Raw genomic sequence first — 72,089 nt, 5'->3', positions numbered from 1 at the left:
GTTTTGACAATGAATCACAAAGCAAAACCTTGTCTTCTCTTCTTTGTACGCGTGCTATTGAGCAAAGGACTGGGCACAGAGGAAGCATTCTCTGTAATGGCTTGTTCATTAATTAAAAACAGATTTGTCTCAGATCATTCATTCATTCATTCATTCACTGATAAAATATTAACTCAACATCTGTTAAATAATTGATAGTAAACTGAGAGTTATGGTTATCATCATCATGCAAAAAAGGAATGCTTCTTGTTTCTGTAGAACACAGCCTGGTTAAGTGAGCTGTAGCAGAGCTCCCATCGACTTTCTGAGCAGGTCTAAGTCAGGGGAAGACTGCTCACTCGGCTCTGGCACCCGGCTGAGTTACCATGCTCAGCCCGACTCCCACCCTCTGCCTGGCTGAGGCACTCACATCAGGTAGATTTTCTCACTGGAGCAAAGCTCTCTCATTTGCAAAGGTCGAGTTTCCTTTTTCTGAAGTCCTTTTCTTCTGCTATCCCTTTTCCAAAGTTCAGCTCAGGCTCTCTCTTTCCTGGAACCTTTTGTAACCATCACAGCCCTTAGTGCCTGCTCTTACATTTGGACTATCCAAAAGCCTTTGGTTTTACCTCTTTGCATCTCACTGGAACCCAAAGAATTAGAGCAGACTGGGCACAGGGCACAGTTCCTGTCTGGGTTTCAGTTTCCCACTTTGTCAAATGAGGAAGTTAGACTGGACATTCTCCAAAGTCCCTTCTAGCTCTAGAGCTGGCAGTTCTTGTGGCCAATGTGCATTTTTAAGGCCGCATGGAGACTCTTGTGTACTTGCTCCTTAATGTTCAGTGATAACTATAACCCCTGCATCATGGATGGTTTTTCACTCCTTTGCACAGTTCACAGTGGGGACACCATGAGCATTTACTGATGTGACTTGATTTGATTTCACTTGAGTTTTGTCTTCAAAGCCAAGATCAGAAGCAGACAGACAGAGAAAAGCTGCCCAGTCTTGACCTGTGTTCTGGCCTGTCAGTCATTGAGGCTGGGATACGGTGCAAGCTACATCAGCATGCAGAAAAAAGAGCTCAGTGGTGAGAAGAGATGGGCGCCCCTTAGCTGATATAGGGAGAGGAGAGGCCACAGGATCCATCTACTAATTCTTCTATTTAGGTTTATAATGCACGCACCCAGTTAAAAGATCAAACAACACTAAGAAAGATCATAGTAAAATAGCAGACCTCCGCTGCGTAATTCACCAGCCTCCAGTTTCAACATTTTTGGTTTACATCTTGCATTTACCATCATATTTCTAAATATAATGATGATATTACTGCTTCTGTCCTTATCATTTTCACATGTCATTGTTGATACTGCTTTACACGAGATTAAGACTTAGCCCTTTCACGTCTCTTCCTTGCTTCCTACCCCTCAGAGGACCCCATCTTACCAGTTGAGTTATATCACAATTTTTCACTGAATCTATGCTCACAACACTCATCCATACCCATCCAAATTGTATTTAGGTGCACAGGTCATAGATCCTAGATATGAGTGCAGAGACCAGGGGAGCCTAAAACAAAGAGGAATGTTACTCCCCTCCTCACTTTCCCTCAAACTCCATTGAGTTTTCAGGCACATGTTGTTTGGGAGTTGCCATTTTTTCTAAGGAACACATATTGTCTGGGTTAACATTCTAAGACCCGAGGAATATCTTTTTTCTTTCATTTTGTGGGTGTGAAGTCAATATTGTGATACTTGTTTATGTTCTGTTAACCGTTTGTACCTGTTATAAAAATGAGGCCAGAGATTATGGGCTGGATCAATTCAACTTGAGGCTTGCTGAAGGGCTGACACCCGTTCCTGCTGGAGGACATCCACGCTCCAGCTGCTGAAAGAATACTGACACCACCAGATGTCAAGGAATTCTCAGCAGGAGAAAAAAATATGAAGTATCAATCTGAGCAGAATTGGAAGTAGAGGGACACCATAAAATTCTTTGGACATTTTGCTTCTGGAAAGTTGCAAAAGACCTATTTTTCCCTATTCTTCTTGCTAAGTAAAACTAAAAATCCTGGATGTTATGTAGAAAATAAACATATGAAGCCTCTGAAAAGTGGAGAGAAGAAGGTAGACTGGCTAGGCAACTTAGACCTCAAGAACAGCTTGGTAGAGAGCTTCCTGGATTTTCTTTTTACCTTGTACATCCTAGACTTCTGGAAATCTCAGTGTGCACAGGCTTATGTCCTAATGTATTAATAATTGCATTGCATATAAAAGGTCTAAATATAGCAATTAAAAGACAGAAATTAGAAGGCTGGATTATAAAATATAACCTATCCATATCCTGTTTGCAAGAAAGTCGCTTCACATATAATGATACAAACATGTTGAAAGTAAAAAGATATACAAATATTAATCGAAGGAAAACATGGATGGCTATGTTAGTACCAGATAAATTAGACTTCAGAGTAAAGAAAATTACCAGAGATGGAGAGGGACATTACATAATGATAAAATGGTCATTCCACCAAGATGACATAGCAATCCTAAGTGTGTATGAACCAAGCAACAGAGCTGCAAAAACTGATAGAACTAAAAGGAGACGTGAACAAATTGATAGTTATAGTTAGAGATGTTAACACCCTTCTCTCATCAATTGATAGGACAACTAAGCAGAAAAATAGCAAGATATAGAAAAACTCAACAACATCACAGCCAAGAGGATCTAATCAATATTTATAAAGCATTCCACCCAACAATAGCAGAATAACATTTTTTGCAAGTGCACATGGAACATATACTAAAATAGACAATATTTTGGGCCATCAAACAAACTTCAACAAACTAAAAACAAAAAATGAAATCATACAAAGCATATTCTCTGACCCTACTGGAAATCAGTAACAAAAATAACAGGATCATTTTCAAACACATGGAAACTAACAATGCACTTTTAAATAATCCATAGTCAAAGTTCTTATGAGGAATTAAAAAGTACGCTAAGCTGAAAAAAATGAAAATACACATATGAAAATTTGTGAGACACAGCTAAGGTAATGCTGAACGAAAAATTTATAGCATTGAATTTTAGAAAAGAGAAAACATCGAAAATCAATAATCTGTTCTCCAATCTCGAGAACCTAGAAAAAGAACAAAATACATTCAAAGCAAGCACGAAGAAGAAAACAACAAAGATAAGAGGAGAAATCAATGAAACTGAGAGCAAACACAATAGAAAAAATAAAACAACTTATTCTTTGGAAAGAATGTGTCACAAATATGTCACAAGATTAACAGAAAAATGAGAAAACGTGAATTACTAATATCAGGAGTGAAACAGAAGATATTATCACAGTTCCTGCAGACAAAAAGGGGTAATAAAGGAATGCTATAAACAACTTTACACACATAAATGTACCATTTAGACAGTTATTCAAAAAACTATTAAGGAAATTTTATTTTTAATTTAAATCTCCATTCAAAAATCTCTAATCTCAGATGATTTCACTGGGGAATTATTCCACAGATTTATAGAAGTGTAAACTCCAATTCTACACCATTTCTCACGGATTATAGAAGAGGAGAAAACCCTTCTCCACTCATTTTCTGAAGCTAGAAATTACCCTGATTGCGAAATCAGACAAAGACAATTTAAATAAAAAAGAAAAAGAAAATTATAGACCAATATCCCTCATGAATATACACACAAATATCCTTAAAAAATATTAAGAAATAGAATCCAGCAATATGTAAAAAGAATTATATGCTAAGACAAACTAGAGTTTGTTCCAAGGGTGGAAGGCCAGTCAATATTTGAAAATCAATAAAAATAATCAATTATATTAACAAGCTCAAAAAAGAAAAATTCTATGATCATATCGATCAATGCAGAAAAAGAATTTGACAGACTTCAACATCTGTGATTAAAACAAACAAACCTCTCAGTAAACTAGGAACAGAGGAACATTTACTCACACTGGTAAAGAACATCTATAGAAAACCTGTTGCTAACAGTATTCTTAATGGTGAAAGACTGGATGCTTTCCCCCAACACTGGGAACAAGAGAAGACTGTCTGCTTTCACTACTCTTATTCAAAAGTGTACTGGATGTTTTAGCCAGTGCAATAAGGCAAGAAAAGGAATTAAAAGGCATACAGGTTGGAAAGAAAGAAATAAAATTGTCCCTATATGCAGATGACACAATTGTCTATGTAGAAAATTCCAAGAAATATACAAATAAAAACCTAGATCTAATAAGTGAGTTCACCAAATCATAGGAATCCAGATAAACGTATACAAATAAATTGTATTTCTACATACTAGCAATGAACCTATGGGCACAAAATGAAAGATACAACCATTTAAATCTGTAAATGTAACTGTGAAATGAAGTATTTCGTTGTATATCTAGCAAAAGATGTATAGAGCTTGTATGCTTAAAACTATAAAACATTGATGAAGTAAATCAAAGAAGATCTAAATAAGATCAAAGAAGGCATTCATGAATTAGAAGACCCAATGTAGTAAAGATGAAAATTCTCCCAAAATTGATATATAAGTTTAACTCAGTTCTTATCAAAATCCCAGTAAGACTTTTGTAGCTGTAGACAAGATTATTCAAAAGCTTACATGGAAAGATAATAGAACTTGAATGGTTAAAATGATTGTGAAAAAAGATAAAATAGAGTAATCAGCCTACCCAATTTCAAGATTAATTATATAGCTTCAGTAAAGGCTGTGTGGTCTTGGAGGAGGGATGGACACATAGTTAAATGGAACAGAATAGAGAACCCAGTAATAGACTCATACAAATATGCCCAACTGATTTTCAACAAATGTGCAGAAGCAATTCAATGATATGATTCAAAGGAATGATAATTTTTTCAACAAATGGTGTTGGAGTACTTGGACATTCATAGGCAAAAAAAGTGAACCTCTGCCGAAGTCTCACATCTTATACAAAAATTAACTCAAAATAGACAATAGGCATAAATATAAAATGTAAAACTATAGAACTTTAGGAAAATCACAGGAGAAAATCTTTGAGAGTGAGCGATAGTTAAGAGTTCTTAGGCTTGACATCAAATACACAATTCTGTGGAGAAAATGATAAATTGAGCTTCTTCAAGTTTAAAAACTTTTGCTTGGTGAAAAATCCTGTGAAGAGAGAGAAGTGTAAAATGGTACAAACACTCTGGAAAACAGTTCGTCAATTTCTTAAAATACTAAACATGCAACTATCATGTGACCTAGCATTTGCACTCCTATTCATTTATTTCAGAGACATTAAGACTGATATTCACACAAAAACTTGTAAATGAATGTTTACTTGTATTGCTTTATTTATAATAGAAAAACCTAGAAACGCTTTAGATGTCCCTCAACAGGTGAACGGTTGAACAAAGCGTGGTACATTCATGCTGCAAACTACTACTCAGCAAGAAAATGCACCATGTTGATACAAGCATCAGTTTGCATGAATCTTCAGGAAATTATGCTGAGTGAAATACCCCAATCCCAAAATGTTACGTACTATGTGGTCTATTACTCTAGCATCTTTTAAATGATAAAATCATAGAAATTAAGAATAAATTAGGGGGCCGGTCCTATGACCGAGTGGTTAAGTTCCCATGCTCTGCTTGGGCAGCCCAGGGTTCACCAGTTTGGATCCTGGGTGCCGACCTACACACCACTTATGAAGCCATGGTGTGGCGGCATCCCACATGAGGAACTAGAATGACTTACAAGTAGGATATACAACTATGTAGTGGGCCTTTGGGGAGGAAAAAAAAATTAGGAAGATTGGTAATAGAGATTAGCTCAGGGCCAATCTCCTCACTAAAAAAAAAAAAAAAGAAGAAGACATTAGTGATTGCTAAGGATTAAAGAGAGGATGAAGGTAGGAGAGTGGTGGGGGGTGTGGCTATCAAAGGGTGGTCTGAGGGATCCTTGTGGTTATGGAAGTGTTCTATATCTTGACTGCATTGATATTAATATCTTGGTCATGATATTGTATGATAGTTTTATAGTGATTATACCACTTGGGGAAACTGTGTAAAGGATACACTGAATCTCTTATATTATTAGTTACAACTGCTTGCAAATCTACAATTATGTATGAAAACTTTTAATTAAAAAAATTCTCTGGACATTAATTTGAGAACAAAATTGGATTTTGGATGTTGATTTCTTTATACCTTATTTAAACTTTAATTTCTCCTGGGAACTTCATAATGGGAAAGATTTTATATTCAGACTTGGGGAAATCTATCAATATATGGTTGATATTATATGATTGAAATAGCTCTCGGTTTTTAACATCATTGTAAAACTTTGATGAGCAATATTGAACAGGGTGGCTGGACAGAATTTGAAGTGGGAAATAGAAAAGCAACTTCGTTTTCAGCTTTAGATACAGAGAGGCCTCGGAGTATCTTCGATTTTGGAGTCTTCTGGGGACAGAGCCTACAGTGTAGACCTGCCAGTGTCCACAAAGAAGAAGTCTTGTCATATATTAGGATCAGGACTGCCTTGAAAGTCACATGATTGTGTGATGGCAGGATTAATGGTTATGCCCATTATATTAAGAACACAAAAATCTGGCGATTATTGGAGAGGATGGAGTATGGTGTGGAAGCAGTGTCCACTGAGTGGAGCAGAATTCTCTGATTGCAAGTTTGAGAGAAGCAGCTAAATATGCTTGACCTAACCGTGCTTTTCTCCTTCTTGAGTCTTCTTGTAGGAATCTTCTCTGCTCCTCCGTACAACAGATTCTACAGGAGCAGCCCCCTAGGAGAGGCACATGGCAACTGGAATGTTAGAAAGCACACTTGGCCAGCAAACCTCAACCACATTCTCCTCTTCCTCCTATGACTATCTTGCAGTTGGTTCTGAATCTGGATGTGAATAAAAAGGGTGTTGTGTGTTGACTTCCTGGAAATCTCATTTGTGTTTAGTCAACAAAATTATTGAGCAACAGCTGTGTTGGTCATTTGTGTGAGGTAATGAAATTCATTCCTCTATGTAGGACCCCATCCAGAAGGTCTTTGGATGAAAATTTTTCTAAAATAAAATGTGTAGACCCCACCTGTTCTATCATAGCCATGTTCACGGTACACTTTCTTAATTTATCTTCAGTAATCGATTTGCAAAAGTGATCACAGCAGTTTCCCTTTCTTTGTCTACCCTGGGGTTGTCTCCTCTCTAATGACTCTGGGCTAAGCCATATAACTTACTTTGCTGAAGAGTCAATAGCAAGTTAGTCACAAGGAGGTATTTGAAAAACCTTTGCACACTGGGCCTTAATTTATTGCTACTGTTAGGAATGTGTTCCCACCACCATGTGAGCTTAAGCTAGCCTAACGGATAGTGAGAGACACGTGGAGAAGTCATTCCAATTGCCTTAAATGACATGCACATATGAGTGACGCCGTTCTACACCATCCAGCTCCAGCCTAGCAAGCCAGCAAGCTCAGACCAGAATTGTTACCCAGCTGACCACAGAGTCATGAGTAATGATAAATGTTTGTTGTTTTACATCTTCGGGTGGTTTTTTATGCCACAAAAGCTAATTGATACCATTTTACATATGTAATTTTTCAAGGTGTTGTGTCTTATTGGAATCAGTTTGTGACTTTGCCCTAAAATATCAAAAACCCGAAGAAATAGCATTAATCTCCCATTCTACAGACAGAAATAAGGGATTTAATATATAAAGTCCCATTGTTTTATATACAACCATCAATAGGATTCTTATGACCATGCCGGAGGGGTTCTGCCATTCTCAATTGTAAAATTACCTCCAAAAGGAAACAAGGGTTTCCCCCTCACACTCAAGTGAACGCTCTTTGTTGGCAGCTATAAATAGCCAGAACCGTCCCACTGAAAGTGATGAGATGCTCGCCCTCACCACAGTAATTCTGTTTCTATTGATTTTGTTGTAGAGAGATTTTGGTCACAGCCTATGTTGTTCATAAAAGCTTTATGTCATCATTAAAGCTGTAGCATCTTACAACTCAGCTTTATTTAGTGCTATTTTATGTACTGAGTGAAGGTGTGGGCAGCCCAAACCTCCTGGGGCATCGCAGTGAGGCTGGTGTGTATCCCCTCACTGATTCTCACCTCCAACTTCTCTGCCTTCAGCACCCATGCCTACCCCTTAGCCCACTCTCTTTCTCATTCCTTCCTTTGCTGTCTCTATATCTTTTGTATATTTTCATTGCTGGACTTTTCCACGTTGTACTTGATTGTGAGTCTCTTGGAGACAGGAACCGTGTGGTATTAATCTCTATCCTCACTCTACAGCACTGTATATGGAGCATGTAAAGTGCAGAGTAAAAATTTAGTGATTTGAGGACTGAGTTCCATTCAATTTATTCATCTAACACATGTCTGAGTTTCTACTATAAGATAGACACTGAGTAAGTGTTCTGTGTAGAATAGTGCACCAGGTAGATATGATCGCATATCCTCACACAAATAAATATCTAATTAGGAAAGGTGATGATTTTATTGAGAAGAAAGTAAACAGAGGATAAGAAGGAGACTGATTTGCATTGAAAGGCTGGAGTAAGCCTTTCTGAAGAGGTGTACTTCAGATGATAATGGAAGCAAAGCCTAGATAATTCACATGACAGTCTATGAATAGTGTCCCCTGGAGTAGTGCCACTCAGTTACACTGAGGTATAACATGAGTCATTTTCTGAGAAGAGGGAGCAACATGTGTAACTGTCTAGAGATAGGAAAGTGCTGGATTTAAAAAAACGCTGTGCACCAGGAACATGGTGAAGTCCACCTCCTTCCAATAACCATTTATTTCAAGTACCTACTATGATAAAAAGCAAGCTTCTGGTGAGAGAGATGTCCTGCTGGATGCTTGTGCTTGGAGCATAAAGAATAGCTCTGGGATGAAGATGTAGATGAGTAACCTTCAGCCTATAGATGCTCACTGAAGCAATGGGAAGAGAGAAACCAACTGCACAGAACCCTTAAGCAAGACATGAGAGGGCCTTGGACAGAGCCCTCAGGATGACCAACATCTGAAGATTGGCAGAGGTAGAGAAACTCAAGAGGAAGGAGGAGAGTCTTGGAAGAATAGTGAGTGGAGCTTAGGGAAGACAGTGCTTGGGGAAAGAGTAAGAGGCCAAATAGGCAGGCCATGGGATGACCCTCAGAGTGGCTTCTCCTCCTCCCCACAACACGCAGTACGTGGCCCATCCCACCACTTCTCATCTTGTAGTTACCTACTTCAGCATCTTTCCTTCCAGGCCCCATGGTTGGGGCTGTGTCTGTGCACTTCTGGTAGGGTACCCTGTGTCCAGCTGAGGGCCTGCAGAATGCTAAGCACGCTTAATTTCTGACTCAGGAGTCACTTACTCCCATGGGCTGTCCTTGATTCCAATAACCTTCCCCGACTCTTCTCATTCTCAGCCTAGTTTCAGTGCCCTCCTCTGAGCTCTCCAAATATCCAGTGTACCTCTGTTATTGCCCTAAGTTTCATGTCTGTCTTATTGAGGATTCCCCCTAAACAGATTCTGAGTCAAAGATTTGAGCACAAGCAGTTTATTTGGGGAGTGTGAGGATACTGAGAAGGAAAGGCAGCCAATAAAGATGCATTATGAAGTCAGACAGTGCTGGGAAATTGGAACTAAATCCCACAGGGCAACTGTGAGTTAGTGTAACACACTCAGAGCTTTTCCTCCCAGGAGTGAAGGAGTTGTGGTATTTATGCACCAACTTCTGCCATTTATTCGTTGAAGGCTGCATGTGGGGGGTGTGTGTGGGTGTGTGTGTGTGTGTATGTGTGTATGTAGTTTCTCTCACTGTGAGCAGAGTGGCCTTATGCAATTTCTCACTGTGAGCAGAGTGGCCTTATGGAATTCTGGAAAAAACTGCTAGGCACAGAAATGTAGACATTTCAACTGGCAGTTGGAGATTGTTGAGCTCACTAGAATTGGTAAGATCAGAGGCACATGAATGGCTCACAGAAAGCATCTGCTTCAGCTTATACATGGAATCTGTCTATCTATAATCTGTCTGTCTATCTATCTATCTATCTATCTATCTATCTATCTATCTATCTATCTATCTACCTATCTCATCTATCTGTTAATGTATCTGATTTTCTTTGACCTAGCCTAAATCCTGGCACAGGGAATGAACACGATGAATATATAATGAATAAATGGATCTATGGGTGAAATAAAGCAAGGGCATCCAATATAATTAATTTCATATATTTTTCTCTCTGATAGACTAATGGGAGGGGTTGTAGGGCTTTTAGGCGAACATAGAGAAAGGCTATAAGTTTGCTCCAAGGAATTTTTCCATCTAGATTAAGGAAGAAAGAAGCATTTAACAAACTCGTCTTCATTGATTAATGTGGAAATTAAAATATTGCCTTTAAATTTTTTATCACAGTAATATATTTAAAGAGTCAAATTGTTTTATACAGTTTATTCAGGAAAGCGTAGTCTCTCTCCTCATCATTTCCCCAATTTCCCCTTCTCCAGAGGCAACTGGTTTCTACTTTGTTTGGGTATTTACCCTTGTGCATCTAAGTTAAATGCCTTTATTTCTGTCTCTTAATTTTTCAGTTTTAGGCATTATGCATTGACCTTTCTCTATATTAGAGGAAGATTTATCTCTTTTACCTCTTCTACTCCCACCACAAATCTTTCTGCCCACCCCCACCCACTCACGTTTATACTATTGTAATTGTGCAAGTGCTATGCCAGCTAGACCATGAACTATAATACTATGATTGCTTTCTCTTTGCAGTCCCCTATTTTTCTTCTTTTCCTTGGAATATATATTTCTCTCTCTCTCTGTCTTTCTATCTCTATTTTCTATGCCTTTATCATAAATTTGGCCTGAAACTCTCTTGAAATGTTAAGACAATTCAGCTATTTATCAAACTTTTCTTCATGAAGAAACCTCCCCCAGAGCCCTTTGGTCTCCCCGAGTCTGTGTGAATTGCCCTCTAACCCTGGCACTCAGCTGTTGTTTCTGTGGTCTTCCTTCTCCATCATTACTTGGGATTCCTTCTCTCTACTGGGCCCTCTAGTCTTTCCTGCATCCCTATATTCTTCTTTCTTGGTCTCCTCCCTTGCTGAGTGGAACATCTCTTCCAGTAACTTCCTGAAAAAGAGTGCTTAGGGGATCAATCTTTGACACTGTGTCTATAGAAAAATTTATTTACCCTACTCCTATATTTGAGTTTTAGTTTAGGGTGAAATGCTTCAGAATTTAAAAGTCATCCATTTACTGTCTTTTATCTTCTAGGGAGGCTGTTGAAAACCCAGAATACATTCTACTCCCTGATTCTGTATGTTTAACCTTGTTTTTCCTGTCTAGACTCCTACAGGATCTTTTCTTGATCCTCAGTCTTGTGAAATGTCATGATTACATACTTTGTGAATGTCTGATTTTATTCACTCCATGGGCATTTTCAGACTGGACACTTGTCTCCTCCAATCTGAGTAAACTTCTTGAATTTCTTTGATAATTTCCTCCTCTACGTTTCTCCATTCTCTTTTCCTGGAGTTCCTATTTTTCATATGCTGGAGTGCTGAGCTGGTTCTCTAAGTTTCATATCTTCTTCATATTTTCCATTCTCTTTTGCTTCCCTTCTTGGAAGATTTCTTCAGCTTTATATTTTGAATCTTCTATTGTATTTTTATTTCTTCTATCTTATCTTTAGCTTCTAAGAGCTATTTTTTCTTCTTTGCATATTCAGCTTTTACAACATCCTACACTTTTCCCTAAATACAATATCTTTCCTTATATCACTGAGAATATTTATCATAGTTTGGTGGTGGTGTTGTTTCCCTGCATGGTTTCTATTTCCTCTGGTGTTTCTTTTTTTAAAGTCTTTTTTAGTTTTGGTCTTTAATTTTCATGTTAACCACATTCCTCAAGCATCTGGTGATATTTGGTTTTCTGACTATATTTAAAGCGAGGCACTGAGAGGCTGACTGAAGGCTGTGGGACATACTTGAGGCTCTTCTTCTGTGAAGTGCAATGTGAAATGTTACGTTGAGGCCATTTTCTTGGAGAACCTTCCAATGTCAGTATCTTTAAGTCTTTTATCTTGGGCTGATCAGATTCTCTAGAGAAATACATTCCGGTCTGTGACCTGTAGTGTAGAGATCTGGCTGCACAATTCTGGGAACTGGGGGACAAAGGGTTGTTGATGCAAGTGGGGTCTTAGTATTCTTTATGTGACTATTTACTTAATCCATTTCAAAGCAGGAAAGCAAAGAAAGGAGTGGGAATGAATTTAGCAAATCCAAGAAATCTGGTTCCTAAACCAGGAGCGGGAAAAGACAAGAAATGACTCAGAATATACTTGCAAACCACTAAACGGCTCAGGACTTTATGGCACCAAGTGCATCCACTTGTTGGGTTCAGGCAAGGTAGGAGGACAGACACACACAGCAGATGGAGGCAGCAGGTCTCCCAGGTTCCTACTCCCCTGGGTGGAGGACTGGAGGCTTCTCCTCAGGCAGGGAAAAATACGGGCAATGTGTTTTCCCCTGTAGGTCAAGAATGCCTTTTCCCCTGACGCCATGAACTTCTCTCCTTGGCTTTACTTAGCACCTCACTCCTTCCCCATTGTTGCAATGGACAATGCAGTAGCAGATGGTAAGCTCCCTGAGGTCAGCCCTGTGTCCACGTCCCCAGTGACCAGCACAGAGTCCAACACTGAGTAGACATTTAGAGAGTGAATGTTTTCTTTCTAATAAATGACTTACTGATTTCAAAAACTTATTGGATGGTTGCATGCCGCTCCCATGTGTTCTCTCCCCTGGCATCCTCTTACCCTTTCCTTGGAATCTGCAAGTTCTGGCTTGTGTCCGTTATAAGGAGTACTGGGTGTAAGCCTGTGAGTGTTTCCTGTGACAGACAACAAAAAGGAAAACAGAACGTTTGCAATGATTCTTAACACGGGAACATGACAATGTATTTCCTAAGTTCTGGAGGAGAGGTCGTAGGGCCAATCCACACATGAAAACTCAAACTTCGGGCTATCCCAGGGCAGTAAGCTATGATAAGAATACTGCTATCTTTGCTGTGTTTTCTAACATTATCCTGTTATTCTAAACAACATATGCTGGTGGTCTTTGATGGCCAGCCTGTGCTGTAATAACAAAAGCAATGTGGCATAGTCAATTCATCTTTTATCTTTTTAATATTTAACTTTTAAGTTTTCTTAAAATGAGTGATACAACTCTGATACTCATTAAGTAAACATTGCCTAATTGTGATCCTTTTGCAAGACACATTAGAAGCTAATTTTGCCTTTACTAAGACTCAGTCCTAGCCTTTTTAGTTAATACATTAACAACTCAAAGCCCATGGAGAAAAATATTAAAAATGCCATTGAATTCTACGGAAAATCCTTTCTGTCTCTAATATTTCACTATACAAAGCTCATATTTTTTTCTTTAGGAAAATTTATATTTTATTATGCAAGTAATGGACATAGCAAACATCTAAAACCCAAAGAGTATAAAGAAAACAGTAAAAGGCATCCATTATTCCCCTCTCATGGGTAACCACTAGCAATGATTTGATTTCTTTAAAGTTTTTCTCAAGTATGTATGTTATGTTTTTCACATATGGAATAATTCTATAAGAACAATATTATGTCCTGCATTTTTTAATCGACCGTATACCAGCCCACATCATAAAATATGTTTAACTATGATTTTGTACCATTATTTATTTAGTAATTCCCCATGTTGGATGTTTAGATCACTTAAACATTGTCACTATTATAACAATGTTGCCTGGGACGTCTGTGTATATCAACTTTTGCCTACATCTCTGATTTATTCCTTAGTATAGATTCCTAGAGGTGGAATTATTGCTTCAAAGATGAGAAATGTTTGTAAGGTTTTGATGCATGTTTTAATTGACTTCTAGAAAGATTGTACCAGTTTTTCCGGTCCTATACAAACCACCAGAAAAGCAGCTGTAAAGCAGTTGCATCTTGGTGTGGTGACAAGTCCCCTTCCACCCAGGAGAGTCCGTGTTGGGTCACACAAAATCTCCCTGAGAGACCTTGGCCCCAGGCAGGATATTTGCAATGTCTGGACTGTTGCCAGGCCAGCTTCTGAAGGGTTAATTTAAAGCACTTTCTGTTCAAATGCCTTGTAGTCCACATTCCACCAATTGCCTCCTCCCCTTCCTCGCCAAATAAAGTGGCTTCCTGGCATTCAGATCCCATGCAGGTCGAACTCTGAAGCAACCTGAGGGGTAGACAAGGATCTTCCCTAAAAGTTACCTCACTTACTTGTCCGTCCATCCATCCATCCATCCGTCCATCCATCCATCCATCCATCCATTCATCCATCCAACATCTCCTTGGGGATGGGCACCATGCAGAATACCGAGAATGATGAAAACAAAATACTAGCCCTCTCAAGCTCTCCATCTATAAGAGAAGATGGCTATCTAATTAGTTTCTTTGCCATTTTATACTATATGAATAGATCATAAATTTTTATTGCCCTGTGTTAGTATAATCCTCTTTCACTGAATAACTGGGGCAACAAATGACCATTTATTGAGGAGCTGAGCATCCAAGCTTGACACACTTATTCCACACTCTCACATCAACTGCAAGAGGATGTTACTACATCCATTTCAGAGAGGGAAACTGAGGCTCATAGTGTTTGAGTTGACCAGGGTCATCCATACAGCTTTGGCCACCACAAAAGTCCCTTGCTGCCCTGTTCCTCCCTTTGTGGCATCTGGTGGTCAAAGGACCACCATGGGACATCCCATGGAGCTCAAGCAAGGTTAGTTTTTCTCCAGATTGATTCAGCTCCTTAAGATCAATTAATGGCAGCACCTGGGTTATGTGCCCCAGTGATGTCAGGGTGGCACATGTAGGCACAGAGACTGGTGCCTGATTCCAAAACAGTGGGCCGGGGAGTGGGTGAAGTGCATTCCATCTGTTTGGGGAGCTGAAAAGTGGGAGCTTCCCATAGATCGAGTAGCTACTGCAGAAGGGAGCCAGACTTCAGAGATCCAGAAAGTATCCCACCCCGCCACCCGTGGCCGCACAGGTGAAAAGCCTGCAGGGCTTCTTCAGGGGAGGAGCTGAGGAGAGTTGCCAGAAGAGAGACAGGGAGTGAAGGAACTGTAGCTTGGAGGTCCCAGCAAGTTGTCTCTGAGACCCTACCAGTGGTCAACACGTTGAGGCAGTTGCAACAGCCCCAGTGACATATGCTTATGTCCTTATCTTCCAACTCGGGAGAGCAAAAGGCCAGACCCGAGCAGAGACCAGCGCTGTGGTTATGCTGCTTCCCCCGCTAGGAGTAGTGCTTGGAAGAACACAGGACTGAGGAATGAACTCAATTTCACTTTCCTTTCTCAATCTAATCCCAGAGAAGTATGAAGGTCAGGAAGATCAAGAAAGCTGCCTACAGTTCAAAGTCCTAGTTAGTGGCATGCTTGAGATTTTGATCCTACACATCACATAATTTCTTAAAAGGAAAAGTAGTGTTAATTCTTTCTTTATTTTATTTATTCAATCAATTATTAATTTACTCAAAAAATATTGATGAAGCACCAACTCTCTGCCAGGCACCGTCTGGTCCTGGGAATACGCCAGTGCATAAGACTAGCACACAGGCTCTGCTCCAAAGAGGTCCAGGCCTGAGTGGACACATCTTGGCATTGATGTAGGTCATTAATTGGCATTCTCTGTCATAATGAACACTACACATTTTTAGAATAAGATTTAATATGTTTACAAAAATTATGTGTGGTTTGCTCCCAAGAAAATCGTTAAGCAATAATAAAGAAATGCTCACATTCAACCTTTAGTTGTTACTCTTCCACTCTGGTTTTATCGTCCACCCTGAATACTAGATTGAACCATATAAAGTTGCAGGTTGGGTAAGTCAAAATGGTTAACTAGCAGCCATCTTAAATGCTTCAGCCTAAGTAGTACTAAGCCAGCCCCAGTGGTCTAGTGGTTAAGATTTGGTGCTTTCACTGCTATGGCCCAGGTTCATCTCCCAGTTAGGGAACCACACCACCTGTATGTCGGTTGTCAGACTGTGGCATCTGCGTGAAGCTGTGATGCTGAAAGCTAGGCCACCGGTATTTCAAATACCACCAGAGTCACCCACGGTGGGCAGGTATAAGCAGAGCTTCCAGACTAAGACAGCCTGGGAAGAAGGACCTGGCCTTCTGAAAAAATTGGTCATGAAAATGGTATGAATAGTAGTGGAGCACTAACAAAAAAAGTAGAATTAACCCTAAACATTTCTGGAGTGTCTTCTCCCAAGACTGAACAGAAATGCTGGGCCCAGGGCTCTGCATTACATTCCGTGTGGTGTGCCTCAAAGGGTAGATCTTCCCATTTATTACAGACACAGAGGATCTCGCCTCAGGCTCTTACGAAATGAAAGAAAGGACGGAGAGTCGCCTAGCAGTCTTGCCATCTCCCATCACCTTTATTAAAGGAGAAGATTAATAATAACCTATACATCCAAAATGGTAGAATCTTAAATCTTCATGTATTCCTCTGAGAGTTTTCTCCACAGTTAGCCTATCCGTCAGTGCCTTTTGTTTATTTGTTTGTTTTTTGACACCTAAAGCTAGTATTTTTGCCAATTTAACAAGAATAACATTTACAGGTTGAACCCAGCTCGACTGAGTCCTTGGCAATGACCTAACAGTCTCCCCACCCTACTTCTGATTCCACTCAGCACGAGTTAAGATGCAGACTTATCAGAGCACAGCTAAGCCACATTTACATGAAACACTAAAGAGAGTTTGAGATGGGCGTGTCCAATGGCTTCTCCCCGTAAGCCTGCTGAGTCAGAGCGCTTGGTGAGACGCAGAGCCTGGGGTGAGTTTTATACAGGTGGAGGACTCACAGGTGCATGGCCAGAGCCTCCGTTTGCATGTGGTCTGGCCTGGCTTGACCAAGACAGGTGCCCTGGGGCAAATCGTCTTAAACAGCTTCATACTTACGGAGTCAACAAAGTTTAAAACGTGTGCATTTAGTACATGTTGAAGTCCTCAATGTTATGGGCTCAACTGCAGCCAGACTAAAGTGATGTAACCTATTTGGCATGCACTTTTTCCTCCAGAAAAAGGGAAGGAAAAGGAACCGAGCTTGGAATTTCAGAGGACAGGGTGAAGCATGACCAGGGAATGAGGGACTGCGTGGGCCTGCACCAGAGTGACACAAGGACTGAGCGTTAGGAAGCCCCCAACATATTAATGCTTCAGCTGGAAGCCATAGTGATCACAACCCTGAAAGGGGTTATGTGTGCCAGAAACTGTGAAGTTGAAGCCCAGGCAGGTTTAATTCGTGTTTCTGTCTATACGATGTTCTCATGAAGGACTGTGCCTGAGACACAGGCACCCAAAGGCTCACACCATGCCCAGGAAAGCATGCTATCAACTCACTCCTGCTGCTCACTTCCTCAGGCCCGCTGTACACATACCCCTCCTGGCCTGTCCACTGCTTTCTGCCAGCTGCCTCACAGCCTGCCACTAGGTCTCAGCTCCAGAATGTCCTACTCCTTCAGGAAATCATCTCTGAGTCACCCCCACCCCAGCCACACCTCCCTCAGGTGGAGCTGCACCCCATAGCTAGCACCCTCTGATTACCTCTACAGGATCTTAGCATGCGGCTTGCAAGGACTCTTGACCTTACTCTTTATCTGTGCATTGCAAAGTCCTTGGGAACAGGGACTATCTGTTAGTCATTTTCGTATCTTCAGCATCCAGCACAAGTTGGGTGTATTGTTGGAACACAATACAAATACAATTTAAAAAACACGTGTGATGTTTAGTTTTATGTGTCAACTTGACTGGGCCACAAGTTGCCCAGATATTTGGCTAAACATTATTTCTGGCTGTGGCTGTGAGGGTGTTTCAGGATGAGATGCACATTTGAATTGGTGGATTGGTGGGCCAAGTAAAGGAGACTGCCCTCGCCAATGTGGGTGGGCGGCACCAAGCTGTTAAAGGCCTGAATAGAACAAAAAGCTGGAGGAAGGGAGAATGTAGCCTCTCTGATTGCTTGAGATGAGACATTGCTCTTCTGCCCTCAAACTGGAAATTACGCCATCAACTTTCCCTGGTCTCCAACTTACAGATACAGATTGTAGGACTTCTCAGCTTCCATAGCCACATGAGAAAATTCCCTATAACAAATCTTTTTAGATAGATAGATAGATGGTAGATAGATAATCTATTGGCTCTGTTTCTCTGGAGAACCCTAACTAATACGACATGAGTGGAAACTACAACAACAAAAACTCTTCTCCTAGTCCATTTTGTAGGGAGTGAGGCCCGGAAGCCCCTCCACTGCATGAGTGCCTGGCACCCCCAGCCAACAGCTTCTCCTCAGTCACCCACCGCTGTGCCCCCAACTGCAGAGTGTCGTAAGCCCGGGAAGCCTTAGCCCCTCAGGCCTTTGATGGCTTTGTGACAAGGAAAGTCCATTTCAAACAGGATCTGGTCTACAGCAGGCTGACTGTGTTCCTCTTGGAACAGAATGCGAGGTATGTGAACTGACTTGAGTTCTTATACTTGAAGCATTTATGGGGTTTATCCAGAGAACTAAGTCTTCAGAGGGGATATTAGAGCTGTACCCGCTCATTCATTCCATGAGCATGTCCGTTCTCCCATGTGCTGGATGTGGCTCGGAGCACTATCGATGCCTGGTGAACAAAGCCGCATTCTCACAGGGATGGACAGTAAACACACACCTGTGTAACATGCCCAGTGTCAATAAGTATTAATAAGAGGAACGGATGGGAGGAAGGGGGTGGGAGTGACCAGGGGGTTTTCATTTCAAACGGGGGGTCAGAAGGGAGCCCTCTGATGAGGGGATATTAGGTGGAGACTGTGTGAGGTGAGGGGGAGGACATGGCGATCCCTGTGGAGGGGGTCCAGGCTCAGGGAGGGGCAGGCTTGGCAAACTAGAGGGATGTAGGAAGAATGGGGGCCAGAGCTTGGGACAAGGAGAAAGTAGGTGCTGAGTCAGGGCCAGATGGCCTTGAAGTAGGTTGTGGTGACTAATTTGGAATTTCTCTGAATGGGGTGGGAAGATTTGAACAGAGGAATGACATGATCTGATTGAATTTCTGATAAAGATCCCCAGCTCCTGTGTTGGAATACTGTGAAGGGTCAACAGTGTAAGAAGAGAGGCTGGTTAGGAGACCTCTGCGGGAATGAGGGAGAAAAAGGGTGGCCAGACGAGGGCAATGGTGGTGCACATGGGGAGATCTCCAAACAGAGAGCCAGGTGGGTGCGCTGCAGAGTGAGAGAGAAAAAGAGGAATAAAGAACAGCTCTGAGGACAACCGTAGAGGAAATAGGTGAGGGCTGGAGGAGATAGCAGCTCAGCTCCAGGCAGGTTAAGCCTGAAATGTCTGTCAGCCAATGAAGAGAGATGTGGACTAGTTGGCTGGATATCTTGGTCTGGAATTAGGAGTGGGATTAAGATTGGGAGTCATCCATAGAGAAGAAGAATGCTGAGACTGCACAGGGAGTGAGGGAAAGGAGGGAAAAGGAGGCTGAGGACCAAGCCCAAGGCACTCAAACGTTTACAGGTCTGGGAGGAGGGGAGATGGACCAAAGAAATGGAGACGGGAAAACAATTCTGTATCTAGACCTGCCAGTTCCTTACTTGAGCAGTTGGTGGCTTGGTTTGAGGGCTCCACACACAGCACTGAACACCTGCTATGTGCCAGGTCTGTATTCACGTTGGGACACACGCTCCTGCCCTTGGGGAGCTCCCAGCAATGAAAGTGCCCAGTCCGGCAGACACGCAGGGAAGTGGACAGGTCATTCCATTGACGTGGGTGCAGTGTTAGACAAGGTTGTGTGTTAGTGACTGCAGGGGCCATGATGAGGGGTGGCCTACCCCACCCAGCTGTCAGGAGAGACTCAGCAGGGTGCTGGTCTTGAAAGATGAACAGGCATTCACCAGGCCCACAGCAGGGCCCAGGACAGCATGGGACATCGCTGAAGGGATGTTCCAGAATGGACAGCAGCATGTAACCTGCATGTTTGTGCCAATGCAAGGGGCTCACCAGCCCACTGTCCACAGGACTTGGCACCTCTCCCGAGATGATACTCTTTTCTTGCTGAAGACACAAAGGCCCAAATCACCACGTGCACTTTCTGATTCAGTAATCATTAACCCTCTATTGTGTGCCAAGCATGGGCATACTTGTGGAGTGGGCAGATGGCATTTCTGCTCTTTGGGAGCTGCTTTGTGGGGAATATGAGTAACAAACAAACAAATAAGATAGTTGTAAGTTCTATGAAGCAAATAGAACACAGACATATGGAGAAGGGCTATGTGGGCTGGTGGTCAGGGAGAATCCCTCTGAGAAGGTGGCATCTGACCTGGACCCGTCATGTGTGTCTGGAACGGGAAGGTGAATCAAGCCCAGAGTGACCCAAGAGAAGTGGAGCCAGTGAGTGAAGGAGAGAGTGGTACAGACTGAGTCATAACATTCAGCAGGGACATAGCACGCTGCACTTTGCTAGAAAGGTGAAGTTTTCTATGAAGTGGGGGATAAAGCCGTAGCTCAAAGTGTTGAGCTAGGGGAGACATAATCTGGCCCCACTTTTAGAAAGCAGACTCTGGCTGCTGGGGAAGGAACACCTTGAGGAGGAGTGGTGGGCAGTGGGGAGAGTCTCTGTGGTCTGGATGAGAGGCATCAGTGGCCTGGAGTCATGTTGGGCAGTTACATTTGGGATGGTGAGAAATGGTTGTGTTCGGGCTGTGCTTCAGAGGTAGAGCCCATAGCCTTGCTAAGTGACTGCATATGGAAAGCAAGGGGAAAAAGCAGGATCGAGAAGGATGCCTAGGTGTTTGGAGAGAGCAGTTGCGTGATGCTCCACAGACATAGGAAAGACCCTCCCCACCCTTTGTTCATGGATCACCATCAGACACTGCCTAGAGGTCATTCAGCCTGAACCTCTCTCAAGGACACTCCTTCCTTGACCACACGGGCCCTGCTCAGATGTCTCTAGTGACAGCAGACAGAATGGCCCTCTGGGGCTCTGCCTGGCCTGTTCATCCTGGCAGCCTGCTCTCTGAACAACAGGAGGCTTGGGGAAGTGGACGTCCAGTAGCACTGCCAAGTGGATTTGTTGGAGGCAGGCCCCTCCAGGAAACGTTCCAAATTCTCATCTGCTTATTTTTACTTTTTTTTCCCTGCCAGTTCTGCCAGAGAAGCCAGCAGAGGGGCTAGAACACACGATCAAGCCTCCTTTGTTGCATCTCATTCTTATTGTGTCTGAGAAGATGACAGAGCACATGGCGTTGCGTGCCAGGAGAGGTGCATATTTTCTCTCTAAATTAATGCATTTTTCAGATAGTGTCACATCAAACACCCAAGTATGTCTCGGAGGTCTGTTCTGTACTCCATGCTGAGCTGAATGGACAACGTTGCTCTTGCCTTATCAGCCATGCAATCTTGGCCAAGTTATGGAATCTCTTTGAGTTTTCTTTTCCTCATTTGTCAAAGACTACTTATCTCAGAGGTATCATGCCTACCTTGTAAGGTGGTTGGTGTTGTTGCTTCCCCATAAGTTATTTTTTAGGGTAAAAGAAAAGATGTACTGAAGGGGCTAGCACATCGCCAGGCATGCCATAGCTCTTCTCTTTCTGTGGCCTTTGGGTCCTCTCTCTTCCCCGATGTGGGCTGGGATGTGGTGGTCCCACCTGGTGTCTATGGACTATCTCTGCTTCTCCTCAGTGCTTCTCATCCAAGCTCAGCCAGTGACCTTATGAGACAGAAATAGTCTCATAACTTACAGACTTAGTCCTTTTGTTAGAGTTGGTGCCAAATAAGGCCAATGACACATAAAACATCGGTAAAATGAGATAACAATACCTTTCTCAGAGAGGTATGTTGAAGGGCTTGAAAAGTGCATAGCACACTGCCTATCACATGTTAGATGCTCAGTTTAATGAGAGAGACAGAGAAGGAATGTTGACTATTTGAGTTGGCCATGATTTTGAGGTAAGGTAACGTCTGCTTATTGAACAACTGAGCTGGGCGCTTTGCTCATTTGCTAAAAGTCCAGGGAGTGCTAGTTAGTGTGTGAGAAAGCTGAGACTGAGGAAGATCGAGGGCCCAGCTGGTCAGCACAAGCCAGGATTTAAGACCCCCATGACTCTGGATCCCTTCCAGGTGCTCTTTCTGCTGGCCATGTGTTGCTCAGGAAAGGCTGATCTGACGGGGTCCAGCTGTAAGAGTCGCACTGAGGCCTGCGAGGAGGGCCCTGTGTGCAGGGGAGAAGCTGGGTTTGAGGAAGGAACATGGGGAATGGGTTAGTGTTCTCAAGGTGGGACAATGGGCCAGATGGCAGGAAGGTGCAGACAGACAAGGCATAGGATGCTCAAGGGAGCCAAGTGTAAAAGGGGTGGTGGTCAGGCGGCTGGAGTTCACCCCAGGCAGTTGGGCGGCTTCAAAGGGCAAGGCAATTAAGTCAGGATTCCTTTGAGAGTATCTCTGTCCTCCTCTGCCAACATTTCACAGAAGAACAAAGAAGGAGCGGATCTGGAGGAACAAATGGAGAGTCCCCGTTTGGATGAGTTAGATTGGAAATGTCTGTGAGGCACCCCAGGGGATGTGTCCGGCATCAGTTGGGGATGGGGTTGGAAGCTCCAGAAAAGGGCTGCTGATTGCTGGGGGAGTCAGCAGGCAGCAGGTGAGGACATGGAGCCTGGTGCCTCTGGCCTAAGCTCCATGCCTCATCACATGTGCCCTGGATGAGGACCCCAAGTCCTCGAGGCAAGACAGGGATCGTGATCTCATGGGGGTGAATGAGATTGTCCTTGTGAACCCCTTTGAGCAGTCCTGGCACATGTGGTATTGACTTAAGAGAAAGTATACATGTCTAGGGTGCTAGCTGAGCTCAGGAGATAATGTCACGTAAGGGACCTCCAAATTTGATGAAATCTTATCTCCTCAAACACAATTAACATAACATCTGTTCCAAAAATGTTTTTGACCAGGGCTTTCTGATTTATACCAAGCTTCTATATTTTGGATATTTATAGACTTTGAATAGCATTCATATCCCTGAAGGAGGGGGAATGAGTCAGCCGAGTGAGTTGTAGGGTCTGTCTGGAAATCATGCTGTCGTTCACAGCCAGGGTGGCCATAACGTTTGCAGTCCAAACCAGATACATTTGAGAGTGAAAGAGGAGAGGGCGCAGAGAGAGCAGGTGTCAACCTGGGGCTCCCCTGGACACATGGACACTGTTACAGCGAGGGAAAGTCGTCCGGGGAGGAGCGTGCTGCCCGGTGGCCCGAGGCAGCTTTGGGAAATGTCCCAGGGCTACAGAGCAAGTCAGAAGTCCAGCTGCTGTCTGAGGCTCCAGCCTCACCTCAGCCTTCTCTGCCCCTCCTTTTCCCTCCAACGCACCTACTAAGCGCCGGCCCGTGGCCCTGGCACGTGCTCGCCTCTCCACTCTCAAGCCTCAGCTCTCCACAGTCCTTGTTCATCTTCTACCAGCAACTCTCATGCTTGCCCCTCCTCGTCCTTCTGACCTCAGTTCAAATATTCCCTTCTCAGACTCCCGCCCCCTGCTCCCCAAAGGAGGCTCCTCCTCCCAAGTGTGTGCTGGCCCCCGCCCCTGATGATTCCTGCGTGGCTCTTACCACAATAATTCCTTAATTGTCTCTCTGCCCCACTTAAACCTGAGATCCACAGAGACAGTGCCTGGGTCTGCCGTGTTCTCACTTGTATCCTCAGCACCTGAACCGCTCTGGGATACAGCAGCCACTCAAGAAACATGTCGTAAAGAAGCAAGTAAAGAAGGCAGGGCTCCAAGCTGACCCTGTGGGCGTCCTCTGCTTTGAAGAATCTGTTCTATCTATCTATCCTATCATCCATTTAGGGATTTCATTTCTGTCCATCTGAGGTCAAAAAACAATTAAAGAAATGTGTATGCCTTCCATCAAAATGGCCCACTGGGTGCCACCTGGAATTCCCAGCCTGGCTCCCTAGTCCTGCTCCCTGCTAACTTCTCAGGCCCCACTGCCTCCAGGTGGCCCTTGCTGCTGCCCCATAGCATGTAGGTTTCCTCTTTGTCCCTCCACACTGCACTGCGTGTGCCCACGTCGGCATGGACCTGCCTCTCTTGGGAGCCCCAGCTCTCCTTGAGCTCCAGGGCAACACGTGGCACAGAGCAGGGCTCAGCTTGCTCAGCAGGTGTGTGAAGATAGACAGGGCCACCTGTGTATGCTAGTGGCCAAGGTCCTGAGAGGGGCATGTAGAGAAAGATCCTAGCTGCACCAGGAGTGCATTTTAGGCTTCTGTTGGTTGCAGGTGCCAGAGGTAATGGTGGAGGAAATTTATTCTGAATAAAAAGGCAGTTAACATTCTGCAAACATTTTCTATCTGAGACATGCACAGAGTAATTTTGATAAAATGTGTTGGTTTAGGGAAACTTTGGTATTATGCACATTCGCTGAAGTGCACGTGGACTTGACTCTGCCCTGGAGGACAGCTGTGGAAGAACGTAATCAAATCACTTGTAAACTCAATATTGCTTTCCTGTGGATTATTTGGATGTGGCTCTAATAAAAATGCTTGCTTCTTTTCCTCTCCAGCAAATCCTTGCTGTGTGCAGCCGTGAAATGCTGCCGCTCCTCCTTTACTGCAGGTTTAAATTACTCTCATTGTTCTGTGGACAGTGGCTCCCCAAAGCACAATGAATCAAACCATTAATTACTGCTCCAGTGTGTGTGACCCATCAGAAAACATTAAACTCCACTCAGGAGCTCTTTGGGTGATGATGGCTTCTGAGTTAGTCCCCCGGGCTCCATCAGATGGAAACTTCCAGAGAAGATGTTGCCATTTGCTCCCCTGGTAGTGAAAGTGGCAATTGCTGTGTGATGTCGATGGCCACCTGGCACCCTGGGCTTGCTGATCTTGATAGGATGGGTGCTCTTTGCATCTTTCACTCAGTTGGCTTAGAGCAAGGGCTCATTGTGCCTGTGCTTCGCCACAAAAGCCTCCTATTTTGCACCCTATCTGTCCTTTAGTGATACAAAGAAAATGAGCCTTCTAAAATGCAAATATGGTCACTCCCTTTCCCTTGAGAAATGCTTCAAGGCCTTTCCACTGCCCTGGAAGGTGAGTGAAGTCTGCCCAGCTGCAGTCCCACATCTACGAGGTCTGGCCTTTCCCATCCTCCAGCTTCATTTCCTGCTCCTTCTCCCACAGCCCCTTTCATCCCGGCCCGTGCTGGCCTGCTGGTGCCTCCCTTGTGTTTTTGTGACCACAGACAGTCCCCCAGACTCCCACCATCTTCACGCAATGACTTTGAGGCATGGCACTCACTTCAGCCTGGTCAGGAATCTTTACCAGGACTCTGGCTGGATGAGGGGTCACCCCCTGAGCTTCGAGCACCCTTGGATCCCCAGGAGCAATTCCACCCCGAGTGTGTGGACTGTGACCATGAACACTGGAGCGTGTGGCATCCCTCTGTGTCATAAGCGGTAGAGTAAGTCCCCGCTTGTGGGGTCTCTAAGGGTCATTGCAACTAGGGAAAGGCATATGAAACTAAAGGATTTACTAGACCTACAAGTCCTGGGGAAGGAGGCACGGCACGCCACGCGGGGGCCACGTGGAGGAGCACCAAGGCATTGGGCTCAGCCAAGTGGGTGAGGAGCTGAGAGTGAACACCTGTGGACACGGGCCTTTATTAGGGCTCGGCCGTGGAGAACCCAAGCAAAAGGCCCGAGGGGATTTCAGTGGTACTTTTGAAACTCTCTAGGTCACAGTCAGAGGAGGGCAGGAAGGGGACTTGTGGAGGGGACCAGCCTTCCCACACTGGTGCACCTGGTCACCTGGGCAGGTGCCTGCTGCCTTTTTGTCGGCATATTGAAGCACCAGAAAAATATGAAGTTTAAAAATTTACAAGAGGCCCTCACAGGTGGCCCATGTGAGTTGGCTGGCTCTGAGGGGCAATAGGATGGTGGGGTCTGAGGCAGAGTGGAGAGCCACTGGCGAGAGGGAGCTGCTGCCATTTGCTCCAGGGGAAGCTGCCACGCAGGAAGGCAGGTTCCACGGGGCGAGACCCTTCAATGACTGAGGAGGCAGGAAATCCAGATTTCCTCTGAAATCTTCCTGGATTTCTCCTGGACTTTTTGATGTTGTAGCAAAAACTAAGCTCCTTCACATGGTTTGCTTTATAAATATACTTCACACCCTGTGTGTCCTGAACAAAAACTCTCCCTGCCAGATGTGGCCCACAAGCCACCAGTGTTCGTCCCCTCTGGTTTGGACGTAGACAGTGTACGAGAAAAACCAACATAAATTGATTTGTTTATAGTAATCAGAAGGGGCACACACACCTCTCTGGGGTGAATTCTGTGCTTTGAGTTGGAATGGAGGCATGCCCATGGTGGTGTGGCAGAGGAGATGAGCCCCCCAAATCCATGCTCTCTCCCTCTCCCTGGGTGTACATTCAGCCGGATGACCTTTTCCAGAGGCCCTGGTTGTTAGCTGTGGCCATAGGACTGAGTTCTGGCCAATGGAATAGGGTGAGAGTGAAGCTATGCTGTCACTTTGGGCCACAGCCCATAGAAACTTCTCCTGCCATTCTCCATTCTGTCTTCCCTGTCTGCTTCTTGGAGGGGCACACGTAGGGTGACCTCGGAAGCCACGGGATTCAGTGAGCAGAGCCTCTGTCAGCTCAGGTCCCGAAATAACTGGGTGAAGCAGAGCCTCCCCTCCACACTCCATCCCTCTTACCAAGTATATTTTACAGGAGCAAAACCCAAATTTCTATTGTGGTGAGCCACCCAAACTCTAGAGTTCATCGTTTCCAGCAGCTCACGTTACTGCAACTAACGCAGCGTGGCTTCCCCCACAAGCATGACTGTGCCCAGAGTGAACTCTCTTGTCCCCTGGTGTGAGCGAGACCACAGAGAGCAGAAGGGCTGAGCCTGCCCCGGCTCGTATCTCACAGCAGCAGGGAGAGACGGAGCCCTCGCTTAGGGCTTGCTTAGCCCTCAGCCGTGACTACCCTTTGGGCTTGGCGTTCTTCGTTGGAATCTGGAGGGATCATGCCCACTAGCCTGCCTGGTGCTGGGTTCCCTTCTAGTCCTAAGGCACCACCTGGGAGGAAACGAGCTCCTCAGAGGGCTCTAACTCTGCCCTTTATTCTTGCTGAGCCACTCCTATATCACCCTTAGTTGACCTGAAGCTCAATGCACGTGCTGCCAGCTAAGCTGTGTAGCTTGCTCGAGAGTCTCTTAAATTTACTCTCAAGCAAGTCTTTCCACTTGCTCCAGAGTCTTTTAAATTTACTCTCATCTCCTCAACTCTGACTTCTGGCCCTGGCTCTGACTGTGGCAGCAACTTTGACCCTGGGATCACTGAATTTCCAGGGCCCACGTAGGTACCTGCCCTCTCTGGCACACCCCTCTTGCGAGGCGTGCTCCAGCTCACCGCTCCACTGAGTGCTACCTCAGCAGGGGCAGGCTCCGAACCCCCAGTGTTACCCCCAGAAAGGAGCTCACTTGGCTGGTTCTTAAGCTTTGAGTTTGGAAGACTCATTAGAGCAGTGAGGGGAGGCCTGTCAGAGTGAACCCACATGTGTGTCATTTCTGCTCTGTCAACAGGCAGGACCCAGGACCCAGACCTTTGACCATGGGCTCTGCCATCTGCTGCAGTTGCCTGGATTGCGGGGCCCAGGGCCTCAAGATCTATTCCTCACCTACGTACATCTGCTTCCTTTCCTGCAGCGATGGGCTCTGAGAGCAGAGAATCTGTCTGCTCAGCAGACAGAAGCTGTTTGCCCTGATCGTTCAAATAAAATCTTCCACTCGCCAGATTTCCAAATAGAATGAAGGCAGGTGGCCTTCTGTCCTTAGCTCAACCCAGTGACTAGGTCATCTTTTATTGAGGTTCATTGACACAAAAAAATACCATCTTAAGGTCACATATGCAAAAGCTGAAACGTGTATCTGAAATTTATTTACCTAACAATTTTACGGATATCGTGGAGAATGCGTTAGTGAAATTTTAAATACTGCTTCGATTTTTATTACTTAAAAAAATTAAAGCAAAGTTTATCCAACAGATAAAACAATTATTTTATAGTTTAACTTATTATCTGAATAGTTCACAGAGCAGGATGTCCATAGAGGAGTGTCCGTGTGTGTTCCTGTTTGTACGGGAGGCACCTTGCTCTGTGAGAACACCCACTCAGCAGGCACGAACAGGGACTGTGTGGGGGTGAGAGTCTGCACGTTCCTGTTATTCTCTCCATGTCAATATTGCTTGATTTTTTAAAAATGAGCATGCGTGTTATTTTTAAATTAACAAAATAAAACAATGAAAGAGGGGAAAGAAGAGAAATGAATAAGGGAAAGTACAAAGAACAAGTGACAAAGAAAGACAGTGAAAAGAGGAAACGGTGAGAGGCAGACATGCAGGACGCCCTTTGCTGGGATGGGGATGGGGAGGGCAGACAGCAGGAGGACTCAGCAGGCGCCCAGGGACAAAGGGGCGTCTCGTGGCCTCTGCAGTGCTTTGGAATCACCTAATATTGCAGTAACCCAGGCACCTGCTCTGTGTGTCTCTTCCATTTTTAAGTCTTAGGAAGCTCTGTTTTAAAGTCACAGCCATCTTGAGGTGAAAAATGTCTCTCCAGTTTGCAGGCAGAAACCAGTGCCTGGTTGCCTGCACTGTGCTGGATACAACTGTGTGGAGCAGGGTCGAGGGTGATGGATCTAGGAAACATCAGACATCCCAGCCATGGGTATGGTTTCATTCTTAAAGCAGAAAATCAATGGGCTCTTGGGCATTTTCCACATTCAGTCCTTATATTTGCTCTTTGACAAAGCCATTTGCCAATCAAGTAAACCACATTTCCAGTGTTCAAAGGCTCCCCGCTACAGCCCCTGAGTAAGCGGAGGCATTGCATTTAAACACAAGCAGCAATGCTGATGTCATCCGTATCACACCTCCCCTGCCCGCTTTGGGGGTGCAGCATCTTTAGAAATCAGCACTAGCTTTACCCTCTGTGTGTGAGCTGTTAAACTTGCTTCAAGGCAAATGAAGGAAGAAATAAGTGCTGTGTCAGGTAAAGTTAGTTGACTAGAGGAGGATATGGTGACAAAGGTCTCAGCACTTGATATCCTCCCAATTTCTTGATAAGGAAGAACTAGATCATTCAAAACAATCTTCTACAGAGTATCTCCTTCAAATTTCCTCAAACTGACTTTTGACCCTTCCTGAAAGAGCAAGGGGTCATGTGGGGTTGCTAATCCTGATGACCATGGAAGAAGAGTCACCAACCAGGAGCCATGGATGAGAGAGAGGAACACATGCTTGCTGAGACGGAGGCAAGGAGGGAGCCAGGGGACAAATGTCACCCCTCTCAGATCCCTGATGCTGCCTCCCATTGGCTGAAACCAGAAGGAAGAGAGCTTGAGTTGCATTATTTCACCAATAACCTCCCCAGGAAGGACATACAGATGGAGAATTCTGCTTTTCCTCCTTCCCAAAATAATCACAAGGACAGACTCACTCCTAATAAAGTTAACAATAATGCCTTAATGTCAGTGAATACCCAGTCCATGAGCCTGAAGATTAATGCATCTTGAGTTGGAAGCATTGCAATGGAACAGTGAGAGTCAGATAATCAGGGCATGAAAGCCTGGTTTTCAACTTAACACATGGGTCATTTTAGGCAAAAGTACTTGGTAACCCCATCTGAAAGTGAGGGCTGGTAATCCCTTCCTCACAGGGCTGGGGGAGGATTAAGTAATGGGAGGCCTGGGAATTGGTTCCTTGACACCCACTCCTCCATTTCGCACAGAAACTTTTAACGCTTTCTCATCATTTAGAAATGGTAGTCATAATGAAGGCTTGCTCTGGAGTCTTAGGTTTTAAACTTCTAACTGTAAAAAAAAAAAAGGTATATGCAGTCTTATATCTATTACAAATCTCAGTACCAACTAATCTGTAAATCTGTTTAGCATTTATTATTGGCCGGGTTATTATCCTTAAAGAAACATAAAATGGTTGACCTCTAAAAAACCTGTAAGTCCTAAATTATATGATCCTTTTATTATATAACTCAGGCAAGTCACGTGCTCCTCTGTGTGTCAGTTTCTTTGTCAGTTGAGATGGGTGCAAGTTCAGTTGAAGGTAACCCAGACAGTTGTGGGAAGGCCACTGCATCACCTGACCGTTGGGCACTGCATTTTCTTCACTTACATTACACCTACTCTTAAGAACCTTAGGATAATGGAAGAAAGGAGTCTGGGGACCTCTTCTATAGATAAGGAAACCAAGGCTCACATGAATCTAATGACTGCTTGGTGGCATGAAGGTAGCATAATGAGGATATTAAAAATAGCTGCCATGGCTTGAGAACCTGCTGCGTCCCAGGTATTTAGTATGTGTGCTTTCTTTTAATCTTTACACTGAGCTGTGCGATGTTATTATCCACATTTTCCAGATGAAGAAATGAAGACACAGGAAGGTCAAACACAATCAAAACTCCACAATTTGTTGAGGGTGAAGCAAGGGTTCAAACTCTGACCACTCCATGCTCTGCAGCGTAGTCTTGCAGCTCTGATCCAGTGGGACCAGAGCAAGGATGACAGGAAAGAAGGGGTAATGGTTTGGAGACCACAGCCTGAGGGAGGGACTACCATGCAGTGGGCAGGGTGCTATAAGCTTCTGTTCCTTGCCCCAGTCCTAACTCCATTTCAGATATTCTAACTACACAAAATCTCCTAGTGCATGATAGGTGCTCATTTTGATAAGTATTCTTATTATCATGATTCCCATGTGTGTGCATTCTACACTGCTCCCTTCTCTTGGTCTAGTAGAAGAAAGGTGGGTCAATATATCTTTAGCCCTGCCCAGAGTCCCAGCAGGAGCTGGAATTAAATGAATCTATCAGCATCCAGTTACCTTAACTCCCATGGTTCCATTGGCCGATCCCCATCCTGAGTACCCCGCTTCCTGCAAGTGCTGCCTTGTGATGGGCCTGAGAACACAGACACGAAAAAAGGGACTCCTCAAGGGGCTCACTGTCCAGATGGGGAGGCTGATACAAACCAATATTCCACCCTAACAGGTGCTGAGGCAGGGGGCACACAGGGGCTGTCACTGCAGAGCGGGGCACCTGACCCTTTTTGAGTGCCCTGGGCTGAAGAGTTCTTGGCACCGCCTGGTTGGTAACCAGCCCTGTCACCTGCCCAGCCCTCAATCTCAGACCTGTGCCTGTCTGTCTCTGTAGACCAGATCTCAGTTTGGACCTTGATTTAATTTGTCTTTCTCTTCCCTAATTTGATCTTAGTTAGCTCACACCCCTAAAGGATTTTACCCTCATTCCTGCTATTTTTTTCACCTCCCACCAGGAATTCCTCCCTGATTTTCAGTCTTCAGTTGGCCCTGAGCATACTTGTTGCTGGCAGGTCTAGGATGCCAGACCAGACAGCTGCTGGGATGTTATTAAAACAGAATCCAATGAACTCCAGATGGTTCCATCCATCGATAAACAAATATGACATATTCTCCATGTCAGGCCTTGTGCTGGGGACTAAAGATGCCAGGATACTAATCCATGTGCTAGCTTTGAGAAAATCACCATATCACTCAGGGATAGGTGAAGTGTAGCACAGGTACCCAGTTCATGCCTCACTTGACCAGGGCAGACATCATTAGTCAACCACAACATGCTTTCCTGCTGAGGTAGAGTTTGGGTTTAGAAATCTTCTTTTCAATCTGATAAGAAAAATGAAATGCATTTGTTCTTCCTGGTCTGATGGGTAAGAGTCAATACCTTGAAGGGTTTAGACTGGGATGGACAGTTTTTTTTCCTTAGGGTGTCAGCAACAGGAGGTGGGAGAGACCAGGAGCTGAAGAATTCCCACACTAGGTTTTAGGCTGCCTGTGCCATGATGGGAAAGAGTACAGCCCCACATCAGAAGGATATGTTGCTCACAGAGCCCCATCTGTGCCAGGCAACGCACATACGTGATCACGTTAACCCTCATAGCAGCCCCACAAGGCAGGCATCATTCTTCTGATTTCACAGATGAGAACAGTGAGCTCAGGGGATGGCAGCCCTTTGCCAAGGTTTGCACAGCGGGTAGTGAGGGGACCTAATTTTGAGTGCATGGTCTTCTGAGCCCCAAGAACCAGACACATTGCATTACACAAGGCTGCCTGGCTAGAAAGAGAGTGGTTCCAAGTGACAGTTCATTCCTGATTCAAGGAAGGAAAGTTGTTTATTATTCTGGGTAGGATCATGGTAACTAATACAAAGAAAGAACAAGGACTGAGGCTTGGGACTTGGAAGTCCAGTATTCGTTCTCCTAAACTGTGTTTGCTCATGAAATGCAAGATGTAGATAGTTCTCAAAATACTGATAATGCAAATGCCTGAGAGTCATTTGCCTAGTATTCTGCCCCTATTGAGAGGATCCCAGAAGGCTGGTACAGAGGGGAAAAAGAGAAAAAAAACCCCCACAAAGAATATTTAACACTGGTAGACAAGAAAGCAAAAGCGCAAAGCAGCTCTCTTTCTCCTCAGTGGGTTTGAATCAATGCAGCTGTCCTCTTTTCTTTAAAACACATGCATATGTGTAGCCCCCTAAACACAACAGAACAAAAGATGCCACCCTGACTCAATTAAGTTTCATTCCTCTGTCAGGACTGGTTTGCAGATGTGGCTAACAATAAATCTAAAAGGTTTCTTATAGCACCAGGAACGTTAATAGGCATAACCCAGATTTGCACCAGATTGACTGTGAGAGATTTATGAAATTTTGAGAGCATAAAGTAGGCCAGGGTCCTGGCCCTATTCCACATCACCTCCCCAAAATTGATGTGCAGTATTACACTTTTCTTGAGAATTGCTTTCTCAGTTTTCTATCTGCAGATATATCAGCAGTGCTGGTGGTGAGGGAGGAGAGGCAGGAACACAACCACGCAGGAACACAGTCACTTGGTTAGGAAAATGACCGGGAACCTGGAGATGAAGCTGTGTTCACCAGTAAGGCCTGGATACTTCTGGTCAGTGTTTTGATCGTTGGAGACATCTAAGCTGGTCTTGCTGCCAGACTGGACAGTTCCTCCATCATGTGTCTTTTCCAACTGCTGTGAAGCAGGAGCCAGTGAAAGCAATCACCAAAAACCCCTGTTATGGTCATAGGGAGTCCTGAATCACATGTTCTGAGCCATCTTTTACCACTCCTCCAGCTCATCTCCAAGGAGGATATCACACCTCCCACAAGAACAGGTCTGCACAATAAGTAGGTCCTGGGAATTAATTCTCTACCTCAAAGTAGCATGAGGCTCATTCATTGACTCAGACATATAGTTAACCTTTCACTCCAGCTTGTCATTACCTTCATTCTTTCACTCATTTCAGAAGTAAAGCCTACTGTTTAATACAAAAGTATAGCCTTTATACAGGAAAGTTCATGGGGAATTAAAAGCAGGCACTTTGGGGTCAAGCACACATAAATCCCAAGAGTCCTGGACACTGAAGATGGTGGACTTCAGGTCGAATATGTGGGAGACAATGCACCATGGCCGGGTCTGGCACTCCATATTGTGTAATGACTGACAGCTCATCAGGCAGGTTAGATTCCCAAGTCTGCAGTTTGGGAGCAGTGAGAACTTTGGCCATTTAAGTCTCTGAACTCAGTTTTAATGTTTGTAAAATGAGAGTATTCCACCTCTCAACCCACATGCTTAAATAGCCCTCCCTGAATTGTTGTACACATAGCTCTTGGTGCCCTGTGAGCACTTGATTAAAAGACTGCTGCTATTTTTAGAGGCCATAAAGCTGAGAGAGCATAAAGGCAAGGCACCACAGTCGTAGTGGAGGTCACAGGTCTGTCTATACCATAACAGGTTAGAATCACATGGGAATATCAGAGACGGCATCTCTGTGGCTGATAAAGGGGTGGATCCCATCAAAATCTGGCAAAGGAGGACTGTACTCCCTTGCAGAGTTGGGACGTGAGAGTAATATGATGTTGACTCATATCTGGACTCAGGAAAAATAGAACTGGGAGTGACGTCAGCATCATGGTGGAGTGAGATCTTCCCTCAGGCAAAATAGAACTGGGAGTGACGTCAGCATCATGGTGGAGTGAGCTCTTCCCTCAGGCTCTCTCCTCTAAAATAAAACGAAAAGGACATTCAAACACCAACAGAGGACACACATACAACACAGGAGACATCTGGGAGACCCACACAGCCATATGCCTGAAGGTGGTGGCGAGGCTGGATCCTCTGGAAGAAGGCAACGCTGCTCAGCAGGAGCTCTGCAGAGAGAGAAGAGACATGGCTAGAGAAGGGGCTCAGCTGGGGAGGGGCACTCTGTTCCTGCCCAGCTCTCCAGCCCTGTGCTCCAGCCCCATGTTCACCAGGAGAGCAGCGCGGTAAGAGAGGGGCCAGTTAGAGGAGTGGCTCAGCTGGGGAGGGGTCCTCTGTTCCCACCTGGCACTCCAGCCCCACACTCCACCCCATGTTTGCTGGGAGAGTGGCACAGTGAGAGATGGGCCTGTTAGACGAGTGGCTTAGCTGTGGAGAGGTGTTCGGTTCCTGCCTGGCACTCCAGCCCTGTGCTCCAGCCCCACATTCTCTGGGAGAGTGATGCAGTGAGAGGAGCAGTGGCACATGGAGCCCTGTGAGTGCCCAGAGCACCACATGAAGATAGAGGCAGTGGTTGGGGGAGGCATGCAGGTATAAGAAAGTGATCCAGGGCTGACCTGGTGGCACAGCATTAGGTGTGCACATTCTGCTTCAGCAGCTTGGGGTTCGCTGGTTCAGATCCCAGGTGTAGACATGGCACTGTTTGGCAAGCCATGCTGTGGTAGGTGTCCTACATATAAAATAGAGGAAGACTGGCATGGATGTGAGCTCAGGGTCAGTCTTCCTCAGCAATAAGAGGAGGATTGGCAGCAGATGTTAGCTCAGGGCTAATATTCCTCAAAAAAAAAAAAAAAAAAGAAAAGAAAAGAAAGTGTTCCTTCCTCCACCTGGCACTGAAGTCTTGCAATCTCCCAGAGCTCCACACAGAGAGAGAAGTGGAAGCTGGGGGAAGTGCAGGGGAAGGAGAGCACCCTTCCCCCTGCACAGTGCTCCAGATCTGCCATCAGTCAGAGCATTGCACCGTGAGAAAAGGAGTCAGTGGCCAGAGCTGGGGAGCCCCTCATTGTGCTTCACCCAGAATACACAGCACCTGATCCCCACCCAGTGGCAGCAGGTGGCAGCAGTGACCAGATAATAATGCAACGTGGAGGCAAAAATCCACACCATAAAGCCATATGAGAAAGTATATCAAATATCCAGACCAGAAGGAAAATGACAAGTACCCAGAAACTAACCCCCAAGACACAGAAATCCACAACCTAAATGAGAAAGAATTCAAAATAGCTATCAAAAAAAAATTAACGAGTTACAAGAAAACACAGAAAGACAAATTAATGAATTCAGGAGCTTCTTCACAGAAGAGATTAAAACTTTAAAGAAGAATCAATCAGAATTTTTGGAGACGAAAAACACAATGGATGAGATTAAACAAAATCTGGACTTCCTAAACAACAAAAATGACAATATGGAAGACCAAATTAGTAATTTAGAAGACAATACTATAGAAATGCTTCAGAGGGAGGAGACGAGAGAACTAAAACTAAAAAGAAATGAAGATGTTTTCAGAGAAATATCTGACTCAATTAGGAAATGCAACATAAGGATTATAGGGATTCAAGAGGTGGAAGAGAAGGAGAATGGAGCAGAAAGCTTGTTCAAAAAAGTAATAGCTGAGGGGCTGGCTCCGTGGCCGAGTGGTTAAGTTCCCGTGCTCTGCTGCGGTGGCCCAGGGTTTGGATCCTGGGCGTGGACATGGCACCGCTCATCAGGCCATGTTGAGGTGGCGTCCCACATCCCACAACTAGAAGGACCTGCAACTAAGATAAACAACTGTGTACAGGGAGGGTTTGGGGAGATAAAGCAGAAAAAAAAAAAGATTGGCAACAGTTGTTAGCCCAGGAGGCAATCTTTAAAAAAAAAAAAAAGTAATAGCTGAGAATTTCCCAAACCTGGGGAAGGAGATGGAAATCCACATCAAAGAGGATACCAGAACTCCAAACTATGTTAATGTAAAAAGACCTACTGCAAGGCATATAGTAGTAAAGCTGGCAAGCGTCAATGTCAAAGAAAAATATTGAGGGCAGCAAGGCAGAAGAAAATAACTTACAAAGGAACTCCTATCAGGCTTTCAGCAGATTTCTCAGCAGAAACCTTACAGGCTAGGAGAGAGTGGAGTGATATATTCAAAATCCTGAAAGACAAAAACTTCCAACCAAGATTCTCTATCCAGTGAAAATCTCCTTCAGATATGACAGAGAAATAAAAACTTCCCCAGATAAACAAAAGCTAAGGGAGTTCATCACCACAAGACCCCCACTACAAGAAATCCTCAAGAAGGTTCCCACACCTGAAGGGAAAAACAAGAAAACGGGGAAGGGCCTACAAATCCCTGAGCAAGGAGATGAATAGGTAGGCAACAATCAGAAATTGGTGGCTCTCTATCAGATCAGGTTGGTAAACACTTAACTCTTACATAAAGGATAAAGAAAAGGAAAACATCAAAATAAAAATTATATCATCACCTTAACCACAAACTCACAACACAAGATGGAATAAGATATGAGAAAAATAATGTAGAAGGGGAAGAGGAAATGGACAGAATCAGTATATTCTAAGGAAATGAGGCAATCATAAAATGGACTATCTCATCTTTGAAACTTTTTATACAAACCTAATGGTAACCACAAAACCAAATAGTTAGAACAGAGACGTATACGATAAGGAGAAAATGAAGAAAACCAACAAAGAAAACTATCTAGTAAAATTGGTAGCCCAATATACATGGGACAAGAGAAAAGGATATGCAGAAGAACTGGAAAACCTTCAATAAAATGGCAGTATTAAGCCTTTATATATCAATAATCACTCTAAATGTAAATGGATTGAATGCTCCAATCAAAAGACACAGAATGGCAGGATGGATTAAAGAACAAGACACAACAATATGCTGCCTCCAGGAAACACATCTCTGCTCTAAAGACAAACATAGGCTTCGAGTGAAGGGATGGAAGATGATACTCCAAGCTAATGGCAAACAAAAGAAAACAGGTGCTGCCATACTTAGATAAAGCAGACTTCAAGATAAAAAAGGCAATGAGAGACAAAGAGGGGCAGTATTTGATGATAAAAGGGACTCTCCAGCAAGAAGACATAACACTTATAAACATATATGCACCAAACACAGGAGCATCAAAGTATCTAAAGCAACTATTAACAAACCTAAAAGGAGATATTACCAACAACACAATAATAGCAGGGGACCTCAACACCCCCCATACTTCAATGGATAGATCATTCAGACAAAAAGTCAAGAAGGAGATAGTGGAATTAAATGAAATACTAGATCAGATGAAGTTAATAGACATATATAGACAGAGTACTCCATCCAAAAACAGCAGAGTATACATTCTTCTTGAGTGTGTATGGAACATTCTCAAGGGTAGACCATATATTGGGAAACAAGGAAAACCTCAATAAATTTAAGAAGATTGAAACCATATCTACTATGTTCTCTGACCATAATGCTATGAAACTATAAATGGACTACAAAAAAAAAGCAGGGAAAGGAGAAAAACTGTGGAGACTAAACAACATGCTACTACTGAACAACCAATGTTTCGTCAAAGAAATAAAAGGAGAAATCGAAAAATATTTGGAGACAAACGATAATGAAAACACACCACACCAAGTTAAATGAGATGCAGCAAAAGTGGTCCTAAGAGGGCAATTTATAGCAATACAGGCCGATGTTAACAAACAATAAAAAGCTCAAATAAACTACACCTAACAGAATTACAAAAAGAACAAACAAAGCCCAAACTCAGTAGAAGGAGGGAAATAATAAAAATCAGAGCAGAAATAAATGAAATTGAAACAAAAAATACTGTGAAAGGGATCAATGAAACAAGGAGCTGCTTCTTTGAGAAGATAAACAAAATTGACAATCCCTTAGCCAGACTCACTAAGAAAAAAAGAGAGAAGCCTCAAATAAATAAAATTAGAAATGAAAGAGGAGAAATTACAACAGGTACCACTGAAATACAAAAGATTATAAGAGAATATTATGAAAAACTATATGCCAACAAACTAGACAATGTAGAAGAAATGGATAAATTCTTAGACTCTTACAACCTCCCAAGACTGAATCAAGAAGAAATAGAGAATCTGAATAGACTAATCACAAGTAAAGAGATTGAAGCTGTTATCAAAAACCTCCCCCAAAATAAAAGTCCAGGACCAGACGGCTTCTCAGGAGAATTCTACCAAATAGTTAAAGAAGATGTATTATCCATTCTTCTCAAACTATTCAAAAAAATTGAGGAAGATGGAAATATTCCTAACACTTTCTACAAGGCCAACATCACCCTGATACCAAAGCCAGACAAGGACAACACAAAGAAGGAAAATTACAGGACAATATTGCTGATCAACATAGATGTAAAAATCCTCAACAAAATATTGGCAAACCAAATACAGCATTACATTAAAAAGATCATGCACCACGATCAAGTGGGATTCACACCAGAGACACAAGAATGGTTCAACATCTGCAAATCAATCAACGTGGTACGCCACATTAAAAAATGAGGATCAAAAACCACACGATAATCTCCACACATGCAGAGAAATCATTTGATGAGATCTAACATCCATTCTTGATAAAAACTCTCAATAACAGAGGCATAGAAGGAAATTATCTCAACATAATAAAGGCCATATATGACAAACCCACAGCCAACATCATACTTAATGGTGAAAAACTGAAAGCCATCCCTCTGAGAACAGGAACAAGACAAGGATGCCCTCTATCACTACTCTTATTCAACATAGTACTGGAGGTTTTGGCCAGAGCAGTTAGGCAAGAAAAAGGAATAAAAGGAATTCAAATAGGCAATGAGGAAGTGAAACTCTCGCTGTTTGCAGATGACATGATTTTATATATAGGAAACCCTAAAGAATCCACTGGAAAACTATTAGAAATAATCAACAACAACACCAAAATTGCAGGGTAAAAAGTCAACTTACAAAAATCAGTACCATTTCTACACTCAGAGAATGAACTAACGGAACAAGAACTCAAGAATACAATTCCATTTACAATTGCAACAAAAAGAATAAAATATCTAGGAATAAATTTAACCAAGGAAGTGAAAGACCTATACAAAGAAAACTGTAAGACATTACTGAAAGAAATCGATAATGACATAAAGAAGTGGAAAGATATTCCATGCACATGGATTGAAAGAATAAACATAGTTAAAATGTCCATACTACCTAAAGCAATCTACAGATTAAATGCAATCCCAATCAGAATCCCAATGACATTCTTCACAGAAATAGAACAAAGAATCTTAAAATTCACGTGGGGCAACAAAACATCCCAAATATTCAAAGCAATACTGGAAAACAAGAATAAACTGGTGACATGGCAACCCTGACTTCAAAACATATTGCAAAGCTATAGTAATCAAAACAGCATGGTACTGATACAAGAACAGACACACAGATCAATGGAACAGAATTGAAAGCCCAGAAATAAAACCACACATCTATGGACAGCTAATCTTCAATAAGGGAGCCAAGAATATACAATGGAGAAAGGAAAGCCTCTTCAATAAATGATTCTGGGAAAACTGGACAGCCACATGCAAAAGAATGAAAGTAGACCATTATCTTTCCCCATGCATAAAATAGGCTCAAAATGAACCAAAGACTTGAAGGCAAGATCTGAAACCATAAAACTTGTGGAAGAGAATACAGGTGGTACACTCTTTGACATCAGACTTAGAAGGATCTTTTCGAATACCATATCTACTCAGATAAGGGAAACAAAAGAAAAAATAAACAAGTGAGACTTCATCAGATTAAAGAGCTTCTGGAAAGCAAAGGAAACTATGATCAAAATAAAAAAAAAACAACCCACCAACTGGGAGAAAATATTTGCCAATCACATATCAAATTAGGGGTTAATCTCTATAAAATATAAAGATCTCACACAAATGAACTACAAAAAAACAAACAACTCAATCAGAAAGTGGACAGAAGATGTGAACAGACATTTTTTCCAAAGAAGATATACAGATGGCCAATAGGCACATGAAAAGTTGCTCCACATCAATAATCCTCAGGGAAATATAAATCAAAACTACACTTAGATATCATCTTACGCCCGTTACAATGGCTATAATCACCAAGACAAAAAATGACAAATGTTGGAGAGGTTGTGCGGAAAAGAGAACCCTCATACACTGCTGGTGGGAATGCAAACTGGTGCAGCCACTGTGGAAAACAGCATGGAGATTTCTCAAAAATTATAAATAGAAGTACCATATGACTTACCTAGCTCACTACTGGGTATTTACCCAAAGAACTTGGAGTCAACAATTCAAAGAGACTTATGCACCCCTATGTTCACTACATTATTCACAATAGCCAAGATGTGGAAGCAACCCAAGTGCCCATCGACTGATGATTAGATAAAGAAGATGTGGTGTATATATATATGATGGAATACTACTCAGCCATAAAAAAGATGGAATTGTCCCATTTACAACCACATGGAGGAACCTTGAGGGCATCATGTTAAGCAAAATAAGTCAGACAGAAAAAGACAAATACCATACGATTTTATTCATATGTGGAATATGAACAAACTACGGACAGAGAGAATAAATTAGTGGTTCCCAGGGGAAGGGGGGTGGAGGGTGGGCACAAGGGATGAAGGGGCATACTTATATGGTGTATGAAAAATAATAATGTACAACTGAAATCTCACTATGCTATAAACTATTATGACCACAGTAAAAAAAACTTTAGAAAAAAGAAAAGAAAAATAGACCTAGAGTGGCGTCAGTCTCCTCCTGAGAGTGGCTGGTGTTCTCGTCAAGGCACAGCAGAGTTGAGGATCTTTTGCAAGTCTCTGTCGTGCACCTCTGGCAGTTACAGGAGGGTAAATGGTGGCTAGGTTGGTGAGCTGATGTTGGGCAAGTAGAGCGATTCATCTAACCTAGCCCATTGTGTGGCGTTGGAATAGCTCCCCTCAGAAGGATGCAACCACTGGCTGTGAGGAGGCTGTGGGGAAAAGGTACTCACTGTCACAGGTTATCAGTGGGAATAAAAAAATAGTGCCACCTCTAAGTACGGCAGCTGGGAAATATTTAAGCAAAGGTACAGGTGGAGATATCATTGACTCTGCAGTACCTTTTCTGAGGATTTATCCTACAGTTATGCACGTGTGTGCTCAAAAGAAAGTATGCACAAGGTTATTAATTGAAGTAGTTTGTTCTAGCAAAAGATGGAAAATGACCCAAATATTCATCAATATGAGACAATGTGTTTATACAATGAGATCTCTGCAGCTACAGAAAGAAGTGGGGTAGCTTTCTGTGAACTGATACGAAAATATCTCTAAGAGATATTGATCAGGCCAAAAGAGTAAGCATCAGAGTGAATTGTACAGTATGCTAAATTTATTTAAATGAGGCAGAGTACTAAGAAATACTATTAATTTGCTGTATGTACATAAAGAAAGGAGAAAGATATAGAAGAAACTAATAACTGTGGTTACTCACAAGTGGTTGTGGTGAGAACTGGGTAGATAGCGGGGGCCTTTTCAAAGCATACATTTTATACTGTTCTTTTTTTAATTTTTTTTTAAAGATTGACACCTGAGCTAACATCTATTGCCAATCTTCCTTTTTCTTTTTCTTCTTCTTCTCCTTCATCTTCTTCTTCTTCTCCCCAAATACCCCAAGTACATAGCTGTATATCTTAGTTGTAGGTCTTTCTAGTTCTTCTACGTAGGATGCTGCCTTAGCATGGCCTGATGAGTAGTGCTAGGTCTGCTCCCATGATCCAAACCAGCAAACCCCCAGACCACCAAAGCCAAGCGTGCAAACTTAACCATTGGGCCATGGGGCCGGCCCGCATTATTTTTTATTTTTTAACAATGTGAATTTAGCTATCTATCAATAAACAAATAATTTTTATTTTTGCTCAGGAAGATTAGCCCTGAGCTAACATCTGTTACCAATCCTCCTGTCATTCTTTCTGCTTTTTTTTTTTTTGGCTTGAAAAAGATTAGCCCTGAGCTAACATTTGTGCCAACCTTTCTCTATTTTCATATCTGGGATGCCACCACAGCATGGCTGAGGAGTAGTGTAGGTCCATGCCCCAGATCTCGGCCTGTGAACCCAGGGCTGCTGAAGTGGAGCATGCTAAACTTAACCACTAGGCCATGGTGATGGCACTCAACAAATAATTTTCAAAAATTTAAAGAGAGACCATGGAGAAGGCTGCTCATATATTTTCTGATGGTGGAGCTTCTGTTCAGTCCCATACTGTCTGGAGAGATGGAAAATCCAGAGTCACAGCCCAGATGTGCTCACCTGGAGCAGAAGCTGCTGGAGCCATAAACTGATCAGATCTCACATAAATGGCAATTTTGGCAAACTCCTGGAGGCTGAGTGTGGACTAGTGTGAGAGTGAAACTCCTGGGGGCTTCAGTCTTAGGAGGCCCCCATACTTTTGTTGGTTTGACCTCCAGGAACCACCATATTCTCAAGAAAAAACTGTAGTGAATCTGGCAGTGGAAAGTGAAGATAAACCCTTGTGAAATGTACCCAGAGTGTTCTACTTAACAGAGGCTTCTCTCTGGGGGAGAACACTTCTCCAGCACCTCTTCTTGCCTGAAGGAAGAGCATTTTTCCGGCTCCAGCCCTCTCTAGGATTCCTATCTAACCTAAGAGTAAAAAAATTGAAAAAGCTAACTCTTTTGAAGCTCCCAGCCCAGAGATACTGGTCCACTGAAAGACAGGGATTTAATCCTAAGATTAGAGCATGCTCTCTCTCCTCATGTCTTTCCACCACACCAACGGAGCTCCAGCATAATGAAAGAGGATTACAGCTCCAGGAGCTACAATGTGCAGACTCTCTGTTGGGAGGAGTATTGGGGAAGCACAAAGTTAACAGGGGAGAGGAAGAAGAACACTGGAAGAGTTGGACGCTTGTGGCACCTACAGTTAGAGCAAACATTACACATAGCTGAACTTCTAGCCAGAGTGACACAAATCCTTACACTCAAGTGCTATTTCCCTTAGTTCCTATTACTTGATACATCAAGTTCAGCTTCCAATAAAGAGAACCACAAGGCATGCCAGAAGGCATAACATCACCACCACCAACGAGAGAAGTGGAGTAGCTTTCTGTGAACTGATACGAAAATATCTCTAAGAGATATTGATCAGGCAAAAAGAGTAAGCATCAGAGTGAATTAGACAATATGCTATATTTATTTAATATAGACAAAATAATGAAGAGACATCATCAGAAGCAGGCTCATACACGATACAGATGTTGGCATTATCAGACAGGGGATTTAAAGGAACTAAGATTAATATGTTAAGGATGCAATTTAAAAAGTAGACAGCAGACAAGAATAGATGAGTAATGTAAGCAGAGAAATATAAACTCTAAGGAAGAATTAAAGGAAATACTATAAACAAAAAATACTAACAAAAATGAAGAATGTCTTTGATGGCTCATAAGTACTGACAGAGTGAGGAGAGAATTAGTTGTTTTGAAGACAGGTCAACAAAAACTTCCCAGATTGAAAGGCAAAGACAAAAATAATGAAAATCAAAAAACAAAGCACCCAAGAATGGTGGAAAAATTTCAAAATGTGTAGCTTATGCACAATTGGAATACCAGAAGGGAAGAGAGAGAGTTAAAGCAGAAGAAATAGTTAAAGGCATAATGGCTGACAACTATCCAAAATTAATGAAAAACATCAAAACACAGATCTGGGAAGCCCAGAGAACACTAGAACGAATCCATACCTAGGCATATGACATTCAAATCACAGGAAGACAAAGGCAAAGAGAAAATCTTGAAATTAGCCTGAGGAGAGAAAACTTAGGAACAAGGTGGTAAAAGGTAGACTTCAGAAACCATGCAAATAAAAGGAGTGGAGTAAAATATTTAAAATGTTGAAAAACAAATCCACCAACTTAGAATTCTATATCCAGCAAAATTATCTTCAAAGTGAAAGAGAAGCAAAAACTGAGGAACTTTATCACCATCAGATCTACCCTACAAAAATTGCTAAAATAAGTCATTCTAGGAGAAGGAAATGATATTGATGAGAAAATCAGGTCTAGATAAAGAAAGAAAGAGTGCTGGAGAATAAATAAATGAAGGTAAAATAAAATATTTTTAAAAATCTTTAACTGAATAAAAGAATTTGTTTAAAGTAATAATAACAGTATATCAGGTATATGGAAAACGAAATGAATAAAGATGATGTCATAATGGGTGAGAGGAAGTAAACAGGAATACGTTGTTAAAAAGTGCCTGCACTGCACATCAAAAGGTATAATGTTATTTGAAAGTGGACTTAGATTAGTTTAAAAAAGTATATTTCAAACTCACAGTTTAAAAAAATTGACTACTATTATTTAAAAAGTAAAATTGATATGCTAGTAGAGGAGATAAAATAAGATTATCTCACATGCTCAATTACAACCAAGGAAGGTGGGAAAAATAGGAAAATAAAGGCAAAAAGAAGAGATTCAAAACATATTAAACAACCAATATGATGAATATTTGCCAACTATATCAGTAGTCACTTTAAATCTGAATGGTATAAATACACCAATTAAAAGACAAAGATTATCAGAGTGTATAAAATATAAACAAGACCCAATCACCCATTGTCTGTAAGAAACTCACGATAAATATAAATGTTCAGATAGGTTAAAAAAAAGTAAATGGATGGAAAAAGATATACTATGCTCGCACTAATAAAAAACAAGCTGGAGTAGATATATTAATTCTAAACAAAGCAGAGTTCAGAATGCAGAAAATTATCAGACACAGAGAGGATAATTACATAATGATCACAGCATCAAATCTCCAAGAAGACATAATAATTCCAAATGTGTGTGCATCAACAACAGTGTTAAAATATGTGAGGCAAAAGCAGGTAGAACTGAAAGTAGAAATAAAGGAATCCATTGTTATAGCTGGTTATTTCAATATGTCTCTTTCAGTAGCTGACAGGCCTAGCAGGCTGAAATCAGTCATGATATAGTTGATCGGTCCGGAACTATCAATCAACTTGATCTAATCGACATTTATAGAATACTGTATTATACAACAACTACAAAATGCACATTTCCCTCGAGCTCACATGGACTGCTCACCAATACAGACCACAGACTTGGCCATAAAACATGCCCAGAAAAGAGGGGTAAATGGAGTGGCAAAGTAATGAGCTAGAAACGCTATTAACCCACTCACCCTAGCAGGCATTCATTTATTCAGCCATTCACTTATTCACCAAACATTAATTGAATCCTATTGTCTACCAAGTGCCGTGCTAGACGCTGAGAGGCTGAGTTGAGGCCACGCAGTCTAGTGGGGCAGAGAGAGAAGGAAGTCGTACAGGGAAATAAGAGAGAACACACAGCAAGTATACAAATGTTCATTAAGTGTAGGATGGCTATTACATAAAAACAAACAGAAAATAGCAAGTGATGACAAGGATGTGGAAAAATTAGAATCCTTATGCATTGCCGATGGGAATGTAAAATGATGCAGCCACTGCAGAAAACAGTATAGAAATTCCTCAAAAGATTAAACATAGAATTAGCACATGACCCAGCCATTCCACTACTAAATATATACCCAAAAGTATTTAAAGCAGAGGCTAAAACAGATATTCATACACCAATGTTCATAGCAGTGTTAGTCACAATAGCCAAAAGGTTACAATAATCCAAATGTCACTCAAGGAAGGAATTGATAAACCAGTTATGGTATATACATTCAATGGAATATTATTTAGTCTTCAAAATGAAGGAAATTCTGACACATGCAATGACATGGACGAATCTTGAAGATATTTTGCTAAGTGAGATAAGCCAGTAACAAAAGGACAAACATTGTGTGATTCCACTCATATGAGTTGTCAAATTCTTAGAGACAGAATATAGAATGGTGGTTGATGGGGATTGGGGCAAGAGGAGAATGAGGAGTTATTATTTAATGAGTCCAGAGTTTCAGGTTGGGGTCTTTTTACACCATTCTCTCACCTTCCAGTGCTTTGTCAGACAATGCTCTGCTGCTATTCATAGGGTTTTCACAGGCAATTTTTTCAGAAGTGGGTGACGAGGTCCTTTTTCCTAGGGTGTCTTAGTCTGAAAGATCTACCAAAACCTGTCCATCATGGGTGACCTTGATGCTTGTATTTGAAATACCAGTGGCATAGCTTTCAGCATCATAGAAACATTCAGTCACCACAGTATGACAGCCCACAGACAGGCATTGTGGTTTACTCTGACCAGGAAATGAACTGTGGTGGTGAGAACACTGAATCTTAACAACTAGACCACCAGGGCTGGCCCTTTCTTGGTAGCTGATAGAAGTTGATATAGAAAATCAGCAAGGGTGTATGTAGAAGGATTTGACATCATCATTAACCAGTGAAATCTAATTTGACAGACCTCTCCATCTAATTATAGCAGAGAACACATTCTTTCCGAGTGCAGATGTAACATTCACCAAGATAGACCACATGCTAGGTTGTAAAATAAACTTAAAAATGTAAAATGATTGAAATCATACAAAATATGTTCTCTAACCATAATGAAATTAGACTAGAAATCGAAAAAGGAACGATAACAGTAATATTTTCTAACAGTTGGAGATTAAACGACATTTACAAATAACCCATGAATCAAAGAAGAATCTCATAGAAAATTAGAAAATATTTTGAACTGAACAAAAATGAAAATAAAACATCAATATTTGGGGGATGCAGCAAAAGCAGTGCTTAGATAGAATTTTATAACATTAATATGTACATTAGAAAAGCATAATTCCTGAAAACAACTGCATTTATAATTGCATTAACAAGAATAAAATACCTAGAAATATATTTAAGCAAGGAGGTGAAAGAACTGTACACTGAAACCTATAGGACACTGATGAAAGAAATTGAAGAAGAAATAAACAAACGGAAAGATATTCCATGCTCAAGGATTGAAAGAATTAATATTGTTAAAATATTCATACTACCCAAAGGAATTTACAGATTCAATGCAATCCTTATCAAAATTCTAATGGCATTTTTCACAGAAATAAAATAAACAATCCTGAAATTTGTATGAAACCACAAAAGACCCTGAATAGCCAAGGCAATCCAGAGAAAGAACAAAGCTGGAGACATCACACTTCTGATTTCAAACTATATTACAAAGCCATTGTAATCAAAAGAGTAGGATATTGTCACAAAAACAGACATATAGATCAATGAAACAGAATAGAGAGCCTAGAAATAAAACCACACATAAATGGTTAATTAATTTATGACAAAGGAGAAAAGAATATACAGTAGGGAAAGGACAGTCTCTTCAATAAATGGTGTTGGGAAAACTGAACAGCCACAAGGAAAAGAATGAAACCAGACGACCCTCTTACACCATACACAAAAATGAACTCTAATAGATTAAAGATTTGAACATAAGACCTGAAACCATAAAACTCTTAGAAGGAACATAGGTGATAAGCTCCTTAACATCAGTCCTGGTGATGATTTTTTGGATTTGACACCAAAGGAAAGGCAACAAAAGCAAAAATAAACAGGTGGGAACATGTCAGACTAAAAAGCTTCTGCACAGCAAAGGAAACCATGAAAAAAACGAAAAGGCAACCTACTGAATGGGAGAAAACGTTTGCAAATCACATACCTGATGAGGGGTCAACATCCAAAATATATAAAGAACCCACACAACTCAAGAGAAAAAGCACAATCTGATTAAAAAATGGGCAGAGGATCTGAATAAACATTTTTCCAAAGAAGACATACAGATGACCAACAGGTACATGAAAAGTTTCTCAACATCGCTAATCATCATGGAAAGACAAATCAAAACCACGATGAGATATCTTCTCATACCTGTTAGAATGGCTATCATCAAAAAGGCAAGAAACGACAAGCGTTGGCGAGAACGTGGAGAAAATGGAACCCTTGCCCTCTGTTGGTGAGAATGTCAATTGGTGCAGCCACTATGAAAAACAGTATGGAATTTCTTCAAAAAACTAAAGGTAGAACTCTCATATGACCCAACAATTCCCCTTCTGGATATTTATCTGGAAAAAATGCAAATGCTAACTTGAAAAGACATCTGTACCCCAATGTTCACAGCAGCATTATTTACAATTTGGAAACAACCTAAGTTTCCATCAATGGATTAATGGATAAAAAAAAATGTGGTGTGTGTATATATATATATAATAAAATATTATTCAGTCGTAAAAAAGAAGGACATCTTGCCATTTGCCACAATGTAGGTGGACCTTGATGGCATTATGCTAAGTGGAATAAGTCAGACAGAGAAAGACAAATACTGTATCATCTCACTTTTATGTGGAATCTAAAAACAAACATACAAACAAAAAGCAAGCTCAAGATACAAAGAACAGATTAGTGGCTGCCAGAGGTGGGGGTTGAGGGGTAGGTGAAATGGGTGAAGGAGGTTAAAAGATACAGACTTCCTGTTATAAAATAAGTACGTCATGGGGATGTAATGTACAGCATGGTGACTATAGTTAATAACACTGTATTGCATATTTGGAAGTTGCTGAGAGTAGATCTTAAAGGTTCTCATCTTAGGAAAAAAGTGTTTTGTAACCATGTATGGTGATGGATGTAACTAGACTTATTGTGATGATCATTTAGCAACGTACACAAATACTGAATCATGTTGTACACCTGAAACTAACATAATGTTTCATGTCAATTATACCTCAATAAAAAAAGAAAACTTTCTCATCTCAGGAGCCTAAGCTGCCATCTCAATAAACTAAAAAAAATTAAAACAAAAAAAAAAATCAAAGCAAGCAAAAGGAGGAATTAGTAGCCATAAAAGCAGAAATCAATAAAATTGAAAACTGAAAAAAAATTAATAAATGCAAAAATTAGTTCTTAGGAGAGGCAATGACATTGACGTGTGCAGCAAGACTAACAAATTGAAAGGAAAGGAGACATAAATTACCACTATCAAGAATGAAAGAAGGGATATCCTTTCAGAGTTTGCAAGCATTAAAGGATAATAAGGAACAATATGAACAACTCGAGGCACATAAATTCCACAAGTGAGATGAAAAAGACCAATTCCTGGAAACATGCAAACTACCAAAACTCATCCAAGACTGAATAGATAACCCAAATGGTCCTACAATTATGAAAGACATTGAATTTTTAGTTAAAAACCTTCCAATTAAAAAATCTTCAAGCCTGTGTAGTTTCACTGAAGATGTCTACTGAACATTTAAAGATGAAATTACACCAATTAAACATACCTCTTTCAGCAAGTTGAAGACAAGCTTTTATTTTGTGATGTTAGAAATTTTGTTGGTACTGAAAACAAAGGCAGTGCAAAAAGAGAAAATTACTGATATTCCTCATGAAAAACTAACATAAACTTTTCAACAAAATATTAGTAAATATATGTCCAAGCAATATATGAAAAAAAATAATAGACCATGAACAGGTAGAGTTTTATCCTAAGAATTCAAGACTGGTTAAATATTCTGAAGTCGACAATGTAATCCACCATATCAACAGTCTGAAGAAGGAAAAACACATTATCATACCAGTATCAGAAAAAGCATTGAACAAAATTCAACATTCATTAATGATAAAAACTCTAATAAAACTAGGGATAGATGGGAAATTCCTCAATCTGATAAAGGGATTCTACTAAAAACCTTCAGCGCTCAGTATGTTTAGTGATGAAAGATGGAATGCTTTGCCCTCATGTTAGAGACAAAGCAGGGCTCACTATTCCTATCAACATGGTACTGGAATTACGCCACTGCAATAAGATAAGAAAAAGAAATACAAGGCATATGGATTGGAATGGAAGAAATAAAACTGTTTCTATTCTCAGATGTCATGATTGTATAGAAAAGCTCAAAGAATTGACAACACACACATACACAAAAAAACTTCCACATCCTTCCTGGAAATAATAAGTGGATTTAGCAAAGTTGCAGTATTCAAAATCACTCAAAAAAATCAATCATATTTCTATTTACCCGTAATGTACAATAGAAAAATGAAATTTAAATGATAATACCATTTACAATAAGTCTAACAAATGAAATACTGAACATAAATGTAACAAAACATGTAGGGAATCTGAGTGCTAATAACCATCAAATGTTGATGGAAAAAAATCTGTGATTTCTTATTTAGACCTAAATAAATGGAGAGTTATATTATGTTTACGAATTGGAAGAATCAACAATATAAAGATGCCAGTTCTCCCCAAATTGATTTACAGGTTAAATACAATCCCAGTCAAAGTCCTGGCAGGATGTTTATAAATACAGACAAGCTGATTATAGAATGTATATGGAAAGTCAAAGGAACTAGAATAACCAAGATAATTTTGAAAAAAGAAGAAGACAGTTAGAGGAATCACATTACCTGATGCCCAGACTTCCTACAAAGCTGCAGTGATGAAGTCAGTGTGGGATTTCCAAACGGATAGACATGCAAACCAAAGGAACAGAGTAGAAAGCCTATGTGGACTCGCCCAACGGTTTTTTGAGGAAAGTCTAGGAACAGAATGGAGAAAGGATACTTTTCTCAGTAAGGTATTTGATCAATTGTACATCCAAATGCAAAAAAAGATTGATATAAAAATTTAACTCAAAATGCAGTATAGATTTGAATATGTAACTTAAAACTATACAATTTTAAAAGAAATATAGAAGTTAATCTTCTTGTCCTGGGATTAGGCAGTGAGTACTTATATAAGACACCAAGCACAAACCATAAAAGAAAAAATTGTTAAATTGAAATTTATCAAAATTTAAAAAAGAACTTGTTTTGTAAAATACAGTTAACAGAATGAAAAGACAGACAATAAATTGAGAGAAAATATTTGTATATTGAATGTACAACAAAGGACATTTGTCCAGAACGTGTAAAGAACCCTCAAACTCGAGAATAAGAAAACGAATTACCCAGCTAAAAAGTGGGCAAAAGATCTGAATAGACACTTCATCAAAGAGTATATACAAATGGTAAATAAGCACATGAAAAGAGGTTCAACATCATTAGCCACTATAGAAACGCAAATTAAAACCACAGTGAGATACAACTGCACACCTATCAGAACGACTAAAAATACTGACCCTGTTGAGTGCTGGTGAAGACGTGCAGCAGCGAGATAGACTACTGGTGGGACTGTAAAACGGCATAGCCCTCGGGAAAGCAGTTTGGCAGTTTCTTATGAAGTTAAACATACACTTATCATATGATCCAACAATCACACTAGTAGCTATTTACCCAAGTGAACTAACAGTGTAGTTCACACAAATATCTGTACGCAAATGTTTATACTAGTTCTACTGACAATCACCAACAGCTGAAAACAACCCCAATGCCCTCCAGCTGGTGACTGGCTGAGCAAATCGCAGTATGTCCACATCATGGATGACTATGCAGCAATGCAAAGGAATAAAGTGCTGATACACAGAATATTGTGGATGACTCTCACAGACATCACCATGAGGGAAAGAAGCCAGGCTCAAAGGTTACATATTGTGTCATTTCATTTATGTGACATTCTCGAAGAGACAAACTATAGTGACAGAGAACAGATCAGTGGTGAAGGGTGGAAAGAGGTGGTGACTTCAAAGAGATGGCACAAGGGGTATTTTTGGGGTGTTGGCACTGTTCTGTATCCTGATTATCATGTTTATATGAATCTCTATACATGCTAAACTTCACAAAATCATGCAACAATAAAAGTCTGTTTTATTGTATGTTAACTTAAAAAGACCCCTCTATCTGTTAGTTCTTTGGTTTAATTTAGTGGGTGTTACCTACTATGTGGTAAGACTGTGCTTGTGCCATCGGGCTCAGATGATACTTGCCGCTTCCTCTGAGGAGCCCTTATTCCGAAAGATTTTCCATTTACAAAGTGTGACACATCCTGCCAGAGGCCTTGTGAGGTGGGAAGGTTGGGAGTATTACAAAGCTCTGAGAAGCTGAGTGCCTCGCACGAGGCCCCAGTAAGCGGCAGAGCCAGTCCCACAGGCCAGGCTTTGTCCTTCTAGACTCAGCCCCCTTTTCACCTCACACACAGCCCCCTTGCTGAGGCTACAGATGGTGTTCACAGAGCAGGCACTGTGGCCCGGAGGCTGATCAGCATGTGAAGATGATGTCTTTAGCCTAATTAAGGTAACTAAGGTAAAGGATTCTTAATTGGGTTATGGCTGAGTTATGAAGGACACAATGATGCCTGTCAGGTTCCTGCCAGAAAGTACAATGTTGCTGTTGACAGAGGTTGGCAGCAAAAATAGGGAAGACAGACTTTGTAATCAGTAAGAGCTGGTTTCAGTCTCAACTTTGCGGTTTAAAAGGTTATCACCTGCTTCTACGAGACTCAGTACCTCCCATTCCCCTCTGTCTGTCAGAAAAAGGAGATAACGATACCTTTCTGGTAGGTTGTTGTGAAGGTTAAATTAGATGGGTGATTCATCTAAAACCTGCTCCTACAGTTCTTGGGCTCTAGGGAGCAATGGTTAGCAGCAGCCTCCTGTCTTTGCGTTGAGAATACAACTATGAGATACTATTTAATGTTACCTAGGAATTACCTTATTTAATTTCTTTGTGATTGAGAACATGTATGCAATGAAGAATTTCTCCAGTTCATGTTAATCATTTCCTGTAGTACTCCTTTAAGAACGGTAATTGGCACCCAAGGTTGGAGTTGTACGTTAGGAGTGAGGCTGGGTCTCTGTTTGCCCAGGGCTGGGGTCCTCTGGGTGAGTCAGTTAGCACGTTGCCTCAGGCACCCAGGCTGCAGTCACAGCTCCTGATGCACTGGCCTGGGATTTCCTGAGGACAATGATCCTGGGAGAGCTGAGGTGAGACAACCCACCGTGCTTATAGTGCTTGTAATAAATGTGTTTAAAATTTCAACTGAGGATGAACTATTCTGGGATTTTCCAGTTGTGGGATCTGGAAGGGCGAAAAGGACCCTTGTTGGTTCCCAACCATGCACTGGATTCTTTAAGTAGTCTAGTCTATCAGCTTCCTGGCAGCTGCCCAGGGCATGGGTTATACCCATTCTACAGATGCATGATTTTCAGTCCTGAGCTTACTTACATTTCTCTTTGGAAACAGTAACCAAGTGGGAGCATCTGCATGATCAAGTCTTTCCTTCCCCGGGCTTGCATAAACCATTTACCATCTGCCTACTTTATAGGAGACTTCTAATTGGTGCCCTTGAGCTGAAGACTTCTGATTAAATTGAGTCCCTCAGTCTTTCTTGCAATGCTTTGGACATGTTACCTGCTCAGTGAATATTTGTCAGATGGATGGAACTATTTACTTGCCAAGGAAAAGACAATCTGTAAGGAGGTAGTGCTATCATTTCAGTTCTGACCCACTGGAACCTGACATGTGATCTGTCATTGCCAGTAAATACCTCAACCAACACGTCGTTCTGGCTTTTAGTTCCACTTCTCTGAAGCCCTCCTCCAGACTGGAGCAGAAGAGCAAGTCTTCTTGCAGTTCTACAACACTAGAAATCAGAAAATTCAAAGAGACTCTTGGGGAGTTATGCTTCTCTATGAGCAGGTTATACTTCTTATTAGGTTGGGCATCCGTTATTTTATGTGATATCATACTTTTATATTTTCTCACTGTAGCAGAAAAGAGTGTAGAGCTTTCCATCTGTTTTTGCTAGCAGCCCTAATAAATTTGGCCCAAAATGAGAAATTCAGTATGACACATAGAAAGCCGTCTAAGTTATATTCCACCCGTCCTCACGGTAAAACGCAATGACTCTCAGCACAGTCTGTGAATTGTTTTTATTTGTCACATTGGTCACTGGACTTCTTGTTTGACGTTAGCATTGAAAACATCGCTTGTTCTCATCCCTTTGGTGTCAGGTTTTGGGGAGGCATTTCTACTTTTTCCTCTACTAGATTAGAAGTCCCCCAAAATAGTCTTTGTAACAAATATCAGCTGAAGACAGTGTCATACAATGGCCAAAACACACACTTAGCACTCAGTGGGGTCCTGACGCAACAAGAGATGTCACTCCTGCTAGATGTGTATGACTCTGGAGTAATAATTGTAATATTTCTGTGCTTTCATTTCCACAAACATAAAATGGGAGTATGCATACCTATCTTTCCAGGATTGTGAAAATTAAAAATTATAGTACGTAAAATGAGTGTATCTGTTCTTCAAATCTAAATATTCCTTTAATCCCCCACCACCCAGAGGAAGAGTTGTGGATTTTACTTGTGGTGGTGTGTCAGTTATCAATTTATTGCCTCTTAGCTCTGAATGCACCCTTCAATATATGTTCTGTGATAAACAATGGAATTTCACTAAGCATTTCTCCTCTGCGGTGATATCAATGTTAAGCTTATTAGTAGAGAGTGCTGGTAGGATGTTGCAGAAGGAAAATGCTCTCCTGCAGTTTCCAATGTATAGTGGGAGTCGGTGTGGGTGTGAAAAGAGAAATAAAGGCCATCCAGATTGGAAGAGAAGAAGTAAAATGATTTCTACTCACATAAAACATGATCTTATGTAAAGAATCCTTTATTTTCTTATATTAGAAAATCCTAAAGATTCCACTAAAAATCTCATAGAATCAATAAAGAAATTCAGAAAACTTGCATGATACAAGATCAATACGTCAAAATCAATAGCATTTCTATACACTAGCAATGAATAATCCAAAAATGAGATTAAGAATACAATTTCATTTACCACAGCATCAAAAAGAATAAAATACTTAGGGATAAATTAAACGAAAGAAGTGAAAGACTTGTATGTTGAAAACTACAAAACACTGTTGAAAGAAATGAAAGATCTGAAGAAATAGAAAGACACCCCTTGCTCAAGGATCGAACACGTCATATTGTTTGGATGCCAATACTGCCTAAACTGACCTACAGATGCAGTTTAATCCCTGTCAAAATCCCAGTTGGAATTATGTTTTTTACAAAATCTATAAACTGATTCCAAAATTTATACAAAACTATAAGAGACACAGAACAGGAAAAACAAAATTGAAAAAGAACACAAGGAGGACACACACATCCCGATTTTAAAACTTACTACAAAGCTACAGTAATAAAGACAGTGTGTGTGGCATAAGGATAAACACAAAGATCAACAAAGTGTGTTAAGGGTCCAGAAATTAAACCCTTACATTTATCGTCAATAGATTTTTGACAAGGGTACCAATAATTCAGTGGGAGAAATAGTAGTCTTTTAAACGAATGGTACCAGGACAATTGTGTATCTAGTTGCAAATGCTGAAAGCTGAAGCCCTTCCTCACACCTTAAAAATTAACTGATGGAACTGAATATAGGAGCTAAAACTATAAAACTCTTCAAGAAGTCATAAAGGAATAACTCTTTATGACTTTGGGTTAAGCAATGGGTTCTTAGATTTGACTCCAAAAGCATGAGCAACAAAGAAAGAAAATAGATAAACTAGACTTCATCAAAATTAGAAACTTTTTTGTATTAAAGGACATTATCAAGAAAGTGAAAAAACATACAGAATGGGGGACAATATTTGTGTATCATATATCTGATAAAAATTTACCATCCAGAATATAAAACAAACTCTTACAACTCAACAATAAAAAGGTAAGTAACTCAACTGAAAAGTGGGAAAAGGACTTGGATAGACTTTTCTCCAAAAAAGGTATACAAATGGCCAGCAAGCACATGAAAAGATGTTCAACATTAAGGTCATTAAGGAAATGCAAGTCAAAACCACAATAACATATTGCTTCACACCCACCAGGATGGCCGTAATCAAAAAAATGGAAAATAAGTGTTGGTGAGGGATGTGGAGAGATGGGAGCCCTCAGACGTTCCTGGTGGGCATGTAAAACACTGTAGCTGCTGTGGAAGACAGTTTGTCAGTTCCTCAAAAAGTTACACATAAATTACCAAATGACCAGCAATTCCACTGCTGGGTCTACTCTATACCCAAGAGAAATAAAAACATTTGTCTATACATACACGAAAATCTTGTACATGATTTTCATAATACCATTATTCATAATAGCCAGAAAGTGGAAACAACCCAAATGTCCACCAACTGATGAATGGATAAGTAAAATGTGGTATATCTGTATAACGGAATAGTATTTAGTAATAAAAAAGAATGAAGTTCTGACACATGCTACGGCATGGATGAACCTTGAAAACATTGTGCTCAGTGGAGAAGCCAGTCACAAAGGACCACACACTGTATGATTTCATTTATGTGAAATGTCCAAACCAGACAAATCTGTAGAGACAGAATGTAGATTGGTATTTGCCTAGGGATGGGGAGATTTGAAAATGACTGCTAATGGGTGTTGGGTTTCCTTTTGGGGACCATGAAAATGTCTCAAATAAATTGTGTTGAGGTTGCACACCTCTGTGGGTATACACTAAAAACCATTGAATTGTACACTTAACTAGGTGAATTTTATGATATGTGAATTATAGCTCAATAAAGCTGGAAAGAAAGAGAGAAAAGTGGTGGGCTAAGGGGTAGACTCACAGGCCCTTGAGATGGCGCCTTCCAGACAATGCCCTCCTGCACCCATCTTTAGACCTTTTGACCTGCACTGAGCATTCCTCTTTGCTTTCTCTCCACCTCAACAAATGGATATGTGAGGAAAATCAGAGTGCCCTTCCTGTGAGGCAGGGTCATTGATGACACTTCATTTCAGGACGCACCTCGAAGCCATTGATTAAATCTGCCTGGTGCCGTCCAGGAGCCCGCTGGCTTCCTAGAGGCAGCCCTTGGCTGTTTCAGCTCCCTCAAGTGCCTCACTTACGAACTCTCCCCCGATTGGCACACCAGCCCAGCTCATCCCGATCAGTGTTCACTCACATTTTAGCAGCAAAGAGATTTATTAAATTTCAACAAATCCCTGAGTGACAAAATATGGAGCTTTACTGATGAGGTTATAAACTTAAGTACACATACTGTAGGAACAGACAGGATGATTTTTCTTGTAATGAAACATGTTCGATATTGGAAAAGATGTTAATTTCGTGGTTTAACTAGAATCTATTTGGCTAAACTTTTGTAATGGGAAATTATGTTATGAGTGAGGTTATGTTACCAGAGAATTCCAGTTTTCCTGGATGCTGGTTTGGTGCATTTAATTGGGTGGCTTTATCACAGCGTCATCGAGGCCCTTTCCGTCTTCCTCTCATATAGTATTACCCACAGTGCAGGCACATAGACTCGCTAGGGGGCACTTCTCAGTGGTATTTGGGCGCAATTAGGGAATGTCTTTGGGGCAATGGTTGCATTTAGTTATTCAGCTATAATCCTTTCCAGTTTAACCATTCTACTAAATGGCTTTTTAATGTTTCTGAAGTTTTATTTTATTTAAAAAAAATATTTTGGTCATTAAACAGTTGAATGCCTCATTGCACATATAAAGGATAAGGCAATTTTGAAAATGCTTTCACACACGTGGTCCCATTTGATCCTCTTGTCTGAAGGCCTTCTGGGTGTGCAGGGGATGAGTCCATGAGGGCCTCGCACCTGGCATTTCTCCCCTCCCCAGCCTCACCCAGCTCCTCAGCCTGACCCAGCTGCCTTCTCCCCACCATCATGCTGGGTCTGTGGCTGTGAAGGTCTCCGAGCTGGGGAGCAGCAGGGACTAAGACACTTTGAAGGAGAAGGCAATTATAAAATGATTTGCAATATCTGGTGCCTAAGTTGGGACACTTAAAATTTTCTTATTTCCTTCTGTCCTTTCTTCCACCAACAGATATATTTGGAGTACCTGGGCTGTGTCAGGCTGGTGCTGGGGAAGTCGTCAAGTGCATCCACTTTGAGGGAGCCTCTGCTCTGCAGCAGGCACACTGCCAGGGGCCAGGGGCTAGCTCGCTCCTCAGCAAAAGCTTGGACACGTCCCCCAGCACCGGCTTCCCCTAATCCCAAGCTGTCCGGCTGCTAACGCTGCTTGGTGCTTTAAAAGGAACTTTAATACTGGGCTTGCTAAGAGCCTTGATTGTGACCCCTGATCCCTCCATGCAGGGCCCCCTTTGCTTGGGCTTCAGCCCAGCTCCCACCTCCAGGCCTGTCTGGAGCATCTGTGGCCTCGCCTGCCCACTCTGGCCTCCCTGAAGGCCACCCTTCCCTAAGAATGCTTCCAGATCACCTGCAGCACTTGTTAAATTGCATGTTCCTGGGGTCTAGCTCATACTAAACATTCAGGATATCTGTAGGTGGAAATAGGAATCTGCATTTTTCACAAGCTCACCAGGTACTTTACAGTTTGAGCATCACTGGCAGGAAAGAAAACAGAAAAAACAAAAAACACTGCTTAGGAGTCTGTTTATGGGAAATATATGCTTCCTCCCCTCCAGCGCAGCTCAGGAACCGTCATTTAAGTAGTGCCTGTGTATCCTGGGGCTTGAGATGTGTGCACTCATTTCGTCCTCCCAGGGCCTTGGAGGGACAGATGGTGCCAGCACGCTGTTTGCTAAGGGGCCCAGGAGGGTCAGACATCCAACCCAGACCCTGCTTCTTTCCCCAGAGCCATAAAGGCACAGTGAGGAATAGTGACCAGGGAGAGGCCAGGAACCCTTGAGGGCTACCTGGAGCTTTGACAACCCAGTCAGCGGGGAGGGGCACAGTATGTGGAGAAAGCCATCTTTCCTAAGCTGGTTAGGCCTAAATAGCTTCAGGCCAAAAAAGGCTGTCAGACCTGCTCTGTCAGTGACCCCCAACAGCACACCCAACGCCCACACACCTGCCGAACCCAAATCTCACCCTGAGGTGAGGAAAGGAGCTACATGCACAGTCAGGCACTAAGCTGGCCTGTGAAGAGGCCCGGCCTGGCCCCAGCACCAGATGGTGTCCTTGAGGAAAAGGGAGAGAGACCATGGGCAGAGACCATCCCGCATGGAAGCCACTCCCAGCCCCCGATGCCCCAACTGAAGAGGAAGGCAGGAGAGCCCCAGCCACACTGGAATGCAATGACTGAACCCACAGCTGCTCCCACACACAGAGGCGCAGCCCAGCCAGCATTTGGGAGGTGAGCCAGCTGCCTGAGCTTGAGAATCACCTGGAAGCCTTGTTAAGACGCTGGGGCACTCAACTGGAAATTCTGATTTGCTCTGTCTGCAAGAGGTCCTGGAATTTGTTGAGAACTAGGCAGTTCTTACCTGGGAGGTTTGGCCTTGGACAAGGGTGAGGAGGGTGACTAGGAAAAGGAAAAGAGAAAAGAAGGGCCCTGCACCCCTGTGAACCAGGGCCCACTCCGATGCCTCCCCCTTTCCTGCCATCCTTCGCTGCTCCTGGGGGAGCTCAAGTCCTTCTCCACAGCGGTGTGGGTAAGCGGATGCCCAGTAGTGCTCAGGGACAAATCAGAAATGCAAAGACAGGAGCCCAGGGAGGCTGAGGCAAGCTGGGGAGTGTGGGGCCTGGGGAGCAGGCACGTGTCCACCTGTGTCAGTAACAGCATCCCAGGAGGGGCTTGAGGCAGGCCCTAGGCCAGGGGAGGCCTAGATGACCTGGGCCATGTTGGCCCTGCCCTGTGTGGGCTGTGTCAGCCTGGCATGTCTTCTGCCTGCAGTCTGGGGTGAACGTACCTACGTCCCTGGGTCAATGGGCTGATTCCTTCTCAGGAATTATAGAGAAATCACTAAGTTTTGAATATTTCCTTCCCAGCCTAGAACGCTTGGCAGCGCTTTCTTCACTGCCCTCCTAGGGGTGGGAAGAACGTGACAATGTAGGTTCAATTCAAGAGACTGACTTTGCCAGCCACCGGAGGCTCCTCTGTGCCTTCATCTCCCTCCCTCCAGGAGGCCTCCTTTCTAAGACCTGTTTCAGAGACATCCTGCTGCTTGCAGGGAGGGTGGAGCACTAAGCCTGCCCTGGCCTTGATGTCTTTGACTCAAGCCGTCTTCTGCATCTCATTTCAGGGCCGCTGCTCAGCTATGACCTGGCCCATGCAGCAGGAGCCTGGGACACTCAGAGTGGAGGCCCTTGTGGCAGCTGAGCTCCCATCCCTGTGACCCACTGACCCTGAACACCACGGAGGACACACAGGCTTCTGGGTCTGTGCTCACCCCTCAGGTGACCTTGGGGAGTTCCCGACCCTCTCTGAGCCTCAGGTTCACTATGGAAAGTGAAGCGTGCTCTCTGCACACGGTAGATGCTGAGTATGTGGCCCTCTCTCCCTCCTGCCCGCAGGGGACAGCGCTCTGGGTACGCTATCAGGGGCCTGGTGACACAGCCTACCTTTGTCGTGTCGTCCTTTCCTGGGAGTGTTGGATGGCTATTGCTCGAGGAAGCTGGTGCTGGTCGGCGTGACTCTGCTTGTTGCAGATCGTGGTGCTGCTGTGCAGTGTTTATTCTTTCTTAACAAATAATCCCTTTATGAAATTGAGCTAGAAGTCAAAAAAGGAAAAAAAGTGATGTCTCAGGGAAGCCATGACAAAAATAATTATCAGGAGGGCTAAGATCAATAATTTTCTATGTTTTACAGAGAAAAAAATGCCCTATTGTAAAGTAGAAAGAGGTTGGAGAGTGGGGGCCCTGGCGTGGCCAGCCCTGCCGGGGACCGGTGTGTGATGCAGCCAGTCCTGCCCCTTCTCCGTGTGCAGCAGGTGGGCTGGAGGCTCTGAGGCCCTGGCTGCTGCTGCTTGTTCTTCTTGACCATGAGGCTGGAGGGAGGAGCTGGAACCAGGGCACAAGGAACTCACGGGAGGTTCCAGTCAGGAGGACTCATTGATGGCCTGTAATGCCCAGGACCCTCTGTCACTGTGGAGCCTGTAAACCTGAACATGGCCCCAGGGCAGTCTCCCCAAAGGGCCTACAAATGGAGAAATGCGGTGCTGGTGGTGTGGGGGGAGTGGCTGGTCAGGAGCAGCTGTGCAGGTGTGAAGAGCATGCGGTTCCAGAGGCAGAAGTTCACATCAGCGGAGGATGGTGGCGTGCAAGACGAGCCTGTAAGGATGAAGGGAGCTTGCTTCAGGTGTGGAGGAGAAGAGGCCTCGGAGGAGGTCGTGGGAGCTGAGCGCAAGCGTGGAAAAGTCAGGACCTGTGGATTCCTGCACTTGGCCCTTTGTGCCAAGCTATCTTGTGAACTACAGGAAGCTGTGGAAGATTTGGGGTGGAGGAGGGAAATGACGTGATTCTGTAAGTCATCTTAGAGTAAATCAAGTCATTTTACAGTTGCGGTCTAGAAAGTTTAAGTCATTTTCCCCAAGTTGCACAGCTCCCAACTAGTGGAGAAAACCTTGAAGACCTAGTTTTCTTACGGCTGATGCTAGATCAGGCCGGTTCTGGCTGAAGGAAGAAGTTTCTGCCTACAGGTGGGCTTGAGATGCAAACAGCAGAGCATGCGTTCCTGGCTCAGGTCTTGGTGGAATGCCATTTTCCAGGTTCAGTGTCAGCCAATTCGGCAGGTGTTTGCTGGCTGCACACTCTCTCTTAGGCACTTGTGTGGTTTCTGAGAACAAAAAGCAGAGAGAAATAGCTCCAGCACCCCAAAGGACAGAAGACACAGGAGATGTTCATTCACTCGTCTACTCAAACCTTTGCTATTCTCTTTCCATGCTTCAGACTCTGGGGGAGATTTTGGGGACACTGTGATGAATGAAGCAGTTCTGGTCCCTCTATAGATGTATCACACTTAACAGGGGTGAGTCCATGAAGGGAAGGCTCTGAGTTCACAGGAGGGAGCCCCAACCTCAGCAATGGCAAGTGTGGTGGGAGATGGAAAAGCATTGAGGATAAGGGCCTCTGAGGACACCTAGTCAGGTGATGAGTGGGTTGCTTTAGGGAGAGTGAGAAATATGACCCATTGGAACACAAGCTGTGTGTCTTAAGGCCAAGGTAGACTAGGTACTATTGCTTCTGGTGCCGACACAGACAAGGTGTGGACATGTGTGTCCTGGAGAGAAGGAGCTCCAGCCAGCAGGAGGCAAGACCACTAGCAGGGAGGTAGGTCTGGCAAAGCAGGAAGGTTGACTGCTGGCCACTTTCCCTTTAAGCAGGATAAACCTCTGATTTAGCATCCAAAACCAGGACACTTTTGAGCATGAGAGAAGGTGCCATTATGCTGGACCAACTGTCTTGGGCCAACATGAATGCACCCCCCTGACTTAGGAAGCACCCCCTGTGATGTGATGGGCAATAGGCAGCTGTCAGCAGAGGTCAGGCTGCTGTTGTCCCTGAGGTTGGAACCTCGGAGGCCATTTGCCCCAGGGAATTTGGTGGGCAGACGAGGCACGCTTCTTATTCTTTGGGGCTACAGACTGAATTCTAGTCCCCACCCGCCCTCCTCTGTACTGGGTTGTCCTTTCCCTCTGCCTGCCCCTGTGTGGAGTCCCCTGTTGTAGCAGTGGGAGCTGATGAGGGAGGAGCAGACGTTCAAAGCCAGCATTTAAACCACGGCTCTGTCCTTACCTCCACAGTAGCTAATGGACTAAACCTCCTCTTCTTTGAAATAGGGCTTGATGATTCCCACCTCACAGAGCGTTGTAAGGATGTACCATGGGTGGACTCCCCGTCAGTTGCCTCCTTCCCTGGCCTCTTACGTGCATTTGCTTTCCCCCGACCGAATTCTGAGGTCTTTGCGGAGAAAAGATCTGATATCTTGTCTTTGGGCCACTAAAGAGAGGGCAGGAGAAGGATCCTGCACTGGAGCTGGGGTGAGGGCACAGATTTAATGCTGAGGGTGTGTTATGGATGTTCTAGGTATGTCAGGTTGATTCGGAAGGACATGTAGTTATCCACAAGGCTCGAAGAAAGACTTCGCAAGTTTAAGTCTCTAAGAATGGGTGAAAGGGAGGGCTGCTAACCACAAAGCAGGACATCACATCACAAGATTTGGCCAAGAAAGGAGTTTGGGAGTTAACTGCTGAGCATCCCTGGGACCCCTGCCTGGGCTGGCAGAACAGCCTTCCCTTAATCAGAGACCATGTTCCCAAGGGCATCAGGTTTGCATGAAAACACGTGTCAAATCCAGCATCACCGTCTAGGACCATTTTGATGGTAGATGTCCTTGCATAAGGGCAGACATACCAAAGAAGAGGGCAAGTTTAAAAATCCCAGAGGAAGGATTTTGAGAAGAACAGTTGAGAAGTTGTTCTTACATGAGCTCTCAGCTCTTCAAGGTTTACGCTGAGGACCCTGGTCTCTGCATGGAGAGCATGAACACATTTTAGAAGATGCCCTGTGAGGAGCCCCCACCTGGACCTTCCTTTCCCTCGGCCCTCCTCACAGGAGCTGTGCTCTAGGTCCCTGATCCAAATCTGAGGTCTCACTGCCCTCCCCTGTGAGACGCCCTGGCCTGTCTCTCCTTGAGAAAACAAGGGTTCTCTATTTGGAACCCTGGCTACAGAGGGGATGTGGTGTCCCCAACTCCCCCTTTCCCTCTGAGTCAAGCACATAGGTCCTTTATGCTTAAGGGTTTTCCTGCTCCTCCATGAAGAAAAATGGAAAAGGACTTAACAAAACACACAGACACTGAAGAGGAAGTGAGAAATTTTTCAGACTCGGGAGATTTTCTGCTCCTGGGATCTATCTCTGACTCCTGATTCAAGCTTCAATGCTTTGAAGGAGTCCAACTGGGAAAATTTAAACCTATCGTTAGAGACCATCCAACTCTACTCAGCCCCTCCTCCTCCGCAGCTCATCCCAACACCCGGGGTTCTGCCATTTGGAGCAGTGGCCCTGGAGGTGGGGGCCATCAGCATCACATTGCCTGGGCTACTACAAACAGGCGTGTTCTCCAGGAGCGCTCAGACCTGCTCCAGTGTGGCTCCCAGCAACCTGTGTGGTCCTCGTGCGTAGTTTGAGAGGTGTGGACTTAGCTTATTCCCTTGTCTTGAGCGCTTGCAAAGTTGCTCTCAGCCACATAACTTCTGCTAATTCATGTGGAAACCAACCTTTTTCTTAGCAAGTGAAAGTTCATTGGCTCTGAGGGAACAATAGAAAATATTCAGACCTGCACCATTATCCCTGAACAAGAAAGAGAAGCTCGGAGAGAGGAGGGTTCTCCAAGTAGTTACTCCTTCCTCATCCCCACCTTCCAATTGATTGTAGCCCCATGCATTCCATGTTGATTGCACCAATGTCCACTCCCCCACTGCTACTGCCAGTGTCCTTTCACTGACCTGCTTTTTCTCTATTAATCTATCAACTCAACAACCATGTACATTGCTGGGTGCCAGGCCCTGGGCCAGGTGCTGGAATGTGGCCGTCATTCTCTCCCTCCTGGACTGTAGCCACAGGCAGAGTCTTGGGACAACGTGCCTCCAGTACCACCCTCCAGCCTTCCTTCTGCCATGCTGTGAGCAAGGATGCTTTCTGACCCAAAATGTGACTGCACTCTGCCCTTCAGGATTAAGTCGCACACCCTGTACAAGATGCTCCTGGGTCTGACCCTGCCCTCCGTTCCAGGCTCTTCTCTGATTTTGCTGAGGCTCATGACCAGCTTACAAAACCATTTGTGAGAGTGCACGTGCCTGATACGTTTCCTCACCTCTGGACCCTTGCTTAAACCTCTCTTCTTATTGACAATGCCCTTCCCTGCCTGCTGCCACTTTTCAAGATTCAGTTCAAGAGTGCCTACGAAGCTTTTCTTGAACATTGTCCCCACACCATCCCCAAGCGGGAGCGCCCCCACCTACATCTGAGTCTTACCACGCCTTGCTGCAGACTCGCCCTAGAGCACCTCCAGGCTCACCCATCTTCTTGCCTTCCCACTCTGAGCCCTGCAAGGTCAGGATGCTGCCTTGCTTTACTCTGGGTCTCCCACCCCTGGCCTAGTGCCAGACCCAGGCTGGTCCACAACCAGGCTGGTCCACAACACATTCCTGTCGAGTGGACATAGATGCCTAGATTTCCTCCTGAGGCACCTCACTGAAAATGTGAAAGGTTGGTGGTAAGAAGAGTGAAGACAAAATCAGCTCAACCATTTTTCAAAGCCAGGACCGTATCTTACTGTCTACATTTGTGTCTAGCACATTGCATTGCACAGAGTAGGTGCTCAGTAAGTGGTCGCTGAATAAAATGCAAGGATGAGGGAATGAGAATTCAGGCCTCCTACCTCGTATCCCAGGCTTCTCTTCCCCCGGAAGGCATATTCAGCAGTGTCTTGGCACTGATGAGACAATGCCACCCTTTACTCACAGCTGAGGCCTGGCATAGGTCCTATTATCACATAGGAGCCAGATCACTGTTCTCTATAAGCTGATGGTTTTCCATCTCTCTGCCTTTACATGGGTGCAGAGTACGAAATGTTCAGTCTGCTTTTCCAGATCAGGGACAGCAGACTCAGGGCCGAGAGGCTTGTACACCTTGATCCTCCCCCCTCACCCTTGCACCCCTGGCACTCGTGGCTCTCTTTTCTGCTAAGCACAGATGAAGCACAGAATCCTTCTTAACACGACGATTTGGAGTCCATCACTCCAAACCAATTTCACATAAGGTAAAGTTTGTTTGATATGCTTGTCCGAGTGCTTCCCCGCCCATCTTTACTTGACGGATTTCCTCTCTCCATTCTCAGTCACCCCTCTGCAGGCTGAGGAAGGCCTTGAGGCAGCTTGGTTCCTAGCACAGCTTCAGGCTAATCCTCAAGGCACTGAAGGAAGAAAAACAGATCCCGCAGGGCCGCTGCACCACCAGGGCCTGGGAGAGGGCCCCGGGTAAAGTGCAGCCGGCCTCAGCGCCAGGCTGGTCGCCAGGCTGTCAGAGCTCCTCAGGCTGCTGAAATTGCAGACCCGGGGTCACATTAGCAATGCGAATGTGCTGTAAAACTTGCTACCTGTGAGACTCTCACCTGAGAAGGAAGGGAGATGAGCCCGTAGTGGCTGGCTTTTCATCTTCTCCATGGGTTTTATTACAGCAGTAACGAGAGCAATTCCACTTAAAAGACCCTTGTCAGGAAACGGTTATAGTAGATCATAGCTCTCAATGGGAAACAATCTCTACCCGGTACAAATTTGGGATGGCCAGGAAAAAAACAACGTGGAGAAATACTGCTCACAGGGGCTATAGCCGTGAAACTCTGAGAGGAGGCGGAGGGGATGGACGGGGAACCAGTTACAGGGGCAAGTCACATCATTACACCAAGTCAGTCACCAGCAGAGCACAAAATGGCATCTTAAGAGGAGTCCAGCAATATAATTTTTATCACTCAAAAATTGCACCCAAGACCGGGGCACAGCATCTGCCAGGCCTGTTATAAAAGCAGAATTGGCCCTGGCATTTTAAGCAACCAGGACAGCCCATTACCTTGGAAGGAGGAAGGGGGGTTTCGCCACCAAGCAAATGATTCTAGTACACTTGCATTCCCTGTGACGTGCTCTGGCCTCTCTTGAGGCCAGTCTAAGTTCGGTAGCAGCAGCCCTGTGGCCTGAGTCCAGCCAGTGGCTGGTTTAACCTCTCACCTAGTTGGCCAGGCTTGGAAAACTGGTTTTATCTTGTGCTTGCAGTGGGCAGTAGCCGAAACCACACTGAGTGGCAGCCTTGCATGCAACAGCCATTCAGGAGAGCCAGATAACCTGTTGGAGCCTTTGGCGTCAAGGTCATCTCTCAGCAGAGCCCTGGTCTCTGGTTTCCGTTCCCAGCTGCCTGTGGGAGGCTGACCCTGGTTCCAGGCCTACTGTGCTGGAAAACTGATACCGCTGCGGCACCTGGGACAATGTCTGGGCTTCATGGGTATAATACTGCAGCTGCAAAAAGGGCTTTTGAGTGAGTCTCACAAGTCCTGTGGTTCACGTGACAGGCAAAAACTTCTGAGGACCGTCGTCAGAGGGAAGCCAGATCGCAGAATCTCTCATCCAAACAAGACAAAAAATTAATCCTGATCATGAAACCCAGGGCAAATTTACCATCAGCAGCTCAACCCAGAAAGGCCATGCACCTCAAAGCGTTAGACAAAGGAGAGAGAAGACCCTAGCACAGTGTGACTTTCTATGTAAACCAAAGCTCTCCCAGCATTGCTGGTGTTTTTCTTTTTAAGTGTTCAACGTAGGGAAATGTGCAAAAAAACTTTACACGTCTGCTTAATAATCATGATCAGGCCATTAAAAATAATGTTTGCAAATAGTTTATAACAACATAAAAATGCTTACTTTACTACAAAAGTTTAGAAGGTAGGACCCAAAATTATATGTACAACATTATTCAGATTTTGAAAAACAAGTAAAAAACATGCGTTAACAAAACCCTGGGAGAAAATAGATTGACCATTTTTAAAAATAAACTTTTAAAAGCATTTTAGAATAGAGTTAGATTTACAGAAAATTTGCAAAGGTAGTACAGAGTTCCTGTATCCCCCCACCAAGTTTCCCTATTGTTGACATCTTACATTTCCAAGGTACGTTTGTTGCAGCTAATGAATCCATATAACGCTGTTTCTAAACATAGAAGATTCAAAATCTCTTGTTGAAGAGAATCTGTTCCACTTTTGCAGGAAACCTGCAAGTCTGACCCTGCTGCTCTGCTGTGTCTCCTCATGTGTCCCCTTACAGGACGTCTGGGCAACACAAGCACATGCAGAGGCTGTGTCTCGGTAGCCGAAGGCCCTTCCTGAGACACAGGGATTACCCTGGGTGCTGGGACCAATGAATAAGCCTGGGCTTAGCCGAAGCTCAGAGAGAAGCTTGACAGCTCCATAGAGGTGGGAGTGGGGTACCTGCAAGTCTTCCCATTCTTTGCAGGGTTGCTTCCAGAGGCCGGAAGGACTTAAGCTTACCCTTGCAGAACATGGGAACATATGGGGCCAGGGCCTCAGCCTAATTATCCCAGCTGGCCTCACCTGGCTTGGCCCAAGTTTGAGAAGGTCATCAGAGTGACCACTTCCTTTTCATCTACTCTGCTAGAAAATGTGATTTTCAGTCCTGGCTTCAAGGTAGAAGCAGAAACAAATGAGTGCAGAAATGCCAAGAGGCTGGATTCGGGGGGCCTTGAGTGGGGAAAGGATACGGCAAGGATGAGGCTTGCGGCCTAATGAAATTAATATGTTGGACCCATAATTTAACCCATAATAGAACTGAGGCAGAAACAGTTTGCCATTTATTCCCTGGTTCACTCATCAAAATGTTTTAGTAGATATTGGTTCTTGGAATTGTACAAGGATGGCATTTAAAGCCAAATTAGCCATGGCCCTTCTTCTTATATTGAATTGTTTAGAAGTCTGTCCACATTTGTTCAAATTTAGAAACGTCCTACTTTCTTGGTGGAAATATATCTTAAATGTGCCCTTCTGATCTATTTGGAAGCTGTCCCACAGGCAGTCCAGACAAAGACTGAAACGCAAAGGGCCCTCCTCATACAGGAGGTGACCTGGGAGGCAGGGTGATTCTCCAAAGTAACACCACCTTTTCAAGCTGAGTGTGATAACAAGCATGGCCAGGAAAACCAGTCTAGCAAATCATGTCTTGTTTGACTTCCAGAAGCTGAGGGTAGTTTGCTTCATCCTTGCCTTCTGGCCTGGTCATGGGAAGCCTGAACACACTGCAAGGCCTCGAAGGAAGCTCAGGCTCTGTGCCCAACAAACATACAGTTAGGGTAAGGTCTAGTTCAGTGCGGACTCTGGGATGTGCCCAGAGAGCTACGGCTGAACACCTCGCCAGAAGGCCCGCTGGGGAGCTGAGACCTCACTTGGTGAGTCTTGGTCTGTCTGAGGGAAGAGAGATATGCAGAACGTGGGTGTTTAAGAAGAGTTGAGGGAAAAGTTTAGGGAAGTAGATGAAATCACCAGAAACTGTAATGATTTCGCTTGACAAAAATACCAAGATGCTTTGCGTAGAGCTGTTGAAGCCCAGGAAAGGTAAATGGCCACAGGAAAGTAGAGCGTAGCGGACTCCTCACAGTCGTGGTTGTCACACTGGTGATCGAATGGCAGCAGTCCACATGCCCCTACAGCTGGGATGAGCCAGGCCCAGTGTCAGCACTTCCCATGCATGCTCTGTCCTGTTGAATTGGCACAGCTAGTCTGTGATGCAGGGATTATAAGCGGAGTCTCCTGGAGGAGGGAGATTAAGCAAGCAGGGATGGAAGCTGACTTGCCCAAAGCCAAGTCGTCTGCCTTATTGTCAAGCCCCAGCTTCTGAGCTTGACGCTCATCCATGCAGCCATCCAGCGGTGTAGACAGCTGGTAGTACCAGCTGTCAGTGAACACTGCCAGGTCGCTGTCCGAGTCACTCCGGGAGCCTCTTGCTGGGCTGTCTGGTGACTTGGAGTCCAGAGGACCATGATGTGGGTGGAGTTTAAATAGGAGAGAAAATATTTCTTGAGACAAAGTATGAAAACTTGGGACTGCTGACAGGAGATGGGTGAAGTTTTGGGTTTTTTGCCTCTCTCTCTGACTGATTTTAAAACTAGATTTTCACCTTACTTGAATAAGTAATATTTTTCTCCACCCAAGTCAAGGAAAGCGATGACAGGAATGTTTCTGTTCGCTCAGTCTTAAGGTTTAGCAGTTTTTCAGAGTGACTCGGAACACCTCTATGTGGAGAGGCTGCTGAGAGGGTTGTTTTTGCTATTTCATTTCTTATTTTTGGTAAAGAAGAAAGTGGTTTAGAACCTCTATCAATATAACCTAATAAGCCGAATGGTTTTCAGGAATCACAAGATGCTGTCACTTCTCAAATGGCTGCATCAAATCATTTTAGGATTTCAGTTTTAAAGTATGTATCCTAGCATGACAAGTTTCGTTCCAAAAGAACTTTTTTTTCATAGCCAACTTATAAACTCCCACAGCAGTGATACTTGATAAGACTACCAGCAGACCTTTGGCTGTAGTGGCATAAATGTTGCCACTGCAATAAAGAGAATAAGAACATCACCAGACCTGCCTTTTTAAAAATACGTCAGTGTGCTCAGTCTATAAGAGGATATGGGGCTGGTTACATTCATGGAATCCTAAGAGTTATAAAAACGTTGACAAATATATGGCTGTGTACAGAGTGCCCGCCATGAAACATCTTTTGCTCCACAATTCAGTCCTGGCTGGTGACAGAGAGCTTCGGGCATGCCAAGTCTCTGCATTATTTATTATGGGCTCCGCTCCTCTTATGAAAGTGTGAGCAATATTAGAAGGCATCTGAGTGGAAAAACTGATTATTTTGTTATTTCGTGCCTTTGTTACATGGCATTCTTCATGTTGTTTATCTGAGACATTTCATACTGTTAGCAAAGACCATTTTTCCATGTTGACAAGACTCTGCTGTAGGGCAAGATAGTAATCTTATTAAACATTATGAAGCTGGGTTCATTAAAAAGGGGGCAAGCGTTCCATGAGACATCTCAGCAGCCCTCCTCCTACTGGGTGTTCAGTCTGTGAAGAATCACATTCCATCATGATCGATCACGCAGATAAAGGGGGAGGTCGAGAAGAAGAGGTGTGCAATGAACTGGAAAGGATGTAATGAGGAGTTAAAGTAGACAGGAATTCCACTACGGCAAGAATTCGATATTGGATCTTGCTCTCAGGGCTGGGAAAAGCTAATACGTCCTGGGGACTGCCGGGTCTGGAGGTAGTTTTGCTTATTCAGCCTAAACTAGACAGTACAGCTGAAGAAAGACTCCAAACTGTGATTAGTAAGGGTAGTTAAGATAACCCTCAAGAATGTTGAAGCCTGTGTTAGGTGGAGGGAGGGCAAGCCCTTGCACACGATGTAGATCATTTGGACCCCAAGAGCATCAAGGCAGGGCAGGATCCATCTTCAGTGCACCGGGGCAGGTGTTCAGGACCAGTCCTGAGAAGAGCAGAGGATGGTGCAGGCCAGCTTCAATGGGTGCAGGTTTGGGGTGTATGTGGCTGGAGTATATTGATTTTGGGTAACTCCTGCCTCTCTCCATAGTATGATATGTGCCCCACACGTTTTACTCCAGGAGAAGCTGAAGCATGAGCCTGAGCTCTACACAAGAATCACACTGCTGCCATCGTCAGCTGGCATTGGTGCCCCCACTGGATTGTGATCACCTGGAGGGCCAGGACTGCGCTGCACATCAGCTTCTCAGGCAATTAGCAAAGTCTCCCTCATGGAGTAAATGCTCCTCAATTACTGGTTCACTAATTAAAAGCATATTTAATGTTATAGAGGCTCAATTACTTCTTGTCTTATCCCAAGCTCCTCAAGGGTAAGGATGTTTCTTCTCTTTTAAAGATTTTACTTTTCTTTTTTCTCCCAAAGCCCCCCAGTACATAGTTGTATATTCTAGTTGTAGGTCCTTCTGGCTCTGCTATGTTGGATGCTGCCTCAGCATGGCTCAATGAGCGGTGCCATGTCCATGCCCAGGACCTGAAACGGCGAGACCCTGGGCCTCCAAAGCAGAGCGTGCGAACTTAACCACTGGGCCATGGGGCCAGCCCCTGTTCTCTTTTAATGTGGCCCTATTCCTAGTGTATCATCTGGCACATGGCTGCATTTTTAGGTCCGTGAATGAATACATTTATAACTTAATGGAGCCTAAACTGTGTCCCACTGCTCATTGAGCTCCTCAAAGGTGAGGGCTCTATCCACTTTATGTTTGGCCCCTTACCCAGCAAAGCGCCCAGAATCTAAGAACTTAGTAAATGCTGATGGAGTGGAGGGAAGAAGGATTCTGATAAATACTTAATAAATTCGTGCTCTACATTAGACCCTTTTACACTGGGCAATGACTGAGAACCTTCTTTTAACCTTTTAGGCAGGGATATGAAATAGAGGGAGCCAGGAGTTTAAGAAGATTGTCATAGAGCTTCTAAAATAAAAATGAGAAGACTCCAGGATTAATTTTGGATGATGTCCTACCTTTGCATGGACCAGCCCTCCTGAGTCCATCTTGAAGCCTCTCATACTTGACTGTGAACATTAGAAGTTGATGTTCATGATGATATCTACACCTCAGAGATGGCATATCTGGCTGAAGAATG

At 43.3% G+C, this 72,089-nt stretch overlaps 1 long non-coding RNA gene across 2 annotated transcripts; it reads right to left on the bottom strand.

Annotated features, from left to right (window-relative positions):
* Positions 1-31,887: 31,887 nt before the first annotated feature.
* On the bottom strand, positions 31,888-51,401 carry LOC139076688 (uncharacterized). Of its 2 annotated transcripts, XR_011528576.1 has the most exons (5): positions 51,339-51,401; positions 50,626-50,756; positions 49,494-49,551; positions 34,748-34,860; positions 31,888-34,300 (listed from the first exon to the last, which is right to left on the bottom strand). It is a non-coding gene; the product is annotated as an uncharacterized lncRNA (long non-coding RNA). The 2 variants fall into 2 exon arrangements; XR_011528577.1 differs by lacking the exon at positions 49,494-49,551.
* Positions 51,402-72,089: the final 20,688 nt, after the last annotated feature.

This window comes from Equus przewalskii, chromosome 17 (genome assembly GCF_037783145.1).
Source record: "Equus przewalskii isolate Varuska chromosome 17, EquPr2, whole genome shotgun sequence".
Lineage (NCBI taxonomy): Eukaryota > Metazoa > Chordata > Mammalia > Perissodactyla > Equidae > Equus > Equus przewalskii.
Note: the sequence above shows the minus strand (reverse complement) of the source record. Positions and strands in the feature narration are given on the sequence as shown.